Source organism: Dermacentor silvarum, chromosome 5, assembly GCF_013339745.2.
Source record: "Dermacentor silvarum isolate Dsil-2018 chromosome 5, BIME_Dsil_1.4, whole genome shotgun sequence".
In the NCBI taxonomy this organism is placed as follows: domain Eukaryota; kingdom Metazoa; phylum Arthropoda; class Arachnida; order Ixodida; family Ixodidae; genus Dermacentor; species Dermacentor silvarum.
In genome coordinates, this window is record NC_051158.1 from 33,776,539 (window position 1) to 33,848,627 (window position 72,089).

General features: G+C 49.2%; 1 protein-coding gene across 2 annotated transcripts; it reads right to left on the reverse strand.

Moving 5' to 3' along the window:
* Positions 1–27,150: 27,150 nt before the first annotated feature.
* Positions 27,151–54,674, reverse strand: LOC125945592 (uncharacterized). Of its 2 annotated transcripts, XM_049667684.1 has the most exons (3): positions 54,029–54,674; positions 53,366–53,537; positions 27,151–28,446 (listed from the first exon to the last, which is right to left on the reverse strand). In XM_049667684.1, exons 1-3 carry the CDS (start codon positions 54,511–54,513, stop codon positions 28,315–28,317), a joined length of 789 nt encoding a protein of 262 aa, XP_049523641.1. In that variant the 5' UTR covers positions 54,514–54,674; the 3' UTR covers positions 27,151–28,314. The 2 variants fall into 2 exon arrangements, with proteins under 2 accessions (XP_049523641.1, XP_049523640.1); XM_049667683.1 differs by lacking the exon at positions 53,366–53,537 and having other exon boundaries at positions 27,151–28,618.
* Positions 54,675–72,089: the final 17,415 nt, after the last annotated feature.

A 72,089-nucleotide genomic window follows, 5' to 3' on the forward strand; every position in this document is an offset into this window, starting at 1 on the left:
AAATTTATGTGGAATTGTGGAAAGTTATCTGAATGATGCGCAAGCATTTCGTAGTAACGACGTGGTGTCCAGTGCTCACACTCAACACTGCCGGTAATCCTAGGACTTCTCCGCGGCTGCGGTCGGTCTTGGCGCCATTACGGTAAATGCGACAGCGCTGCGGCGACACGAACTGCTGCGAAAGGCGGCGCATCGTGAACTGATGAGGCAAGCAAACTACTGCCGGTTAGCGCCGCCAGGTGCGCTGATGACGTTCCGATCCGAAGCCACTGCTGATCCGTAGTTCTGGCTTGCTAACGGTCTGCCTGATCGCACACGTCGCGTGTTCACGGAGACGCACTCGTGCCACTGCTCGCGCGTTCGTCGTCTTCTCCCACAGCTGGCGAACTTGAAAGCGATCGTCTCACGCGAAGGACGGACCGACGGACGCTCGGACAATTTTCTCGTCGAGTAACCATAGAAATGCTTACGCATTTATAAAACCCAAGTGGTCAGATGTAGTCCGTAGTTATCCGCTACCTCGTGAGAAGTAATCATACCGTGGTTCTGACACGCAAAACCCCCACATTTTTTTTTTTTTGCGTAGGGGATACCGCGTACTTTTCAGTCTACACAGCGCCATCACGCGTCAGCCTTCTATGTGTATGAACTACTGAATTGACCATGGAGTCCTAGAGTTAGCATGGCGACCTAATCCAGTGTAGCCTTACAGTTAGCAGGTAAAAATAGTATTTGGATTCGGTCGGCTGTCGCAGTGGCTCTAACACAAAGAACGCATGCGCCCAATGAATGCAGCGGCGCCACGCTTTGTTGCCCAATTGCGAGGTAGCTCCTCAAATTGCGGGCCGCCGAAACTAAGTCGTGGGGCAGCAATCGCGCAATTTAGGTAAGAAAAGACCCCTTTGGAGCAACATGGAGCAACGAATTCCAGCCGGGGCAGATTGGCTAAAATGGGGCATCATTCCCGCCACTGATGGCGATAGCCTTGCGACTTTGCCGCAGTTCCTTTGACAGCGCCTTCATCTACCCGCCTTTAACTTGTTTAGCTAGTCAGATTTCGTTTCAGTTGCCATTGAAGCATAATAAAATTGACAGGCACTTGACAGCTCCGCAAGCGGAATATAAATGTCTTGTTTACCTAGCACAGATGCGTAAACATACATTTGAGCAAATTATGTTCGACAGCCTGGCGAGCGGACAAGAATTTGTCGTCGGTGTTCAGCTTCTTGAACAAGCGAAACTATAATCGGGACCAAACCACAGGAGATGCTAATCATGAAGTGCGAATGTGCAGACGAAAAGAGATGGTTGGAGTGCAGTTTAGCAGCCGCTCCAGATAAGGGGCGACATGTTACGTATATCCTTTACAATATAATAACCAATGAATTGTCTGTATTATTACGGACCTATGACAAGGCAACTTAAGGTCACGCAACGAGAGAAGAAAAGTGAAACGATAGGCGGAGAATTAAAAGACAGGAAGATGGTGCTTTTGATTAGTGAGAAAAGGCCGGTTGGAGCTGATGTTGTAGGTCAGATGACACGAGGAAATAGCAGAGCGGATCAGGTAACGTAATGCGTAGAACCGATAACCGGTGCCGTGCGGTGTGTTCTGAGTAACAGAACTAGTGTCAAGGATCGAGACGAGATGAATCCCGTCGAGGGCCGAACATTAGACGCACTAACGATGGAGATTAAAAAATGTGCGGGTATTTACGTTGGATTCGGCTAAAGCAAAAAAAAAAAAAAAAGGTAATCTGAGAACGTTGGGAGAGGCCTTCGTCCTGCGGGTACGAATGCCTCTCTCTCACATAGCCAGATGGATGATGGAAGATGGCCGCTGTACTCACGTGTCACACCGTGCGTGGCTCAGGAATTGAGCAGCTCGTGCCACGCAACCCGAGTTCCGGCGTGCTGTGTCGCACACCGCGAACCACACGGCTGCCCAGGGCCCGGAAGAAGGCTCAGAGTCCAAGGTGGCGCTGCACAGCGCACGGTTCTTGGAGATGCCGGTTTGCAGACCGCGAAGGAAGCTGAGGCGTGCGGATGAAAACCATTTCAACAAGCGGATCTTTCGGATCGTCGAGCTTCGGATTACAGCGTCGCCGAGGCATTCCAAATCTTCGCAGGAGTCCACATAAACCCCTATGCCAAGCTCGATGATGCTCTTGTTGTGCAGAAAGGACTGCGAGATAGCTGGCCACCAATCGGCTGATTCGGGCGGAAAGTCTATCGGTCTGAGCTGGATGTCAAGCTGTTGGAGCGTATGCGTGGTCGATATGTATTCAACAAGAAGTGAACAAACTTCCCTCTCCCACTCCACAATTGTAAGACTCAAAATTTTCAAGTGGGAAAATGTGGAGAGCTGCTGGAAAACTGGCAGCATCCTAGGTTTGGTCTGGACCCCCACAGGTGCCCGCAGTTCGGAACAATCCTTGCAGTCAGGAAAAGGGAACGTGTCGGCGCTACAGGGCGCTTTGAAGGAAACCTTCTCTTCGCAGCCGCTTCTTTTAAGTTCTCTCATGATGCCAGGGAAGCGACCGCACTCGTCTTCTCTCACAAGGATAGTCACCATCTCGAGGCTTTTGTGTTGCGACAAAACACGGAAAAATGGTTCCCAGTACTCAGTATTCCAAATGTTGAAACTCAAAGTCATGTATTGCAGGGTATTATTCTGCGATATTGCCTTTTGCCACGATACGGTGTTAAGAGAAACTGTGGAAAGCGCTAGTTTTCTCACGAGAGGTGACTCCGACAGTGATAAGAGCCGGCACACTTTAAAGCGTCGCAAAACTTTGTTTCCTGCTAGCATCCTAGCTGCCAGCTCAACACTTTCTGCATCTAAAGTCAGGTCGTCCGCTTCCAAACTGCAGACTGTCCCATTCTTAAGCATGCCTTCGAAAACCCATTTCAAAGTATCATCACCAAAATAGTCGCTTCCGACCACGCTCAAACGTTGTAGGGCGGCACTGCTGGTAAGAAATTCCACAAACGAAGCTGGGTCTGCTAGAATGGTAGAGGAATCTAGGGTCAACTCTCGCAATGAGTTGTTGGCTTTTAGCGCTGTGAGGAAGAGCTGCGCTTGCGTGGCTCCTATGTGCTTCATGGTGAAATTGAGCACTGTTAACGTTGCTGTAGTTTGAAGAAGTGTCGAAACTGCAGTCGGGAACGCTGAACCATACGAGAAAGCCGAGCATTCAAGTTCCTCGAGGCATATAAGAGACGAGAGAACCTTGCCAAAGATTTCGTTTTGCACCAGCGAAGAACGTTCTAGGGCCAAAGATTTGACAGACGAATTTCCTTCGAGTACGTCGCAAAGTACAGCTCGGCACAATTTGGAGATTTCTGCACTGTCTATATCCTGCGGGACGTGTACGGACGCCACGCAACGATGTGCCTTGAGAAGCCAGTACAGGACCGCGGCAGCCTGTCGCAGTCGGCCTTCCGTGGGAACCGGAAGACAAGCGTTGCGGACACACACCAGGCCAAGTTGCCTCCCAGTTCTCGGCAACTCGCGCAGCTCCAGCCCAAGAAAGCAGAGAAACTCGTTCCACAAGGAAAGACTGGTGACAATCTGGCACGTTGTGTCCTCGGCCGCCGTGCAGGGCATGCGGTAGTCCATCTGGATTTCCAGAGAAGCAGCCTCTGGCGCCTGCCAGGTCAACCAGCAGATTGCTGACTTCCTCGGCGCCATCAGGCGCCAGAGCAGCTGCTGCAACATTACCGCCGTTAGTGTCCATTGAGCCTGCGCGCACACACAAAAACAGAAACAATGTTATAGGTTTTGAGATGACACGGCAGTGAGCTTTATAAAGGAAAGCTAAGGGGAGAAGAAAGAGCTGTATTTACTACATTCTTAGAGGTTACAGTGTGGTTACAAGCATGGGCGGACGGGTAATGAGTTTGAGAGGGCTAAGCGCAATCGTTTAGAAGACGTCCTCGGGCCTTGGCTGGTAAATAAAAGAAAGGCCGTTAAAAACAGATTCTTGTCAGCCTTTACGCAACTGCCTACACTCTATCCTGCGCGCAGATAGGACGGAAAGGCCATTATAGATAAAGGGAGAATGAACATATTGCTAAATATGTGGTTATTATTACGCGTACACAAAGAACAGCGTGAGCGCTTAGGGGACAGGGCACGGAAACTCAGGTTTAGTGGTACCTGAATGATTGCGACCGCTCAACTTTGATATATATTTCTTTATTTTGCGTCGGCTGACCTTATAATATTATCTCCACCGTGTTTTAATCGCGGCAGGGTTTCGACAATAGCATAGCTGGTCAATGAAGATAGCGCAAGTAAGTGTTCATAACACGAAACGCAACAGGATCGGCGCTGAATCGCAACTTATTATCAAAGGGAATGCGGCCTGAAAGTCGAATGTCGACTGTATATTTCTTATGATTACGCTGCCACATTGACTACACATCATCGCGATTTCTTCAGGGAGAACCGCACGGAGTTACAACGAAAGCATCAACTACGAAATTTCCTGTATAACGAAAGGAGCGTGGCCTGGCCAAGCTGCCCGTTTCGTAAATGTACTTCGAGCGGCACTATAGAATGAAGCATGTGCCTGCGTACCGAAATATTCTTTGCTCATAATTCGGTCTTTTTGTGGATTGTCGTACATCGAGAACTCTAAAAAGGAAACACAGTAAGGCGCCTTGATAATGAAATGAGCGATATCCGTAACATACAGCTTTATAGAGATCACTTCGTTATTGGGCCAAAGCGCGCCCGTTGACCCTTTGGTAAAGCTTCCATTGGTGAAAGCGTCGCCTGCGTTACCAAACATGGAAGCACCTTCTGGCACCTGCCTTGCCTCTCTCGTAGTGGGCGCCGTCAACGGCGCGAAACTGAGCAAAGAGCTAAGAAAAGCTAACGTTACAAAAAAAAATTCACCGACGATTACGATACTCCCTAATGCGAAATTAGTGCGCAGCTCGTCAGGTGTTTTGAATTCCACCGGTTGCGTCGGCTCATTGTTCAGCAGGAAAGCGTGAGCACGGAAACGCCTGGCTCGCGCGGATCACATTTTCTAGCGGCGGCGTCGCAGACGAAGTAGCGCATGCGCAGTGGGTCCGAAGTATCCGCTAGCGCTTTGTTTTCACATATGACATGAGTGGACGTGCAAAATTCGAGTGCACAGAAGGTACATGTACCATGAGAGCCTCCGATGGTTGCTTTTGCCTTTTGTTGAGCAGGGCATTGCGCTGCCTACCAGCTATGATTATATCAATCAGCACTTGCGAAAAGAGTGCATGTGTTATGTTCGACGACCTTCATTTGTATCTTTTATTTCTTTAGTGTTAAGGTCGGCGAGCATCGCTTGTATCTCTTGTTTGTTTAAAGGTACACGAGCATAGGGAGACTGCAGAAATGTATTCATATGTGTGTGGGCCCAGGAAGTGCGCACGCTATCTGATAATAGGAGAAGTCGTTTGGAAAGATGGTGGGCGTCGCCGAGCCGATGGCAGTGGGGGAACAGCCACTTCACCTTCCGGCGCAAGTCCTGGCGCAGGCAAAAAGCCGATTTGGCGCAGCATCAAGCACTTTTGGCGCAGGGTCAAACGCACGCATGCTTACCATATAGCTCGCAAATTTTAACTGATATGATATGTTGTGGAGACGGGTTTGCGACAGGGGTCACACGAAAGGCCACGACGCACCTTCACACCGCTACGCGCACAAAGGGCGCTGCGGACGAGTTTGTCGACTCATGGCGTGGAGAAGGCACCACAGACAGATCGTCAACAAGCGCGGGTTTATTAACCGAGCATGCGACACAGGGCGACAGTCACGTCTTGTGGGCAAAGGCTCGCCGCAAGACGAGCGCCTGAACTGAAACATCACGCAATACTTTGCTGTCATGTCATGCACATTAGGGAGCTTTCGAACAAAGAAACAGCGTAAGCGCATGCGCGAGACGCAAAGAGGGTGTTGCGTTTGCATCAGCGACGCTATTTCGCCGACATGGCGCAGCGACTCTAACTCGACACAATAGCTTACGTCAACAAACGTGGCGGCACCCATCTAGGTGGCGGCTCTCCCCGTGTAACACATTAGACCTCTGTCCTCGTAAATGTGCGGCTATGAAAAGTAACAAACGGTGTCGTAGGTTCTCGCTTTCTCTCATTTGATTCAATAAAGCACGGCACAATGTGAAAAAGTTGCGCAAACAAATTTTACTTTTGCACCTTTTGCACTAAAAGCGTTCTTCCATATCTCCCTCATTAATATGCGGCCGCCGCCGCCGCAAGCAAACGCGCGATCTCGAGGTCAGCAGTGCAACGTCATAGTCATCGTAATGGCTACACCGACGGCTCGCGAACATCAGGGCGCGCTGATAGCTAAATCGCAAGTGAGAAATGACGTTGATGACGTTGCGAAAATCGGTTACAATATCTGGTCACGGGAAATAAGTCAAGAATACATATAAAATGTGACTCTAGAACGCACTTCGGCCAGCGACTCGAACGGTTATTTTTGTTTTCTTTCTCAACGGCCCCCATGTGCTCACGCCGAGCGCTTATACATAATGGCAAAATTAACAACCTGGCCCATATCCATGCGAGCAGTAAAACTGGTGGTATTATTATAAATCACAATCCACTAACTGAGACATGCGGAAGCCGACATGTGCTCGCCAATACCAACTATGCACCACGTGCGATTCCGATCATAGCGGCTCTTTTACAAAACCCTGCTATCACCATAAACATCGAAAAAGCTAACCTTTAGGGCCCATTCACACTTGCGACTAGGCGAGGTCGCGCGACCGATTGCGACTGGCGACCAAAAAGCGACTCAAGACGAACGACGTTCACACTGAGAAATGCGACCGACGAGTCGCTAAACCGAAAATGTCTCATGATATGCCGTTCACGTCTGCTTGAAATGTCATCGCCGCGTAAAATAAGCGTCAGCGTATACGGACGTCCTGTTCCTTCGCATCTGATTGGTTCAGCTGTTCTGCGACTGCGGTCGCGTGACTGAAAAATCGAGCAGTGAGCGACTGGAACGAAACGGTTGCATTTCGAGAAAAGCGACCATTTGCGACGACTTGCGACTGGTCGCCTTTGCGACTAACTTGGTCGCGCGACCTCGCCTAGTCGCAAGTGTGAATGGGCCCTTAATCTTAGAATGTGACATCCTCCTTCATCAAACTCCGCGGCACCACGCGGGTTCGATAAACACCGAAATAAAACGCCAGCAAGACCGTATACGGCGGCACTACATTGTACGTCCGTCAGAGACTAATGCGGGAAAGACGAACCGGATGACTCAGACCCATGCTCTGACTAGAGTCACTCTTAGCTCTGACGGGCCTCTGCTTCCTTTTACGATGATGATGATAGCGTGCAGTTTGTTTTGATTTCAGGTTTGCTAGCTACGAAGCAACGACGGAAGGAGGGTTTCGCAGGTATGCTTGATTTGGCGCAGGCTCGGCACAATTTTCCGCTAAAATGACGTTTCCAGGCCCCAATCTTGGCTCAGATTGGCGCAATTGGCACTACTGCGATGGCCGTTGACCATACGTGAAGGATGTTTAGAACCGCCAAACGCGACAAACGGATGCCGACAAACGCTTCACTTGCCGGTCATCACCGTTGTCGCCCCCACGGTGTCGGTGGAGCTGGACAAAGGACAATAAGGAGCGCGCTGGCAGCGCTCTTTGAGATGCTAATTGACAGATAGGTGTCGCGTGTCCCAGGCGGTCTTCGTCACATAGAGTATGCCAGCGCCTGTTTTCAAGCAATTACACGGCGCGTTCTCCAGTGCGCAGCTTGCTCGAGTGCATGGGCCGCGTAACTAGCTGATTCGAAATGGAAGCGAAATTCGTTTCCCGGCTTTTGTTGGTGTATTTTATTGCTGTTTTGTTTATTTTGGTTTGTTTGCGTTTGCATTGAAGTGAAGCCACAGTGTAAGGAGTGGCCGGAGGAAAACAGGAAAGAGCGAAGGAACCAACAGGAGAGACCGAAAGAAAACTGTTGGGCTGATTTGAGCTAACCGTTGGTTCGTGACAGTTGTGTGCTTGTAAAACCGCTTGTGATTGTTATAGTTGTCCGGCCCTACGCTGCCGAGGGGCGGAGGAGTGGAATTCTTGTGTGAACCGAATTGCTTAAAAGGGGGAATTAGGTCCTCTTTTGAGGAGAGCGATAAGAGAGCTGGAGTCGATGACTCCACAAGCTGTTTTCGAAATGTATATATGCAAATAAACCTGTACATACGGAGTTGTTGCGAGCTCTGTATGCAACGTGTAGCCTGACAACGAACGCAGAATTTAGGGCTAGGAGCTCGGATCAACAGAAGTGCCATCGGGAGCGACGTACCAGCAACAGCCTGAACTCAGTACTCACAAACGTAACTGCATACATTGCTTAAAATAGGTAAGGGCGGCATGTGTAAACGCTAGAATCGTTACATATATATGCTTGTTTGTAAGCATTCTCAATTGTTAACGTCAACTGCTTTCAAAAGCAGCATTCAAGATGTTTGCGGAGTGTCTTTGTCATTTTACGAAGGTGTAACTCTTTTTGTGTCTCTGTTAAGCAGACTGCCGAAAAAAAATGACCAACCCTTCCACTGTCGAGAAAATGGGGGTAAGCGAAGCTTGTCGTGTGTGCATCTGACCTTCGTCAGGGTAACGTTCGGAAGCCGTCGGCTCGGCTTCGAAAGCCCTCACCTCGGGACTCTCTGCTCGTCGCTGACGGCGGGATTCGGCTTCGGAAGACCTCGCCTCGGGATCGGCGGCTCTTCGCTGACGGCGAGCCTCGGCTAGGGAAGCCCTCACGTTAGAATCGACACGTCGACGACGAGCCCTTTCCCGAGCGAGTTCACGCCGGCGTTCATCAAACGCAGCTAGCTCCTTTGCAGAGCGCACCACGCGTGGCCTTCCCATCTGTTCGCCGAAACTGATCTGAGGCGAGGGAAGCCCGGAGGAGCGCCCGACAACCTGCTTTCCTTTCATGTCCATATAAGATGTGGGGTCTCACATGTGCTCTTGGGACAAAGGAACGACAATCCAGTAGTGCAAACAATCACAAGGGCATTTATTGCACCTTTCATACACTAATGCACACTAGCCGAATTACAACCAATTGAACATTCACACGGGCGCGCGACAAATCAAGGAAGTCCGACTCACCGCGACCCGATAGCGAGCGAATACGTTCGCCCCATGCTATGACACCATCGCCTAGTCGTTCACGTGTACGGTCACGCGAACGGTGGCGCGCTCGAACGATCCGGGTTCGTCCATACCGGTGTCCCGCTCTTAGCCTCGCGCGACGGTCGCGCGAAGCGGGCCGGCGCACGCGCGAAGCGTTCGTGCGTGTTGGTCGCCGATCCCCAGCCAAAGAGAGCGCCTCCGACCTTTTTCTCCCAAGTGACCCCGCCGTTCGGTGGCGTTAGCATCGCGACACTCGCTCGCGCCATCTCTCGCAATGCGCCGCAACCACCGTCGGCACTTAGCTACGCGGTGAAGCCGGATTACAGGAGACATGCGGGGAAAACAACATCAGGGAACGCGTGAGAGTCGCGGATCCCCACATCCCCCCAACCTTAAATCACTACACATACGCCGGCGAAACATGTCACAAGGCCTATCAACGCGCGCGTCGCGAACAAAAGTTAGTACATGCGACAGTGGCGCCGCCGAGTAAATGTCCACGCGTTATCCACAACGTGCGAGCCGACATTGACTCTGGGGTTCACCGCTGGCGTCCGTTGGTCACAGCACCACGTCTGCAGATTCGATGGCACGACTCCAGGACTCCGGAAACGGCGACGCAGAAGTCGGCACGAGCAAGCGTCGCTCGCGCCCGGCTGACGAGAGCCGCAGTAGCCGTTGGTGACTGCCGGCTCTTTTCCCAGCCGCCGAGGGTTGCGAGCCGGACATTGGCGGCCGCCAAAGTCGCTGCGCCGAATTGGCCACAGGCATCTCCAAAGCCTGGGGTAGCTCGATTGTAGTCCGGGGCAGCAGCGCTGACGATGTGCAGGTGACAGCAAACCAGGGGTGACTCCGCTCACGCTGCGTACATTCAACGCACTCGACAAACACTAAAGTAGTGCAAGGGAGAGGAATTCGGCATACGCATCGCCCACGTGGTACGATGTTCAATTCGGCTAGCAAAATTTCGGACGGCATTTCAGATGCTAAGTTCACGTGAACAAAGCTTGCTTTCTTGAGTCGAACGAGTAATTTCAATTCGTGCGAGGCGAACTAATGAGGGAAGCCATGTGCGACATCTCAACACCACGGTCCACCAGGTTGTGTCTCTCAACGTGCGACAGGCGGCTTTGTTACGCCTTAGGCCTAATGCGTCGCTACTTTGACAACAACCGGCATCCAAAAAAAAAAAAGAAAAAAACAACGCCCAAAATGGGCACAAGAACAGGCAGCCGCGAGGAGACGTTAGCTCTGTGAGGTGGTCCTACTCCGCTCGGTGCACACAGCATCCGAGTTGACGGCGCCCACCGTCCCAGACGGTGTCGGAGCGCCCAGTGCCAGGCCGCAATACCAGTCAGCCCGTAGCGGCACCCGTGGCCCGCGGCCACCCGGCTCCCTGAGCCGCGACTTCCGAAGTCAAAGAGATAGAAGAAGCTATTTACATAAGAAATTCGGACTACCCACGAGGCTTCCGTACTCACTCGCTTCAGGCTTGCCAATGCTCCGCGGGCGCTAGGCCTCGCTCTCCCAGGATGCAGACCACGTGGCTCTCGTACCGACGAGTGTACTTCAAAACACTCGCGAAAAGGCTTAGCATGTTGAAATGTTCAAACACGCTACAGCAACCGTCGCCTCTCTCAAGAAAGCACACCGCCGACACTAGCGATCAAAATCTACGCTAGGACTACGCTTCGGTTGAAACATCTCGAACCGAGCAAAGCTGTTAAAATTATCGTCCGATGCCCCAAGAGGTCCACGTTGGGCAGCCAGATGTGGGGTCTCACATGTGCTCTTGGGACAAAGGAACGACAATCCAGTAGTGCAAACAATCACAAGGGCATTTATTGCACCTTTCATACACTAATGCACACTAGCCGAATTACAACCAATTGAACATTCACACGGGCGCGCGACAAATCAAGGAAGTCCGACTCACCGCGACCCGATAGCGAGCGAATACGTTCGCCCCATGCTATGACACCATCGCCTAGTCGTTCACGTGTACGGTCACGCGAACGGTGGCGCGCTCGAACGATCCGGGTTCGTCCATACCGGTGTCCCGCTCTTAGCCTCGCGCGACGGTCGCGCGAAGCGGGCCGGCGCACGCGCGAAGCGTTCGTGCGTGTTGGTCGCCGATCCCCAGCCAAAAAGAGAGCGCCTCCGACCTTTTTCTCCCAAGTTACCCCGCCGTTCGGTGGCGTTAGCATCGCGACACTCGCTCGCGCCATCTCTCGCAATGCGCCGCAACCACCGTCGGCACTTAGCTACGCGGTGAAGCCGGATTACAGGAGACATGCGGGGAAAACAACATCAGGGAACGCGTGAGAGTCGCGGATCCCCACAAAGAACACACACACAAACGAACCTGATTGGCCTCGCGCATGTCACGTGATCACACGTGTAGCATATCCAATGTGGGTGTGCGCCGCACGTGATTTCTTTCTTTTTTCCTTCCTTTGTTTTTCTTTTTTTTCTTTCTTTCTTTCTTTCTTTCTTTCATGTCCCTGGTATGTGCCATTGAGCTTGGACCCTTTCTGCACTATCGCCAGGATCGGCCCACTCTTCAGCGGGACACCATTACCACCAGCACCGCCGACACTTGTGACCCTATATAGCTTCGTTAAAAAAAAAACTACACATTTATGACTGCACGAGATCCAACACATTGTTGATTTCTTGCGCAAAATGTGGAAACCGGTAAAGTGGTGGGAATGGGCAAAAGCGTTTTGTAGCAGTTTTTGTAGCAGGATAAATGACGTTTCGGAGCACATTTTGTGGCCGCCAACAATGACACTGCTAAATGGTTGTCGGCCGCGCACTATTGCTGCGCGTCAAAAATGATTCTACAGCATCGGCGCACATTATGCCGCATATTCTCGAGAAGAATAATTCGCGTACGCGACCACTCCCGAGAAAATTACGACCATCACGCGATCACACTGAGTCAACCTGCCCGCTTGAAAAAGAAATATCACGCGTCACCAGCTGTAAATCAAGCCACAAAAAAGTCGTAGTTTTGCCCGCAAGGTGAATCATCAATTGCGATAGCAAATTAGTAGAGAGCTATACGGAGTAAGGATAGTAGTTTTATCGGCTGTATGAACTTGGGCACATTCGTTTACTAACTGAATTAACACGCATGGTGTCAGCGCGCACAAGCACACACTCGACGATCCCACTCGACGACCGCAGACTACCGCTGTCAAAACGCTGGCGTGAGCAAGCGCAGCGGCAGCAGCGAGCGAAGGTTCGTGGCGTCTATACATAGTTTGCACGTGACGTCATATCCGCCGCCTGCCCCGACCGTCCGTCATTGCTAAGCACCTTGCTACTAGCTAGCCGCTGGCCCGCTGCGTTTGCGTTCGGCGTTCGCTTCTACGTGTCAGCGCCGCAGTGTTTGTTTTCGTGAATGCTTTGCGATGGCAAAAGTCAGGAGCCCTGAATTTTGCCCTTCCTACATGGACGAGCTTGTAGGGCCGACGCGGGCTCGCTACAAAGATAAGGTCGGAATGTGCGACGGCGTGGACCAATACTAGCTGCACGTTGGCGTGGATACTAGTTCAGACCCCGAGGTGCTCCCGGCCACGACGTACGTGGATATTATTAATTATCTTGTCCCGTCCACGAGCTACGTCACGCTGAACGAAATAAAGGCTTACAAATCGCTGAGGGCGCACAATTACTTCACGAGCGGTTGGGTGAGGAAGGTTGCAGCGAAGCGCCTGTCGTCGGGTCTTACCATCGTCCTCGGCGAGGTGAGTCAATGAAAACATGTTCCTTGGCGTGCGGCAGAGAAAACTATCTCAGTATTTTTTGTGCTGCTCTATTCAGGGACAGCTTTCTTGTCACACAGGTTCACCTATATGCACTTTTTCCCCAAGCTTCAAAACGTTTGTTCGCTTCTTTCTGCGAGTTTTGGTTTACAGTTCGGTACATGTCCGTGCATGTGAATTTTGTTGCGTTAAATAGAAGTAGCCCATTATATTGAAAGCATGCAGACATTAAAATACTGGTTAGCATATCGCTAAGCGAAGCACACATACCAAGAAATGACGATGCGAAGCAGTTTCCAGGCCGTTAAAAAACAAATTGGGGTTTTCTGTGCTGAAATCACGATCTAATTATGAAACACGCGGCAGTGGAGGGTTCCGGGATAATTTTGACCGCCCGGACGTCTTTAACGTGCGCTACAACACAAGTACACGGGCGTCTTTCAGAGCGGTAAAAGCGACCATGCGTGTGCGAGCAGGCGGTCACCAACCAGTACGGGGCTTCCGCTCCCGCCCTTTTCCGATCATGCGTGATGTGCAGTGTTTTGGCGTGTTATATACTCGCCCGAAACAAAGTGACGACACGCACGTTGTTCAGGTCCTTCCGATTTATCCGGGAAAGCCACAGGCACCGACGTTTTGCCGACATCATTCTTGTGCGTTCGCACTGCCATGTTATTACTTTTGGTGCAGACCTACGCCCGGTTCTGCGTAGCTCGGCTTCGCGGCAGTGGTACTTATTGTGCGGCAACCGAAAATCGCGCAGATTGGCATGATCACGACGCGAGAAGGAACTTCGGAACAACAACGCGCCAGCGCGCGCAGCCTGCTCCAGCACGCTTCCGAAGGCGCGCAGGTGCCTAAAGATGGCGGACAGGCTCGCGGACCGGTGCGGAAATGACGCGCGTGCAAACTATGCATCGCTTCAACGGAAACTGAGCGGCGAAAGCGCAGCGCATACAAAGCTATGAGTCGCCTGAAGATCGCTTTCATGATACGGTGCGGGCGACCGCGCAGCAGGGCAAAGTACAAGTACATAAATTCGGGCAGAGGAGAAGCCTCCCGCGCTGCATTCCCGCTTTCCTTCTTTCGCGTGCGAGACTGAGTCGCCAGTTCCCCTTGCGCCGTTGGTGCCGCAGCACAACGTCGCCCCCCCCCCCCCCCCCGTCCCTCCCATCCTCCCACGGCCTTTCGCGCGACGGTCGCGTTTGCTCTCCGCCGTGCGTTCCCTCTCCGTGAAAGCGCGCGTCCCTCGCGCGCTTTCACTCGCACATACAGCATACGGCGCGCGGCGACGATTTTGTCGCTTTTGGACTTTATACGGAACCTCACGGCGATGACGACGGCAGAAATCCGCTTGAAGTGTCCATATAATTGCTATCGGAATAAAAGTACAAGGAACTCACAGCAACAGTAACGTGGTATGTAAGATGGCGGTTCGAGTAATCTTATTTTAGGCCTAAAGTTGTCTAGCTTGTAAATTGGCCTAGCTAAAAATCCGCTGCGTTACGAGCGCACGCAGATAACCGCGACACTGCAAACAGCGAATAACAAGCAGGGTGGTAAGTTTCGAGTTCGCTGAGTTACTGTTACGAGCTTTGTCAAACACAACGTTTTCACTTAATAGGGATACCATAAGTGGTTCTTTACGTGTAATAAGCTGATCATAAGACACGTGGCGCTTTGTTAGTGCACTGCTTCATTCTTTCCCTCTGGTTCCTCAAATGCATTCTGCATCACTCCTTCTCACTCTTCTCACTCCTTAATATGACTACACAGTTATATTATTTTAATCGTAAACATTTCTTCCTTTCCCCGTGCGGGCAACTTAGTTCGGGCCCACCACTCTTTTAACTGTCTTTGAGTATCTGTCACAGGCCATGAAAAGTATTTCGCACAAATGACGTCTACGACCGCTATCGCGCACGCGAATAAAATACAATGATTCCGTTTCACAGCAGAGCTCCTAATAGATTAACGAATAAATCGTGTACAACCGCGATTAGGTCTCGCTAAATGAATTGAGTGCATTATAGGCGCACCGTTTCCCGAACTGCAACAGCGCTAAAAGACGACAGCATTTTGAATGTCGTTCTTTATCAGGCGAAAAACAACGTTTTTTACTCACCAACAAGGCCAGCCGTTTCCAAAGCCTGAGGCGCCCACACCTCCGTGAAACTTCCGTTCTCCGTGGTCAGCGCACTCGACGAACGGCGCGAAGAACGAAGAGAAGTTTTGCACGTCAAGGTCATGCAGCACCCACGCTATGCCCGCCGCCTGCGGAACGCTCTCTCTCTCATCCGGGACACTGCGCCAGAACGGCGTCAGTCGGGCGCCAAAGTCCCGGGGACGCAGACACGGAGACGCCAGTGAAGCTGTGAGGCGAAGCAGAACACCGCGAAGCCAGTGCTACCGAAACTACAAACGTCTGCGGAGCTTTTGAAAGCGCGAGCGCAGTGTTTTGCAGATATTGGTGCTTGCCGGGCGCCTTTCTTCAGCGTGTCTTGTGTGCGAGTGTGCGCGAGCGCGCGCGCGAGTGTGCGCGTATTTGTGCATGTTGGTTTGTTTGAATGTGTGTGCGCGCGCGCACTGTGTGCACCCGGGCGTATGCGTGTATGCGTGCGTGCGTCTGTGCGAATACCTGCATGTTTGTGTGCGTTGGCACGTTTGGGGTGCACACGTGTCTCCGTGTATGTTAGTGTGTATGCGTGAATGCGCACTTAAAGATAAGGAGGGTAATATCATCAGCAGTTTCGATGACAGTAAAAAAAGCAGAATTCTATACTGACCTGCACAGCACCCAGAGTGCCCAAGCTACTTTCATTCCAAGTAGTGGTGAACAGGATACAGAGGCTCCTTGTATATCTAGCGAGGAAGTTAGAAGGGTCTTGCAAAACATGACCAGGGAAAAAGGTGCTGGAGAAGGTGGAATAACAGTCGATTTAATAAAATACGGAGGAGATATCATGCTTGAAAAGCTTGCGGCCCTATATACGCAACGCCTCACGACTTCGAGCGTACCAGAGAACTGGAAGAATGCCAACATTATAGTAATCCATAAGAAGGGACGTCGCCCGAAGATGTACTTGGCTCCTCCATCGCTGAAAACCTTACGCCGGTCCAGCGTTCACAGCTTCTGTGCCTGTTGGAAGAATTTCGCCCATCTTTCGATGTCGCGCAGACTTCCCTGGGCCGCACGTCCACTGTCGCGCATGGCATCGACACTGGCTCCCAACCACCACTGCGGCAACGTCCATATCGCGTATCTCCTGCAGAGCGTCGTGTAATTAACGAGCAAGTCGACGACATGCTTCGACGGGATGTTATTCGACCATCAAACAGTCTCTGGGCGTCTCCGGTCGTTCTTGCTGCAAAGAAGGACGGTTCCGTACGGTTCTGTGTGGACTACCGACGGCTCAACAAGATCACCCGCAAGGACGTCTATCCGCTGACACGAATAGACGACGCGATTGACAGCCTCCAAGGAGCTGAATTTTTTTCATCGCTCGATTTGCGCTCAGGGTACTGGCAAGTCCCTATCGCTGAGGACGCTCGACCGAAGACAGCCTTCGTCACGCCTGATGGCTTGTACGAATTCATGCCGTTCGGACTGTGTAATGCGCCCGCGACCTTCGAGCGCATGATGGATACCGTGTTGCGCAACCTGAAATGGCACACGTGCTTGTGCTACCTCGACGACGTCGTCGTTTTCGCTCCGGACTTCTCCACACATCTTCAACGCCTCCGGCATGTTTTGACGCGTTTGAGCAACGCGGGCCTACAGTTGAAGGTAAAGAAGTGCCGATTTCCAGCACGGCAGCTGACAATACTGGGCTACGTCGTGTCCAAGGATGGAATTCTCCCAGCCCCAGCCAAGCTTCGGGCCGTAGCCGAGTTCCCCAGACCTACGTCCTTCAAAGAACTGCGCAGTTGCGTAGGACTCTGTTCCTACTTTCGTCGTTTCATTCGAAACTTCGCCACTATTATATCGCCACTGACGAAGCTTCTTGGCAGTAAGGGGCCCCTCGACTCGTGGTCGTCAGCGTGCAAGGACGCGTTCGCAAAGCTCCGTCGTTTGTTGACGTCTCCGCCCATACTACGCCACTACGGCCCTACGGCCCCTACAGAGATGCACACGGACGCCAGCGGTGTTGGCCTTGGCGCTGTCCTTGCGCAGCGCAAGCCAGGGTTCCCTGAAGATGTCGTGGCGTATGCAAGTCGTACGCTTACTAAAGCCGAGGCCAACTACACCGTCTCCGAAAAAGAATGCCTGGCGATCATCTGGGCCGTTACGAAGTTTCTCCCTTATTTGTATGGTCGCCCGTTCGATGTCGTTACTGACCACCATGCACTATGCTGGCTATCGTCATTGAAGGATCCCTCAAGCCGTCTCGCCCGTTGGACACTTCGTCTGCAGGACTACGACATCCGCGTTCTCTACCGCAACGGACGCCAACATGCCGACGCCCACGCCCTCTCGCGCTCCCCCTTACCCGACGACAACGCCCGCTGCTCAGGAACTCAGCTGGCCGTTTCTTCCACCGACCTTCACACCATCGCTACAGAACAGCGCAAGGACCAATGGATTGTCTCGCTGATAGACTTGCTCACTGATCCGTCGGCAACACCACCCACTCGCGCATTTCGTCGTCAAGCCCACCATTTCGCCATTCGCGACGAGCTACTTCACCGACGCAATTACAGCGCCGACGGCCGCCAGTGGTTACTGGTAGTACCCCGCAGTCTCCGTTCTAAAATATGTGAATCGTTCCAATTTGATCCGCAGTGTGCACACTTTGGGATATACAAAACTTACCACCGAATTCGACAACGGTACTTTTGGCGGGGAATGTACCGGTACGTGCAGAGATTTGTTCGCTCCTGCCTCGATTGTCAGCGCCGGAAATCTTCGCCGAACCTCTCGCCCGCAGGTCTACAACATTTACCTTGTCCTAACCAGCCAGTTTGGGCGCGTTGGCATCGATTAATACGGACTTCTTCCTCTGACGTCGGCTGGTAACCGCTGGACCATCGTCGCTGTTGACCATCTCACGCGATAACCCGAAACTGCCGCCCTTCCAGCGGCTACAACACGAGATGTGGCCTCCTTCCTGCTCCACCGATTCGTACTGCGTCACGGTCCACCCCAGGAGCTACTCAGTGATCGAGGCCGTGTCTTCTTATCGGAAGTCGTCGAAGCCATTCTAAAGAGTGTCACGTCGTTCACCGCAAAACTACTGCTTACCACCCACAGACTAACGGTCTCACAGAGCGATTTAACCGCACGCTCGGCGACATGCTCTCAATGTACATCGCCGCCGACCACACAAATTGGGATGCCATTCTGCCCTTTGTCACCTACGCCTACAATACCGCCCCTCAGAGAACTACTGGCTTCTCACCGTTCTTATTGTGCGGCCGCCACACGTCGCACACGATCGACACGATCCTTCCATACAAGCCAGACACTTCTCAGTATACGCCCATATCTGCCACAATCAGACATGCTGAATTGTGCCGCGACCTTGCCCCGACCTTTACTACAAATGAACAAGAGCGGCAGAAGAGCATTCGCGGTGACACCACCACTTCTGCGCCCACGTTTGTCCCTGGGGCGCTCGTCTGGCTGAGTCTCAGTCCCTACCACCGCAACTGGACTCTGTTCGAAACTACTGCCCAAATACGAAGGCCCATACCGTGTCGTCGAACGCACGTCCCCAGTAAATTACCTCATGGAACCCGTTGAACCATCTTCGGACATGCGCCGTCGAGGGCGTACCATCGTCAATGTGGAGCGCCACAAGATACGTATACCATGACCCACTCATGGTGACAACCTGTTAAGTCGCCGGGCAGCCAGCTCCCTTTTCACACCCGCGGTAATAGTAGCGAAGCGTTGGAACTGTGAAGTGGGTCGTCCTCTCCAGCGCCTTGAAGTGGGTCTCCTTCTCCAGTACCTTCTAGTGGGTCGTTTTCTTCGGCTCTCGTGCGCCGCTCGTGCTGAGAGTCCGTGCTACGCTCTTTGGACTGTCGCCCTGGCGCTGCTTCAAGAACCGTCCAATAAACATCCCTATGATATATATATATATATATATATATATATATATATATATATATATATATATATATATATGTGTGTGTGTGTGTGTGTGTGTGTGTGTGTGTGTGTGTGTGTGTGTGTGTGTGTGTGTGTGTGTGTGTGTGTGTGTGTGTGTACATAACACGCCTGGGACATCTGGTGTCGGGGCGCATCGTTATGCGGCTGTTCTCATATTTCGCGCATTTTTGTAACGTGGAAAAAAGTACGCGAGATATAGCACAGAAAAAAGACAACTGAATTGGATGTTTTAAACCACTTTCACGCCCTGAATTCCGTAATTAAATTTGTTACTTCATCTCATTCAATTATCGATAGTGCAATTATGAAATAAATCCTCCTGGGACGCTATAACGTAAAATGACTCCAAACAGTTTTGATTCCAAACTCCTGATGTCAAATTTACGTAACCACCGACGCAAGCATCGGGCGGTGACCCGCAGCGTTGTCTGAACAACCCAATCAAACACTCTCCTCGTTTACAGGAGGTCACCTTTGTTCGCTTTCAAAACCAATTACATTGCCTACACTCAGTGGTGTTTCTTGTCTAATTGGCTGAGAAGAGACCAGGAGCACGCTCTGGTGGAGAGGGTTTTCATGGGGCCGAGCCAGCACAGTGAAAATAGATAACCGCATGAAGAGGGCGGTGCCGGCTTCTCCGATTCGTCCGCTTGGCCTTAAAGGCCGTTTCACATGCTGCGACTGGAGCGAAAAAAAAAAAATCGTTGCGATCGCACGCGTCCCAATGAGATTTTTTGAGGCCTCATTCACATGACTGCGCTTTCAACAATGCGACTGCTGCGACGCCCAGGGTTGCTTGCTGCCAGTGTTTGTCGCACACGCCGCATAATTTCTTTAATGTAATGAAAAAGACGTGCGCGTTATAACATAATTGACCTCTCTTTATTAGGACCAAATAATACGTGCGTTTTGTCATTTAAAACGCTTCAAAGTTTAATTTGTTTTGGCGTGCGCAACAGCGGTTTATGAACTTCAATACAAGGAGACATGGCAGACGTAAACAGCTGTTCGCGAGCTGGTCGTTCAGCGCTGTGTGCTGCCTCGTGTGTCTTTTATGCCCGTGTCGTTCTTCCTGCGATACAAGAAATTACAAGACGACCTATAAACAAGTCCATATAACTGTTGTCATCGCATATGCAGTATTCGGAACTCGGCTGCAGCGAAGTCGTCATGTCAACGCAGAGACCCTCGCGCTACCCGTGCTTAACCGTCAGCTGCTGAAGAAAGGATCTGTGTATATTGCTCGTAATTTCGCATAAGCGATTCCTGCTCCTAGCAATATTCTTGCACCAAACTTAGCAGCAAGTACCAACCCAAAAGCTCATGTCTGCCCTTGAAGGAAGCCGCAAATGATCTGTGTGTAATTACTGAACGTGCAACGGAATTTGTGTTGTGAACTTTAATCTTAGCGCCAGCCTGGTTCCTACGTCGCGGCGCGTGTGCTTTAATTCATACAAGTGCTCTCTGAACATTTCGAAAGGCGTAAAAGCCGACACCACATTTTTTTAGGAGCTGCAGTCACTTGTGTTCGTAGTATCACATCATTCTGACAGACATGGGCGTCGTCTATTTTCTCGTCCTGTTTCTCGCGCTGTTATTGTGCTGTGAATCTGTATCAAGAAGCTTAAGTTAATATGCTGCAGTACGTGGCGCAGCCGCGTAGCCCCACGGCTAACATTCAAATACCTTGTTAGGAGTACGTTTGTCTGTTTAATAACAAAACCGAACGATAAAACTTTGTATTCATAGTGGCAAGTGTAAAGTAAGAAGCTATCGAAACTATCCGCGAATAGCATGTGTGTGCTTCTATCTGCTTCAGGACATTATCTTAAAAGTGAGGCTGAAAACTCCAGATAACCAAAAACATATGCAACTGGAGCAGGCACTATGGTTCCTTTCCTGGAAATGAAAGCCAGCATCCCAGCGTGTTAATCTAGTCATGTACTTAAGCTATATTAGACCATTGTTAGAGCATGCTAATTGGAGCCATTTCAAACTAGATTATTTCACTAAAATAAGAAAGTGTAAGGAAAGCGTCAAGGTACAATTAATCTGGTATTCCCGAACCGATTCTATTAGCAAAACTTTATGCCTTCCTGAAATGCCCGCGTTAACCCAATGTTGAAAATAGGAGAAGCTGATTCCCTTTTGTGCTGTTGAAATGCTGCTAGAATCTCAATAACAGACCAGTTATGTTCTGAGGGAAAGTGAGGGGCACTGACAATATCTCTAAGCGTTTGTATGAGCTTTCACTTTGAACGAGAGTGATATAAAAATATTTACCTTTGCAAGCCTTATTTAAATAGTTTTTTTTTCTCATTTTTCTGATATTCATTATTCTCCTGCACAAAAACTAATAAACCTTCAATGTGTTGCAGACTTTGTATCCTTACTGCATCTGTATTAACCCTCACATTAAAAGGTAATTGCACATTTCGCTTACTTCAGTGCATCGAATTACTTTTGTTTATGCTGGTTGCTACATATCGCAGTACTCTAAGAAACTACTTCACCATAAACATCCTTGCCTTTTCTTGCTTCTCTGTCTCTACTTCCTGTAAAACACATGCAATAATGCGAAAAGCAGGCAAACACCTTGTTTTATAAGCAGTAGATAACTCATTAAACAAAAGCAGATCAAAATTGTGCAGTGAAGTCAGCCGCTTACATTCCTTCGTGTGAATGATAGCATCTTTTCAAGTGTGGGTGGGTCTTGCATGTCCATAGCTCATAAAGTGTGCAGACTCATCACGACGCATAGGTATTGCCCATCAAGATGGAGCAATGTTGCTAATGAGTTTGCGCTTACATGTATTACTGCATAAACTCGTACAACCATATCCCATCATAACTCAGTCAAGCTTGCTCAGTCATGTTCACCAAAGCTCTACTTATCCGAGCTTGCTCTGACTCATATTCACCAAAATTATACTCGGCCGAGCTTGATATGACTAATATTCACAAACATTCTCGTCAGGCAAGCTTGCACCGAGTCATACTCACCAAAAATCTACTTAGCCGAGCTTGCTGTGACTCAGATTCCAAAAAAATCTTAGCCGAGCTTGCTGTCACTCATATTCACAGATTGTACTCAAGCGAGGTTGCATTGAGTCGTATTGACCAAAAATCTGCTTAGCCGAGCTTTCCCTGACTGATATTCATCAAAATTCTACTCAGGCGAGTTTGCACTAAGTCATATTCACCAAAAATCCACTTAGCCGAGCATGCTCTGACTCATATTCACAAAGATTCTACTCAGGCGAGGTTGAATTGAGTCATATTCACCAAAAATCTACTTAGCCAAGCCTGCTCTGACTAATATTCATCAAAATTCTACTCAGGCGAGCTTGCACTGAGTCATATTCACCAAAAATCTAGTCAGGCTAGCTTGCACTGAGTCATATTCACCAAAAATCTATTTGCCGAGCTTGCTCTGACTCGTATTCACCAAAATTCTACTCAGGCGAGCTTGCACTGACTGACATTCACCAAAATTCTACTCAGGCGAGCTTGCACAACCTCATATTAACCAAAAATCTACTTAGCCGAGCTTGCTCCGAATCATATGCACAGAGATTCTACTCAGGCGAGGTTGAATTGAGTCATATTCCCAAAAATATTCTTAACCAAGCTTGCTCTGACTAATATTCATCAAATTCTACTCAGGTGAGCTTGCACTGAGTCATATTCACCAAAAATCTACTTAGCCGAGCTTCCTCTGACTCATATTCATCATAATTCTACTCAGGCGAGCTTGCACTGAGTCGTATTTACATAAAATATAATTAGCCGAGCCTGCTCTGACTCATATTCATCAAAATTCCACTCGGGCGAACTTGCACAAACTCATATTCACCAAAAATCTACTTAGCCGAGCTTGCTCCGCATCATATGCACAAAGATTCTACTCAGGCGAGGTTGAATTGAGTCATATTCACCAGAACATTCTTAACGAAGCTTGCTCTGACTAATATTCATCAAAATTCTACTCAGGTGAGCTTGCACTGAGTCATATTCACCAAAAATATACTTAGCCGAGCTTCCTCTGACTCATATTCATCATAATTCTACGCAGGCGAGCTTGCACCGTCATATTCACCAAAAATCTACTTAGCCGATCTTTCTCTTACTCGTATTCACTAAAATTCTACTCAGGCGAGCTTGCACTAACTTATATTCATCAAAATTCTACTCAGGCGAGCTTGCACTGAGTCATATTCACCAAAAATCTACTTTGCCGAGCTTGCTCTGACTCGTATTCACCAAAATTATATTCAGGTGAGCTTGCCCTGACTACCACGTGACCATATTCACTAAAAGTTTACTCAACCGAGCTTGCTCTTACTCGTATTCACCAAAATTCTACTCAGCCAGGGTCACACGAACTCAGACTCATGGTTAGTTCGAAGTCTTAGTGAGCCGACGTTTGAGTGAGTTCACCGAGCTATGTATACATTACATTATGTGACCTGTGCGGTGATTAAGCAAACCTTGCATATGAATACGTGTTGCATCGGATGAAATAAGGACAACTGTAAACATTGCAGTTAGTTTTCTATAGTTTAACCGACCGTTGGGCGAAAGATTCGCCTCATGTCAATTCAAGCAAGTGCATTGGATCTGCCTCATATTTTCTGCCAATCCTTCTGGCTGTCTCGGCCATTACTGGGTGGCCACATTTTGTACATTTCAACACAAAGTTGAATAAATGACTGTGGTGCAATATATTACAAAAAAGATGCTTGCATCACTGCAAGTACAGCAGTCAGAACACGATACAAACACATGCACATCAGATGCACACAAATTCTAAATACATAAACATACGGAATCAGCTTGTCACCACCTATTGATAAAAAAAGAAAGAAAAAGCACAGGCCAATGCTGCAATGGCACCACGTATAAGCATTCCCCTTGCCAGGTACATGGGCTGTAGGAGAAACACACGTGGAGCCTAGTGGTTACCTCGAGGTAGCAGCTATGGACACCTTTGCATTCGCAGCTGGCCACTCAACCACTTAAGTGCGTTCAGTGTGTACTTGTACTTAGGCACACGTTTTATTGTTTATATCTCAAAAATTTGTAGTGGTCTCCTCAAAATTTTGAGAATGTTTGGATTCTGAGACTAGCAAAGGTAAATATTTTTATTCCATTCTGGTTCAAGGTGAAAGCTCATACAAATGCTTAGGGATATTGTCAGTGCCCCTCACTTTCCCTCAGAACATGTGTTGTCTGTTAATGAGATTATGGCAGCTTTTCAACCGCAAGAAGGAAAATCAGCTTCCCCTGTTTTCAGCATTGGGTTAACGCAGGAAATTCAGGGAGGCATAAAGTTTTGCTAATAGAATCGGTTCGGGAATAGTAGACTAGATTGTACCTTGACGCTTTCCTTGCACTTTCTTATTTTGGTCAAATAATCTAGTTTGAAATGGCTCCAATCAGCATGCTCTAACATTGGTCTAATATAGGTTAAGTACATGAATAGCTTAACAAACTGGGATGCTGGCTGTCATTTTCAGGAAAGAAACCATAGTGCCTGCTCCAGTTGCATATGTTTTTTGGTTATCTGAGGTTTTCTGCCTCACTTTTAAGAAAATGTGCTCAAGGAGGTAGCAGTACTCGCATGCTATTAGCGGATAGTTTCGATAGCTTCTTACTTTACACTTGCACTATGAATACAAAATTTTAGCGTTCGATTTTGTTATTAAACAAACAAACGTACTCCTAACAAGGTATTTTAATATTAGCCGAGAAACAGGCAGAAAGTAGACGACTCCCATATCTGTGAGAATGATATGATTCTACGTACAGAAGTGACTGCAGCTTCTAAAATATGTCGTGTCGGCTTTTACGCCTTTCGAAATATTCAGAGAGCACTTGTATCAGTAATTACAGCACACGCGCTGCGACGGACGAACCAGGCTGGCGCTAAGATTAACATTCACGACACAAATTCCATTGCACGTTCAGTAATTACACACAGATCATATGTGGCTTCCTTCAGGGGCAGATATGAGCTTTTGGGTTGGTGCTTGGTGCTCATTTTGGTGCAAGAATATTGCTAGGAGCAGGAATCGCTTATGCGAAATTACGAGCAATATACACACATCCTTTCTTCAGCAGCTGACGTTAAGCACAGGTAGCGCGAGGGTCTCTGGTTGACATGACGACTTCGCTGCAGCCGAATTCCGAATACTGCATATGCGATGACAACAGGTATATGGGCTTGTTTATAGGTCGTCTTGTAATTTCTTGTATCGCAGGAAGAACGACACGTGCATAAAACACACACGAGACAGCACACAGCGCTGAACGACCAGCTGCGAACAGCTTTTTACGCCCGCCATGTTTCCTCGTAATGAACCTCACAAAGCGCTGTTGCGCACTCCTAAACAAATAAAACTTCGAAGCGTTTTTAAATTACAAAATGCACGTATTATTTGGTCCTAATAAAAAGAGGTCAATTATATTATAACGTGCATGTCGTTTTAAACCTGGGAGCAAGCAACTCTGGGCGTCGCACCAGTCGCATTGTTGAAATCGCAGTGATGTGAATGAGCCCTCAAAACTCGCATTGCGACGCGTGCGGCCGCACCGATTTTTTTTTTTCGCTCCAGTCGCAACATGTGAAACGCCCTTTACTTAGCTTGCGGTGGCTGGTCGAAAATCGCGGCGGCGTGCAACGCAAGGATAAGAATGCCGCTAAAATGGATCCTCAGCAAGGAAGAGTTGGCAGAGCGATGTCGTATACGTGCCGAAAGGGCTCAATAACGTTTTACTGCCACGCAAAAAGGTTTATCATGCGCAAATAAATACATGCTCACCGGCAGGTGCGAGTAGCGAGGGCCTGAGCGATCGGCGGGCAGCCATCTTCTATTCCTTCCAGAACGGGGCAGTCTCTGGCTATTGAAAAATGTTCAGTTTTGTTCGGCATATTAATGCATTTTTTTTCGCATACACGTCACTTTGACGCGGTCAGTTTTCGCGGTTTTGTGAGGTCGCGTGACAGACAGGCGAAGTAGGCGTAGCCCGAAAACATTGCACCAATATCAGAGGGTTAATGGTGAAAAGGCGTCCAATCAGGAACAATCATTTTTCTTTTGTGAGGCTTAATTATGCATAATCATTGTGTACACGTTATATCAGATGGGGAGCTATCGTGGTTTTCGTAACGTCGCGTGACAGACAGGCGAAGTTGGAAGTGGCCTGAAAATGTTTTGACCAATCGTGGTGGGCTGATTGCAGAATTGGAATCAGAACAGTTTGGAATCATTTAACGTTATAGCGCCCCTGGTGTGGTGCGTTACGACTGACAGGATGCCATTGCCTGCATCCTCTTGTATTCTGTATTTTACGTTTTAAGAGCTTGGCTAACGTTAACTAGGACATCCTGTTTAGGCTGCCCCAGCTATATAATCGGTCAGCTGTCCAACAACGAAAAAAAAATGATTAAGAAAAACACGATGAGAAATACAATTATAATACCTATAGTGTGACAACCGAAAACCGTAGCTCTTATGATTGTATCGTGCACCGTGTTTCATAAATATTTTTTTTTTCGCTGAGCAGCTTGGCTACTATTAGCTTGGCTACTATTGGCTAGTTGGTAAATTTGGAAGGTTGAGGGAGAGCAGCTCGGGTGAGTTTTTTTTTTCTATTTCGAAGTTTATTTCCACGAATTTTCATAAATATATACAACGATACACACCGTTCAGACGAAAGATCCAAATTTATACATCAATTTCTTATACAAACAGAGCTCAATATAAACAGCGTAGAAATTAAAAAAAAAGTTATTGACTGCGTCGTGCACGTCAAATGCACTATATCTCGTAAACCCCGAGAACGTAAACGTTCTCGTGGCAGTAAACGTGGCAGTAAACGTGGCAAACGTGGCAAACGCTTCAAAGTTTGATTTGTTTAGGAGTGCGCAACAGCGCTTTGTGAGGTTCATTACGAGGAAACATGGCGGACGTAAAAAGCTGTTCACAGCTGGTCGTGGCAACGTGGCAAACGTGGCAAAAAACGTGGCAGTAAACGTTCTCGTAAACGTTCTCTATCCATTTCCCGGTGAACGTAAACGTTCACCGGGAAATGGATAGGGAATCTTTTGCAATGTCGGAGAGTGATTACGCATTTCAAAGCGGCACAAAAGTTTGTGACGAGAATTATTGCTCAACAAACTACTTATGAAGTATGTTAACCATGAGAGGTTTGACGCTTTCAAGATCCTTATCCACATGACACATGAACTTTTAGTTGCAACAAAAAGATACTAGATAAAGCAGACTAAACGTAAACCATCTGCTGCGTGCACCTATTACCTTATTGATACTGATGCTCTTATAGCCAGTGTATAATGGCAACCAGCTGAAAACTCAAACGGACATGAATAAGAAACCGCCTCTGGCGAGTCTCGATTAATCGGACACAAATGGCAGGAGCTTGCTTGAAATACAGCGAAGCAGATGAACACCTAAGCCCTGCCAGTTCACGAGAATAAAAGTACACATAGTTTCACTTCTGCAACCCACATGAGAAAAGACAGGACGTAATGCTTCACCGAATGCTTTCTTCGGTCTGCCTTTGCTATAGGCCTAGGTAGAAGTGCAAATATTCGAGCTCTAAATGTTATAGTACGCATGGTGAAGTAGGGGGCCGCGAACGACACATACGAAGCCGAAGAAATGGACAAGTGCGCTTTTTCGCAACTAACCACGAGCACTCGTGTTGTCCTTTTTTTCGGCTTCGTACGTGCTTTCTTTGCGTTCCCGTGCTTGACCATGGGACCTCAGCAACTAGCCCAACTGTCTACCTTGCTACAGTCATAGTACACGCCGTAATACCTAAAGTGCAAACAGAGCAAGGAGCTTTGTTCTCCACAAGAACGAGGTACGCTAAAAATATATAAGAGAAAAGGCAAAAATGTAGAGACAAAAATAGTATAATTTTACAGGGCTAGAAACATCAACAAGAACACAAGTTCAGACAGTATTAGGAATCCATACTTTTAAACTCAAAGCACGCGCAATTTACGCGTGAGCCACGTTCAAGATTAATATATCAAAGAGAACAGAAGTGCTATCGATTATCGAAGAAAAATAGCACGAATCACAAAAGAGTTTGCACGCATTAAGAAGTGCTCCTATAATAGTAGTCGAACGAAACAACTGAACTCTTTCACTGGATATTGTGCGCTAGCGTTGCAGGCTTTTCAAGCTGTGGCTCAGGTGGCAACGAAAACTCGACGTCAGGTGCGGCGGTGAGGGGCAGTCCCATATGCTACGTCATCCAGCTCCAGGTAGCGTCTCACGTGGGCCCAGCAGTCTTGGTTAAGGCCGTCCAGTTGCGTGCGCCCGTCCTGACGTGGCAGACACGTGACCTGCTCCTTGACGACCCCGGCCAGTCGCATGAAGTCGTGAAGACCCTCGATGCACCGCCACTTTTGTCGGACCACGCGAGCTGCCTCGACCTTGTCGATGGACAACACTTCGGCGAGCTCTGCCACGAGGGCTGGGTGACGGGAGACTCGGTCCAAACCTGCGGCGCATAACCTGGCAAGAAATATTCGTTTTTAGCAAGCTTTAGGGCACTAATGGCACTGCGCGTAAGCATCTAGTCACGGTACATTTTCAAATTTCGCGCGCCTTTTTTTGGAGCGCCGAAGGAATAAAGCTGGAAGTTTTTTTTTTTTTTTTTTTTGAAAGAATTCCACTGAATATTGCCTCCCCTCTCAATGGTAAAAAATCTGTTGAAGTTCTAGCGCTCGATACATTGGAAGTGGGCTCACTCTTTTACTGTAATTAATGTCTTAGGCTCGTGATAGAATACTTTTTAGTTAAACAAGAGCACACGCAACAATGGTTGCTTGCATTCGTGTAGCGGGTACCCATATATTTAGAGCCTTGCACTAGTTAGCTGAAACATCTAGTATAAGATAGGCTCGGCTTACGCAAGACAGGGGGGGGGTGGGGGGGGGCAAGCAATGATGTCTAGGTGAACCCATGGTCCTACATTTGTTTACACCTGGGTGGTTGTGGAGGAGGAAGGCTGCTCCGTTGAACTCACCGGTCGCACCGCGCATGGTTCAGGAATTGCGCTGCTCGTGCCACGAATCCCGAGTTCCGCCGCGCTGTGTCGCACACGGCGAACCAGTCGTCGGCCCACTCCTCATAATTCCTTTCGTGAAAGTCCCCGATGGTGGCGCTGCACAGCGTGCGGTTCTTGAAGATGCCGGCGCGTAGACGACCAATAAAGCAGCGAAGTGGAGATGCTGGCCAATACAATAAGCAGATCTTTCGAATCGCCTGCACCCTGAATTACAGCATCGGCCAGGAATATGACATCTTCGCATAATGTGACATCGACACCAATGACGAGCTCAGTGATGCTTCTGTTGAGAAGTAGCGACTGTGAAAGAGCTCGCCACCATTTGACTGATTCGGGCGTATCAAATGTGTAACTGAACTGTATAAGGAGCTTTCGGAGCGTAGATGTGGTTGCTATGTATTCAGCAACATGATAAGAAATCGCGCTATCCCAGCATTCCATTCTCAGCGACAATGTATTCAAGTGGGAAAACGTGGGAAGCTGTTGAAATACCGGAAGGAAGTTAGGGTCACTGCTGATCTTCACATGCGCCTCAAGTTTGGAGCAGCGCTTGCAATCCGAAAGTGCCAATGTGTCTATCGAGCAGGGAGCTATGATGGAAACTTTCTCTTCACCGCCGCTTCGTTCAAGATCCCTGACGACACCAGCCAAGTGACGGTATTCGTTTTCTTGTACATCAATGGTCACCATCTTCAGGTTTCTTTCTTTCGACAAAGTACGGAAGAATGATCCCCACTGCTCTGCTGTGCACATGCCGAAACCCAACGTCACATATTCCAGCGTGCTGTTCTGCGAAATCGCTTCAAGCCACGTGACGACATCCGCACAGATTCCTAGACGAACTAGGTCTCTGGTTGACAGTCTACTAGGGTGTGAGGAGAAAGGTAAAAACTTGAAGTTTCTTAAAAATTTGTTTTCTGCCAGCATCCTCGCTCCCAGCTCAGCGCTTTCCGAATCCAAAATGAAGTTTCGAGCTTCTAAGCTGCGGACTGTAGAGTTCATAAGCATACCTCTGAAAACCAATTTAAAACTATTGTCACCAAAATATCGGCTTCCGACCACGCTTAAATGTTGTAGGGTGGCGGTACTGGCCAAAAATTCAACGAATGAAGTTGGGTGTTCTTGAATTAAATGGGATCCCAGCGTCAAATCTCGCAACGTCGAGTTGGCTCTCAGCGCTCTAAAGAAGAACCACACTAGACTTCTTTCTACGTGTGGTATCAAGTATAAATGGAGCTTTGTCAACGTTCTTGTAGTTTGTAGAAGCGTCGAAATGAATGGTAAATCTGGAGAAATACTCGAGTGAACCGCAAATTCAAGTTCGTCGAGGCATTTCAGAGACAACAAAGCTTTGTAAAAGCTTACGCTGTCGATCGGCGACTTATGCCACAAGGTCAAATATTTTATAGAAGACTTGCCGCCGAGTGCCTTAAGAAGTATATCTCTATACAATTTCGCGCCTTTCACACTGGTACAAGGGTCTGGAATATCCAACGACACCACGCAGCGATGTGTCTTCAGAAGCCAGAACAGGAGAGTGGCGGCCTGGTGTTGTTTGCGTTTATCTTTCCGCGAATGAAAGCGATTCACAGGGGAACACACCAAGCCCAGTTGCCTCCCGGTCTCCGACAACTCGCGCAGCTCCAAATGGAGCCACCAGAGAAACTCATTCCATAGAGATAAATGAGGGACAATCTGACACGTTGTGTCCTCAGCCGCCGTGCAGGGCATACGGTAGTCGATGATGTTTCTAGAGAAGCGGCCTGTGGCGCCTTCGAGGTCTATCAGCAGGTGGCCGACTTCCTCAGCCCCGTGAGGCGCCAGGGCGGCTTCTGTGCCCATTCAACCTGCGAGAAAAAGTGATGTTACACTTCTGACACGAAAAGGCAGTGGATCCTCTAAAGGCACCCATTATCTGAAGCCCCATAACCAACTTGGAACGAGTGGGGTTCCTTCAATATATCATCATCATCGTCATCATCATCATCCATATTTTATGTCCACTGCAGGACGAAGGCCTCTCCCTGCGATCTCCAATTACCCATATCTTGCGCTATCCCATCTGGTTCTCTGCCGACCTCGACTGCGCTTCCCTTCTCTTGGTATCCATTCTGTAACCCTAATGGTCCACCGGTTATCCATCCTACGCATTACATGGCCTGCCCAGCTCCATTTCTTGCGCTTAATGTCAACTAGAATATCGGCTATCCCCGTTTGTTCTCTGATCCACACAGTTAATATATAGGAATATATTAAATAATAATTAAAAACGAAATGTTTTCAACCGAAGCTTTATAGGCTCACAAGTTTCGGCGGTGGTGGTGGTGGTCGTGTCACGCTGGAAAGTGGGCCGATACTGTTGATAGTGCAGAAAGTCCAAGCTCAATGGCACATACCCCTGTGGGCTCGGGGACCTGTAACGCGCCCTTGAACTACCCTTGTAACGTGGAACCCAAAGATACAAAATCACCAGTCCTTCTCCTGTTGAGAAAGTGGGCTAAGCGAAGTTTGTTGTGCGATTCTAGCGTGTAGGCTTCTGAAGCCCAGGCGCGAAACGTCAGCGAAAAGCCGCTGACCCCAAGTTGCGGGAGCGCGATGTTGAGGCCAAACGTCAACGCAGAGCTGCTGATCCTGAGTTTAGGGCAAATGAAGCGGAAAGCCTGCGACAGTGTCGTCCTGCCACAAGCTTCGCTTTAACGCCTTTTTCTGGACAGGGGAAGGGCTCTGAATGTTTTTCTTCTCGTTTGCGTGGTCTAATCATGCCTAACCAGTGTGTACAGGTCATCTTGAGATCGGGAGTTACAGCTGTTTTTATGACGTCTCGTGAGACAGCCGAAGTGGGCGTGGCCCCCAAAATTCTTGACCCATCGCGCAAGGCTAACGAATAAAATGAAATACGAACAGTTTACATCACAGTATAGCGCCCCAGTATATTCTATTGTTGTTAATCAAGAGAGCACAAATAAAAGCAATACTTAACATTTTCCATCATAATATGCAGCTTGCTATTGAAATTAAAGGAGCTTTTCAAGAGCAAGAAAAGGAATCAGTCTCATCTGTTTTGAGCATTGGAATAATGCAGGCATTCAAGCAGGCATCAAGTTTTACTAATACAATCCATTTGGGAATACCAGATTAGAGTATACCTTGACGCTTTCCAATTGCACTTTCTTATTTAGGTCCAATCTAGTTTGAAATGGCTCCTATTGAATGCCTTAACAATGGCCTGATACAGGTTAAGTGCATGACTTAAGCTTGCGTAACAGATTGGGATGCTTTCTTTAACTTCCAGTGAAGAAACCATAACATCTGCTACAGTCACACAGTTTTGTGGCAATCTAGGGTTTACAGCCCCGCTTTAAAAGGGCCCTCGAACACTTTGCATGCCACCACCTTTCTGCTGCAGGTTGCGTAGACTGACGGTTGGAGATGCTGCAAGCGTAATTAAAAGCAGCGATATCGAAATATTTAATATCTTATTATCGCGGACAAATGAATCACTACATCGCAACCAAGCGCATAATCACCCAGTGGCGCTCGCCAAAACCATCATCGACGTTACAACTCGCTGCTCCGTGATTGGTTGAACGAACTTGCAGATATTTAGGGGTGCGGGAATACCGAAACTTTAGAATAACGAATGGAATAGTAACCTATTCGACTTAGGCTTCGAATCGAATAGTGACTATTCGTAAATGCGAATATTTTTCGAATACTTTTCGAATATTTTTAAACGTCCACTGCGCAAAATTGCAGCAAAAGTACGGTCAATTTTCACCTCGGCGGGCGTAATAGACATAAAACAGGAGAACTTGCGTAGTGGAGCGGGCTATGTCACTTAGGTAGCTATACTTTACAGGCTGTACAGCGACCATTCACAATCTCTGAAGAGCCCTGACATTCCTAATGGCATCGCGGGACGCTTGCGTCATTCATTTGCCTGTAAGAAGAGGCTCGGTTAAGTTAGGGCGAGAAACTAATTAGTAAATCCAGCAAAGTGAAGTGAACAGTGCATACATTCTTTCGAATCACGGATACAACACGCAGAACAGCATACGTTTCAATAAAGAACAAGTTCAAAACAAGCATCCGAAGAACATAATTGATAAGGCGCTCCTGCACCTACGTGCAATGCAAAGCAACGTAGCGCTCTCCGCATACGTTTCCCGGTAAGGATGCGCAAGCTGCCGAGGCGACGGCAGCTTTAGACGTGGGGAGTGACGTCCCTGGCCTTTCGTATATAAAATAACCAGCCTATTAATCAGTCCAATATTGTTGCAGCACCGATACAGGCAGCGGCGTGCTGTCAAAATTACCATTACTTCCATTTCTATAAAATAGCATTACTACCATTATTCCAAAGTCACAAAGCACCGCATACCCCCCTCATAAGTCGTAGTCGTGGTTTTCAACGGCTTCACTGGACATCCACGTTGGCGGGGCCGGGATGGCGAGACAATAGATAGTTTTAGAATAGCGTTTGTCGCCTTACGAACGTTAAACGCAGGCACTTTTGCAGGACTTATCGTGTGCACCCCTTCAAGACGCTTAGTTTAGAGAAACGAAAACGTAAGGAAGACGTTAAAAGACAGAGCGCCGCGTGGTGCATCGTGCCAAACATATTCGAGCCAAGACAATCCATTAGCAACCATTCTGTTGTCGCTATGCTGTTGCGTCCCGAATCGGCCGGGCGCATTATTTGATTGTTTCCCATCGAGGCAGGCCCTTTCATGAGCGTCGCCGAGACGGCGACAGTGCCAGACACCGACGAGACGGGCAAACAAGCGCCCCAACTCGGCAGTGCGCATTCTTTGGGTGCTTCCCCCGATGCCACCCCCTTCATCAGCAGCCGCCTACTTGGCGACGCGGCGCGACACCGGCTGGGACGCGATGACAAAGAAGCTCACGAAGCTTGCCCCCCTTCGTTAGACGCGGGGATTAGTGCAAAGGCCATTCTCCCGACCCGGGCAAGATGACCGTCGGAGGGCAAGAAACAGGTCACCGACTTTCGTGGAAGGAGTGTCAACCCCCTGTTTCCGGATTGCCTCGTCCTTGCTTCGAAGGTGCAACATTGGAGGCGGAGTTCAGCGAACAAGACGGCCCCTCTGATTGGCCGCATCAAGGTCATCTGATTCCCTAGCCGGGTCAACTAGGGAAGACCGAGGTTTTATAAGGAGACACCTTGAGTGCAGTGGTGTGTCCTGACGAGTTCTGACATGTGCTCAGACATGTAGTGAGCTTAGACTTTCAAAGTGCTCCCCCATGGAGTGGGCTTCGATATTTGGAGCCACTGTAAATATGTAAAATAAACCCTTTTTTCTCTCGCTCTTACTCCCGGACGTACTCATCCCTTTGGCTGAAGGATCACCGGCCTAAACGCTACCCGAGTCTCAACAACCCGTTCCTAACAACTGACAGCAGCGGCGGATTAATCTCCGACCCGTAACAATGCGGACGCCTCTCATCAGGCCTACGGACGCCGGAATCACCGTACGATCTCATAAAGTGCGCGCACTATGCCCACATAACTAGTGTTTCAGGTGAGTTCAGTGCAATGGAAAGCTCATTTCAATACTTACTGGCGATCAATGAGAGAGAGAGCGTAGCCATGGGTGCTAAAGCAATATCTCCATGTTCGATAAAGCAATATCTCAGCGTGCGTATTACGAACGTTAAACTCGCCAAAAGAACGCACGTTATCATAGCGCACACATAAACCACAAAAACGCAATAACGATCGAAGCATGCGCGGTGAGGACAACGCTGTTTCTTTATGTACGTAATGCGTTCACGTCTCGTTGCAAGCGCTATTTTCAAATTGTCAATTTTTTTCTGTTGCAAACTAGTTGTGGCTGCAGTCTCTTGCGTTGTCAATCGGCTCCCACGGCGCTCTGTCTCTAATGCGTGCGGCCGTTGCGATGTACACCAACAGTTTCGCTTTGCTGGTGCGTTGAACAGCCCGTACCCTGCGTTCTCACCTCACTGCTTTGCAGGAACGAGATTTAAAAGTACAAAACTTAATTTTGCTCTGCAGTCATTTTTCTTCATGTCAAGTCACGACGCAACAGCTGCGTCGCACTGCACCGCAACGCTTGCTTCCGATTTTTGCACGGGTTATACGTGCCTAAAGAACAATTTGATTTGAACATGGGTCTGGCGAGTGAGCTGAAAAGCTTTACGATACGGTCTTGCAGAGTGTATCGGAGACAAGCTGTTAGCTCTTCTGTCAAATGCTACGCGCGCAACAGACACACGCAAAACGAGCGAGGAACAAGTGAAACAGGTGCTTTTGCATTCGGTATAGGCAGCAAACTGAGATAGGAAAGTACGGTGCCGTACTACTCGAATGCGCGCCTCACTGCAGCAGGTGACAGCACGCTTCCCTGAAAACTCCAGCGAGGGAGGCCTAAACGTTTCCCCCTTTCGTGATTCACGTGTCCAGGACCGCAGGCTATGGCACACTTCAGACTAATTTGCTTGCTGACGTCATCAATATGCTAGGTAGACATGACGCCACAATTCGGTTATAGCGTCGTGGTTTACGATAACTCTGACAGCTTAGCTCGATATCTTTACTACGAATGCTAATGCTATAAGTAACACTAAAGTCTAACAAAACGATTGAGAAGAATAGCCATTCTAATGAAGACAAAGTAACAAATTGAGACATAGGGGCTGTCTTATTACAGCAGCGCACAAAATCAAATGATTCACTCACCGTCGTGACGACCGGCTCCCAAACGCAACGCCGCCGCGCCTCGGTGAGCCTCTGTTTCGATCCCTCGCACTGTCAAACGCACCCAGCGCGGACGAGATCGCACTGCCTTCGCCGCGGCGAACACTACGGACGCTGCACGTGCAAGTGGCGAGGGAACGCGCTCAGAGACATCCGGGACTCTGTGGCAGACTGACCAGGGCGGCCAGGACCGACCGACAAACGATAGCCGGGCGCCGAATTCCCGGAGACGCCGACATGGAAGCGCCGACAGCGTAGAGCCCTGAAGCAGACGCGGGCTTTCGTGCAGAGGGGCGTCTATGTTGTGGGATCTCTCTCTCTCTCTTTCTGCCTTTCTTTTAGCCAGAGTAGTGCTCCTGTCTGGTTTCCCGCGGAATTTGCGGTGTCTTCTTGCACATGTATTCGGGATTCGGGTGAAAGCGAAGGCGCGCCCTAGTATTGTTTTTGGCGGAGAGACACGGAACAAGATCGCGCTTCGTTGGAGCTGTAGACGAGCGATCGCATGCTTGAAAATAATTTAATGATCTGATGGTTCGTTGGGTTTGTTTATTAGACATATTTTGGTCGGTTATGTAGATATTTTTGCGCACTAAAACGATGCTGTAGCATGTAAAGATATTGTAGTGGATGGGTTTTGGCAACTGGTCGATTGATTGTTCATTAGTTATTCGTTTATTTCGTTCACTCAGTTTTGCGTCCCATAGCGACACTCAATGAATGTTGTAGGTTAGTTGCGTGGTTCAGGGGTTCATTGAAGTTTACGTCCCTAAACGGCGTTGAGCTAGTGAAGGCGCCGTAGTTCATTGATCTCATTGACTGATGCAGTGGTGCATTGAACGATGGATGCAGCGTTAGCTATCTTGATGAGCATTGATCCTCATGCCACAGCTTGCCACAACGCCACAGCTTGCGAAGGCGCTGTAGTTTATGGGTTTAAGTGGGTGATAATTGGTTCGTCGTTCGATTTATTCAGTTTACATCGCGAAATGAAGGTACAAGGCGCCGTAGAGGGTGTATTTGTCCTATTGATTGAATGGTCAGTTGTGTGACTCGTTATTTCGTAAGTCCTAAAGAGACGCATGATGTAGTAAGGGCGCATTAGCATATGAATGAATTTGTCTCACTGAGTGGTCGATTTATAGGCTCGCTCAGTTTCACATCTCGAAGCAACAGTACAGCTTGTGAAGGCGATATGGTGGCAGACGGGATTGATTGATTGATTGACGAGTGATTGGCTGGAGATTTGTTAGTCGTTTGACTGGCTCGTTCAGTTCGCTTCCCAATGTGACGCAGGATCAATTAAAGAGATGTAGGGGATGAATTCGATTAAGCGATGATTAATTGTTTGTTCATTGGTTAGTCTTTGGTTGATTCATTCAATTTACGTTCCAATGTGACACAGGAGCTAATGAAAGTTCTGCAGCGGATGTATCGGTTTATATGATGGTTTGAATAATTGACTGACTGACCGGTCGATAGGGTGTTCACTGGTTAGCTGTTCTGTAAGGGGGTTTATTTACAAGCCGGGGCTACGTAACAACATCCTTGGCCCAAGAGCATCGGTCGCTGTCTCGCGCTCTCCGGGCTGCCAGACCTCGTCGTGCTCTCTCAATAGTTCGTGACCCTCTTCCCCACTACTTTGGCCCCGGCGGCGAAGAGGAGCCATCCTGGCGACTCAAGGCGCTGCAAGCACAAGAGGGTCGTAGTACGGCTTCAAGCGGCTCACGTGAACTGTTTCACGACCGCGGCAGCGTCTGTCGGTGGGAGGTGTCACAGGCTCGACGACGTAGTTCACCGGCGACTGGCACTGCACGATCCGGTAGGGACCATGATATTTCGCTGCAAACTTGCGGGAGAGACCGGGGGTCTGGCATGGAATTGAAAGCCACGCGAACGAGCCAACAGGGAAGGTAGGGGCAGGTTTAGCCGGGTCACAGCGTTCTTTTTGAAGACCTTGTGTCACGGATGTAAATGAGCGTGCTGATTGGCGGCACTCTTCGGCACATTGAGTGAGTTCTGAGGCTGGGCGGTATTCGGACGCATCCGGGCGGTGCGGAAGTATGGTATCCAGTGTGGAAGAGGGCTCACGTCCGTATAGGAGAAAGAAAGGGGGAAATCCAGTGGTGGCTTGTGTGGTTGTAGGCATTTGTCACAAAAGGAAGCACCAAGTCCCAATTAGAATGGTCGAAGGCTATGTACATGGAGAGCATATCACCAAGTTTTCGGTTAAAGCGCTCCGTCAAGCCATTAGTCTGTGGATGATTGGATGATAGCTTGTAGTGGTGCGATGAATAGTATTGTACGCACTCAGAAGCACTCGGACGACTTGCGAAAGAAACACACGCCCTCGGCCGCTCAGCAGCTCGCGTGGCGCGCCGTGGCGAAGAACGAAGCTGCGCAAGATGAACAAGGTAACATCGCGAGCTGAAGCTGTTGGAAGAGCAGCGGTTTCGGCATAACAAGTGAGATGGTCAACGGCCACAATAATTCACTGATTGCCCACCGGGGTGGAAGGAAGGGGCCCGTACAGGTCTATGCCGATTCTATCAAACGGGCGAGCTGGACACGGCAAAGGTTGTAATGGCCCAGACGTGTGACAAGTTCTCTTCCGGCGTTGTCACTCAATGCAGGAGCGAATGTGCTTGCGGATGTATGTGTACATTCCCCGCCAGTAGAATCGCTGGCGAAGTCTATCATAGGTTTTCAAAACGCCAGCGTGCGCGTTTTGTGTGTCGGCGTGGAAGTGCGTGCGCATATCGGAGCGTAAATGGCAAGGTATAACAAGAAGCCATTTTCGACCATCTGGCTGATAGTTGCGGCGTACATTGCGTCCCGGAGCGCATAATGAGCTACCTAGCGACGAAGGGCACGAGAGAGCCGTGGGGCAGGTGTCGTTGAAGGCGCAGCTAGAACGTCGATCAGCGAAGCGATCCAGGGATCTTTGCGCTGTTCGGAAGGCATGTCAGTTATATTGATGCTGGCGATGGAAGTTGCGGAAAGGGAAACAGGCGCAACGTCAGAAGCACGGTGGTCAGAAGACACGGGCGAGCGGGAAAGTGCGTCGGCGTCGGCGTGCTTGCGTCCGGAGCGGTAAAGAACGCGAATATCAAATTCTTGTAAACGTAGTGCCCAGCGTCCAAGTCGACCCGACCGATCCTTCAATGAAACCAACCAGCAGAGCGAATGGTGATCGGTGACGACATCAAACGAATGGCCATACAAGTAAGGGCGAAATTTCTGCAACGCCCAAACAATGGCCAAACATTCCTTTTCGGTAACCGAGTACTTGCACTCTGCCTCCGTGAGGGCACGACTAGCATATGCAACTACTCACTCAGAGAAGCCCGGCTTTCGTTTGGCAAGTACAGCGCCAAGTCCGATCCCACTAGCATCTGTGTGTACCTCAGTTGGAGCGGCAGGGTCGAAGTGACGTAAAATGGGCGGTGAAGTCAAGAGATGACGTAATGTTGCGAAATCCTCATCACATGCCGTCGACCAACCAGATAGAGAGCTATCGCCGGTGAGCAGCTGCGTTAGTGGTGCTATAATAGAAGCGAAGTTCTTCACAAAGCGGCGAAAGTATGAACAGAGACGAAGGAAGCTGCGAAGCGCTTTCACGGTGGTAGGCTGCGGGAATTCAGCAACAGCACGAAGTTTCTACGGATCAGGAAGGACGCCGTCCTTCGAGACTACGTGGCCCAGAATGGTGAGTTTGCGAGCTCCAAATCGGCACTTCTTGATGTTAATCTGAAGTCCTGCGCGCGTCAAACAGCTCAATACTTCGCAAAGACGATGGAGGTGGCTATCGAAATCAGGGGAGAAAACAACGACGTCATCCAGATAGCACAGGCATGTCTTCCACTTAAACCCACGCAAGACACTGTCCATCATCCTTTCGAATGTGGCTGGGGCATTACAAAGACCGAAGGGCATGACATTGAATTCGTACAGCCCATCGGGAGTTACGAAGGCAGTTTTCGGGCGATCGGATGGCGCCATAGGGACTTGCCAATAGCCGGATCTTAAGTCTAGTGATGAAAAGAATTCGGCTCCTTGCAAGCAGTCCAGGGCATCATCGATTCGTGGCAGAGGATACACATCTTTGCGCGTAACTTTGTTTAATCAGCGGTAATCGACGCAGAAGCGTACCGAGCCGTCCTTTTTCTTGACGATAACAACAGGCGACGACCAGGGACTGCAGGACGGCTGAATGCATGGTGCCGCGCTGAAGCATGTCATCGACTTGTTCGAAGATCACACGACGCTCAGCAGGGGATACGCGGTAAGGGCGCTGTCGGAGAGGCGCTTGTGAGCCGGTGTCAGTCGGATGGAGAACTGTGTGCGTGCGGCCTAATGATTTCTGCTGGCAATCAAACGAGCCGCGAAACTGGTGTAGAAGTGCAAGAAGTTTCTCGCGGTGCGCCTCTGTAAGTTCGTCGTCGATGGCGGAGCCAAACATGCTTAAAGGGGGGCGATCAGGCGTACCAGCAGAAGGCGTCAGGGCGCTAAGTTGAAAGTTGTCCGCGTCGTCAAGGCAGAAGATGGAGGATACTTCCAATTTCTGAATTGAGCCTATACACTCTCCACGGAGTAAGGTTGAGGGAACTGGCAACGGATTCAGAACAAACAACGATGCAGCGCCGTTGGGCATGTCGAGAGCTGCAAATGGCAATATGAGATTCCTGCGGCGTTGAACGGTCTCGGAGGGGGTAAATAGAACTGTGGATTCACCAACGGCGGCACAGTACACGGGTACAAGGGCTGCACTACTGGGTGGGATGTTCGTATCATCGGCGACAAACAACTTCTCCAACGTAGGGGCGGACGACGCGGAACACAACGCAGAGAACGCCACCTCGGCACGAGCACAGTCAATAACGGCATGATGGCGAGAGATAAAATCCCAACCGAGGATGACATCATGCGAACAGGCCGGTAACACAAGAAACTCGGTGGGATACACAACATCTTGAATGACGACGCGGGCTGTGCAGGCGGCTGATGGCTGAATATGGTCTGCGCTGGCGGTAGGGAGGGACAAGCCCTTTGATGTCGTGGTAACCTTTCTAAGCAAGCGGCAAAGGTTCATGCCTATCACTGAAACTGCAGCACCAGTGTCCACAAGCGCAAGGGTATGAAAGCCATCCACAAAAACGTCGATGAGGTTGGCTGGAGAAATGCGACGACTTGAATTGATCGACGACGACGCAGTTCGTGCCTCGTGAACTGTGGCATCTAGTTTTCCGCGTCAGAAAGGCAGGGCCGACGGCGCATAGGTGACAGAGAGCGACGTCGAGGGGATGGAGATCGGTGGGCAGCGGACGGCAGGCGCTCGGGCGAAGAAGATTGTTGTAGCCCCGCTGTGCCATCAAAGCGTCTAGGTTGTACGCAGACGGTCGCATGGCGTCTATTTGAACAGGAGGGCAACGGCGACAGCAGCGTGCCACATGTCCTGCATAACCGCAAGAATAGCATATAGGGCGATTGTCCGCAGTGCGCCATGAATTTGAAAACGTGGGGACTGGCAGGCTGAACGGAACAGGTGGTGGTCGAACGGCTGCCGGCGCGGAAGAATAGGTTGGCTGACGATGCGACCCGGAAGCGACGACTTGCGCTTACGTCAAGGGCGCAGACTCCAGAGGTGGCGGACGAGAGAAAGGCAAAGCATCAGTGACCTCTTCCTGGATAACTTGGCGTATATGACTGGCGCCGGATGTTGTGCCTGGGCTAGCTCGGGCGTGTTCGATAAAATAGAGAGTTGTCTGGCGACCTCCTCACGCACGAACTGCTTGATCTGAATCATCAGTGCATTCTGGTCACCCAGAGTCAAGGCCGCGATCGAGTCGTTCTTTTCCAGAGGGCGTCGAGTTTGGGCGCGTTGCTTGCGCAATTCGTCGAAACTCTGGCACAAGTTGACAACATCTGCGACGGTTTGTGGGTCTTTGGCCAATAACATTTGAAATGCGTCATCGGCTATTCCTTTCAAGATTTGCTTGATCTTATCCGACTCGTGCATCGACGGGTTGATATGCTTACACAAATCTACGACGTCTTCAATGTAACTGGTGCAGTTCTCACCGGGTGGTTGAGCGCGTTCACTAAGTCGCTGTTCTGCGCGGAGCTTGCGTACCGCGGGGCGGCCGAAGATAGTCGGAATAAAGAGTGTGATGGAGTCCGGGGATTGTTTGAAGTTGTGACGGAAGGCCTAGGAGGGCGAGGTTGAACAGCATCGGAGAGATCACGGAACCCTGCGGGGTGCCCACGCTTCCCATGGTTATCTCGGACGATGTGAGCGCTCCTACGGTGATGGTGGCTGTCCTGTCCGTTAGAAAGGCTCTGATATAACTGTACGTGCGAGGGCCCAAGTTTAGGGTGTTGATCTGATTTAGGATGGTGCTGTGTGTGACGTTATCAAAGGCCTTCTTAAGATCTAGGCCGAGAATGGCCTTAGTGGAGCGGCCTGTGCAGTCTATGATGTGGTGTTTCAGCTGCAGCATGGTATCCTGGGTCGAGAGATGCCTGCGGAAGCCGATCATGGTGTATGGAAATAGGTCATTGTCCTCTAGGTAATTTGTTAGTCTATCCAGGAACATGTGCTCCATCAATTTGCCCATGCACGACGTTAAGGAGATGGGCGGAAGATTGTTAGTATTTAGTGGTTTGCCTGGTTTAGGAATGAGGATCACCTGGGCCTTTTTCTACTGCGGGGGCAAGCTGCCGGAGGTCCAGCATTGGTTAATGTATTCTGTGAGTTGCGTGATTGACTCGTCGTCAAGATTACGTAGTGTCTTGTAGGTAACGGTGTCGGGACCTGGGGAAGATTTGGAGTTAAGTTTGTGCAGGGCGGCGCGGATATCCGCCTCGGTGAATTCCTCGTCTAGGGTGGTGTTGGCCTGGCCAGCGTAGTCTGGGTGCTGCTGAGGAGGAACCTGAGAGATGTATTTGAGCTCTACCTCCCTAAGGAATTCCTCCTCTGTGCCCTTGTACTCGTGTATGAGTTTGTTGATGGTTTGTCGGTGGGCAGATTTGTTGTCTTCTGGATCGAGTAGGAATCTGAGAAAACGCCACGTTTTACCTAAACTTAATTGCCCGTCCATTGCATTGCAGGTTTCGTCCTAATGTTGTCGGCATACCTGTGTTGCATACATCTCTATCTCCTTATTGAAGAGCGCTATGCGTTTCCTGAGGTTTCTGTTGTGTTTCTGTGTCTCCCATCTCTTTTTGAGCGATTGTTTTGCCTCCCACATGTGGAGGAGCCGGCTATCGATCTCTTCGAGTTGTGCCTCAGGAGGTACAATGTGTGTGGCGTTGTTAACATCCTGTTTAAGGGTGTCAGTCCAATGTTCTATGTTGTCGATGGGTTGGACCTGGTTCTCGCGTGATTTGCGGAACTCAGTCCAATCCACTAGCTTGAGCTGTTTTCCCGTGGGTTTACGTGGGCCGCCCTGAACGTGTATCGCGATGATGTAGTGGTCGCTTCCTAGGTCCTCTAATGTGTTCTGCTGCGGATGTGTTTCTAGAGAACGTTAAATCGGGTGTTGAGTCTTTACTGGAGCTAGTGCCCGCGCGTGTGGGTGTACTAGGATTGGTGATGAGAGTTAAGCCCTCCTGCTGCGAGTCGAACCACAGGTCTCTGCCTTTGGGAAACACGTAAGAGTATCCCCAGGCAGTATGTGGTGCGTTGAAGTCCCTTCCGATTATGATGGGATTTCTGTCGGCGATGTTGAGGGCGCGTTTAAAGAGCGTGAGAAATCTGTGCTTCTTGTGTTTGGGGTTGCTGTATATGTTTAGTATGAAGAGACTTTCGTGTGTCTTGCGTTGCGGAATGAGTTCAATAAATATATTGTCTATATTGGTAATTTTGGTGTCGTGTTGCTTGACTGCACATAACCACATTAAATTTAAATTTCCATTCCACAGGTATTAGCCTAGCGGGGGAGCAGGAGCGGCGCGGCGGGCACAGGTGGTGTGACGTCATTACTCTCCGATAAAACCCGCACGCTCGCTTCGGCGGCCCTCTTTCGCGCAGTGGAAAAAAAAAGTGACGCAGCGCTTGCTTAGCAATGGCGAAGACTACCGTCAAGACTCCCGACGAAGAAGCCGCTAGACTGGAGCGCCGTCGAGAAGCTGATCGTGAACGGAAGCGTTGACAGAGATCCGACCCTGCAGCGAGAGCTAGGGAAGCTGAAACCAAGCGTCGAAGAGAAGATCCCTAGTTTAGATTGAGGGAAGCCGAGAGTTCGCGTAGCCGAAAGAATCTGACCATTCTCAATCTGCAATAGCATGTAAAAAAAAAAAGAACGATGCGTGGCTCAGCTATAGCAAACACCAGAGACCAGCGGAGATGGGGGGCAGCCCAGCCAAAAGTTAGAATTAACCTGGGGTTAGAATTAACCTGGGGTTAAAATTAACCCTTGGGTTAATTCAAGTTGTAAGACAAATACCCCAGAAAGTGGATGGGAAAACGGCGCCACGGTAGCTCAATGGTGAGAGCATCGCACGCGTTATGCGAAAACGTGGGTTCGTTCCCCACCTGCGGCCAGTTCTTTCATCCATATTCATTAATTTATCCCTATGTTGTCCTTGGTGTCACTGTTGACTTCTTATTATATATATATATATATATATATATATATATATATATAGAGAGAGAGAGAGAGAGAGAGATAAAACACCTGGGACCATGGTGTCGCGGCGCAGTGCGGCTATTTTCATATTTCCATTTTCTTTGTAACGCGGAAAAGAATTACGCGACCCATAGTACACTGAAACTTTTAAAACAACTGAATCGGGTGTTTTAAAACACGCTTCAATTTCTATCAAAATTCGCGCCCTCAATTCCGTAATTAAAAAGTTCGTTAATCTCACAGACTGGGATACGTTCCGTAAGCTACGGAAGGGAGACACGAACACGTACGACTCCTTAGCAGAACTCCTTTCTGCGATAAAGGGCGACGTAACTAGGGCCACGAAAACCATACAAACGGAACTGGAGGTCCCAAGGGTTAACCCTCACCTCGCAAACTTACTCGAGGCTAAGGCCTCGATACTTGCGCGATGGAGAAAGCAACGTATCAACAGACGTCTGCGCAAACGCATCGCAATCCTCAACCGAGACATAGACCAATACTGTACGGAGCTCACAAGACTCTAATGGCACCAACTCTGTTCAGCGGTCGACAGCCGCATGCGGACCGGAGGTAAGTGGAACCTCCTGAAACACATGTTAGACGACAGCCAAACGAAGGATAATCAAAGCCACGCGCTAGACGGACTTCTACACTCACATAAAGAGAAAGGGGAATGGTAGAGTCCTTCCTGGAAGAAATTGCCAAACGATACCTTTCGCTTGGCGACGCTCACCCCAACGATTACCCGAGCATAAAGTGCGAAACCACTCCCGAACTAGACGCGGCCTTCACGGAAGCAAAGTCCGAGAGGCGCTGCACAACCTAAACAGCAGGTCGGCCTGAAGACCCGACGGCGTAACGAACCGTATGTTAAGTAAATAAAGACGACCAAGCCATTACATTACTCACGAAAGACATCAACCACGTGTGGGGAAACAGGAGAGGTACCAAAGCAATGGCGCACTGCCACGGTGGTCCTTATTCCAAAACGCGGCAAACCACTTAACCTCGACACTTTACGCCCGATCTCCCTTCATGCGTGGGTAAAGTAGCCGAGAACGTAATTCAAAACCGAGTGTCACGCTACATTGAGGAACACGAACTCCTCCCACACAACATGGTAGGGTTTCGACCCCAGCTATCCACCCAAGATGTCATGTTACTCCTAAAGAGACAGATCTTCGACGCTAAAAAGAGACGTTCGAAGCATCCTCGCCCTCTATCTCACGAAAGCATTCGACACCATCTCGCAGCGCTTCGTACTGGAGTCTGTGGCAGGCCTCGGCCAGAGATTTCATGAGTACGTACGCTCCTTCCTAAAGGACAGAGAAGCCCGACTGCGAGTCTCGCAACTTAAGTCGGACCCCTACACGCTGGGCGCTGTCGGAATACCGCAAGGCTGTGATCTCTCCATCACTATTTAACATGGTGATGAAGGGATTCGCAGCCAAACAACGAGAGATTCCGAACGTAAGCTGCGCTCTATACGCAGATGACATCACCATCTGGAGCCCGGGAGGCTCCCTGGCAGACATGGAGCAGGCATTACAGTCTGCCCTAGATGCCACGAAGAGTACCTACTAGACACAGGAATGAAACTATCCTCCAAGAAATCTGAACTCTTACAAATTCGCAAGTCTTGTCAAGGAGTCCGCTACCTAACTCCTCTAGACGAACTTCCAATCCCGCTGCACACAAGAGATGAACAACAGATTCCGCGAGTAAACCACATACGCATTCTTGGGCTCGTAATCGAAGCCACCGGATGCCACGGACTCACAATCGCACTTAACCGCCAAAACCGAAAACATGATCAGACTAACCCTGAGAGTCTCGGGGCGCAGGTAGGGTTTCTGCGAAGATAACCTACTGCGCGTATACCACGCGTTCCTTATGAGCCACATTAATTACGTTGCCTCTGTCCACAACTAGAAGAAAATAGAAAAGACAAAACTAAACACACTCATGCGCAAAAGCATCAAACAGGTCTTGGGCCTTCCACAAAGCAATACAGCAAAGATTGATCAGCTAGGCATGCAGAATAACATCGACGAAGTGATCGAGGCTCAGACTATGGCGCAAATACTCCACCTATTCTCGTCCAAAGCCGATAGACTAATCCTAAACCAAGCTAATGTCCCCCCATCTCGAGCACGCGTTTACCGTACCGAGCGAAATTAGAGACAGCTACAAAGCCTCACCGTTTCCCAGAAACGTCCACTCACAACATGTGGGTAGGCGCCGGGCCCGCGCGATTCTCGACAGCACCGATGCGGATCGTTTAGCCACCGCATTTCTGGACGCGACCCAGTACGGAAACACGTCGACTTTCGCGATAGCAGTCGTGGACGGTAACGGAACGTTACAATCATCCACATCGCTTAAAACGACCACCAGCGCTAAAGCAGAACAGATAGCCGTAGCCATCGCCATGACAGATCCCACATTTATCCATGTCCAGACTCCCGTGCCGCAATTCGGGCCTACGAAAGCGGCAACTTATTTAAAGTAGCGCGTACACTACTAGCAAGCTCAAAAGAGAGCAAACGATGCCTCTCCTGCATGGTTCCCCGCTGATATGGGGGAAGACATTCACCCGCAAAAACCAAACCTCAATGAAACGGCCCACGACCGTGCGCGAGAACTTGCCCGCCGCGACGGTCCCACGGGCTCCGAGGGGCTGGACATTGAGTTTAATGACCCGCTACTTACTTACCACGAAAACGCCTCACACTTTCGAAAAAAAAAAACAATCAAATACCCGCTCCCACACGCCAAACTCGAACGCGCGCAGGCGGCCGCGTTTCGAGTACTACTAATGGATTCGTATCCGTCACGAGGCCTACTAAGTCACAACTCAGACATCCTGGCAAATTGCCCAGACTGCCCAGAACTTCATTGCTCACTCTCGCACATGCTATGGCAAAGTACCGCGTTACCAAAGAGCCCTCTCGCCAGTGAGCCCGAATGGGAAGAAGCCCTCAAAAGTACGGACCTCAAACTCCAACTCAAGGCCGTCCAGAGGACCCAAGAACTGGCGGAGTGTCACCACGTCCCCGTCCCGATTTGGGCGTCGCCTACGGTTCCCGCCAGAGGAGCTCCGCGCGTGGAATCTCCAACGGCTTAAAACTCCTCAGGACATCAGTAAAGTTCTTCACTGACTAATTAATCTAATTTAATTATCGATAGTGCAATTATGAAATAAATCCTGCTGGCTGGGTACATCACTACTAACAGGATGCCATTGCTTGCGTCCTCGTGTATTCTACATTTTATTTTTAGGAGCTAGGCTAAGAGAGAAACTCTCTCTCTAGGCGTCTCTCTAGGCTAACGCTAGTTGGGACACCCTGTATAGGGTGCCCCAGCTAAAGTTGGTCGGCTGTCCAACAACGAAAAAAAAAATATTAAGAAAAAAAAATCACATAATCTCACCCTACAGGCAACCATGGTGGGATGCGAAAGCATCGCGGGGGGTGCGCATCGAGTTTCCGTTTCGTTTCACTTGGCAACACATCACGACGAATGCTCATGAAGCTCGTCAGCGTTCGGCTGAACGCTGACGTTCGTTCTGGACGCTCCCGACCTGGCTCAGGTTGTTGTCGAACCAAAGCCGGTCGCACACGTAGCAGCTGTGCGCGAAGCTCCTATCGAGGAGGTCGCGCTTGAACCGCGCGTCAGCACCGTCGAAGCCCGGGCGTTGTAATGGCCTCGAACGTGTTGCTGCCCGGGCCGCAGACGCGCGTTGCCTCGTCGCTGCCGTTGCGCTTCGACTTTCTGACACCGGAGTTCGGGGTCGGCTTGATAACGCTGACGTTCCACTTGGGCGCGCCGAGCCCGTGTTGCTTCCGTAGAAGTTTCCCGCCAACGTTTACGCTCGGCTTCCCTGGCCCGAAGTTCGGGGTCCGCTTGCCGACGCTGACGTTCGGCTTCCCGAGCCTTCCTCTGCTCCGCGGCGGTGACGCTGCCGCTGCACCTAGCGCCGACGTTGTTCACGGCGTTGCGCACATCGTTGCACAGAGAAAAGACGGAAGCACAGCGAACCAGTGTTGCCAACCATTTTTCGGGAAATACCCTACGTCAAAGTCAAAATTACCCTACTTTACCCTACACAATCTTTTTATTACCCTACATTTTACCCTACGCCTGAAATAGCACAGTGCAACAATAATAAGTTCCAGACTATACATCACAATTCGACGTGATAGATGTGCGGGGGCGCTAAAGTCGATAGCGACTATCGTCGAAATAATTAGCAAAAAAAAAGCGCATATCAAAAGCGAGCGAACGCGCCTTAACGCACATCGTCTCCCAGAGTGGAATGGAGCGAGAGAAAGAGATTAAAGTCTTTATTGAGCAAAATATTCTGGTGTGGCTTGCTAGTCCGGTGTAGGCTATTGTGTTGCATATAGGAAAATGCCATAACAAAAACAAAACGTAGAAAATCAAAGTAAGCAAAGCAATACCACAGGATCGGCGCTCCGCGCCATGATGTCGCAGACCGCTCCCTTTCTCACGGTTCGTAAACTGTATATAGGAAAATAATTGAAAGGTGGGCGAGGTGGTTCGGTTTGAGGATGTAAAAGACAGCGCAAGCAAACCAGGGATAAGGTGAAGGACAACACAATAAAATGCAGTTGCAAGTTCAGCGCCCGTCTTGATCTTTCCGAAGAAAAAACAACAATGGTAGCACAGAGATATGTGAAGTCTGATTTTTCGGCTCTGCTCTATGCTGGTGAGATGGGAATTAAAACAGCTCCTATTTATTCAAAGAAAGAATTAGGTTTCAGATCTGTGTCGAGAATAGCACCGTCGGAGATGTCGTGTCGATCGGCTAGTTTTTAAAATCACTCGTCAATGTTCGTTTTTCGCTGATAGTTGACGAGCAAGAAGTTCTTTCTGGGGTTTTTGCGTGCCAAAACCAGTTCTGATTATGAGGCACGCCGTAATGGATGGCTCCAGATTAATTTTAAGCACCTGGGGTTATTTAACGTGCACTACAACGCAAGCACACGGGCGTTTTTGCAAGTGGAAATTACCCTACGCCTGGTAAGAAAATAGCATTACCGCCCTACTACCCTACGCTGCCCGAAAAATTGCGATAATACCCTACAAGTAGGGTAATTACCCTACTTGTAGGGTAATTGTAATTGTAGGGTAATCCCTCGTGTGCTACCTACTGTGTGCCAGGTTTTGCAGCTGAATGCGTGAGCTTTCCCCGCGGGATCGTTGCAAGCGTGAAAGCGTCGTTCCTTCCTTCTGCCTCAAACGCGATCACTGTAGCCGTGGTGTACTGTTGTGTGCCATTTTGCAAATCTCAACAGGGGAAGACGCCGGGTGTTTTTTTCATTTCACCAATTTCCTAGCGATGCGGAACTGTGTTCTAAGTGGCGAAAAAACATTTCCCGTGAAAATCTCGTCATCAACGACAAGTCCTCATCAACGGTAACTGTAGTGTGTAGCAAACACTTCAATGAGAGTGATTATGTTCCCGGATGCCGAATACGGAAGTTGCTTGTGGGAGCTGTACCGACCATCTTCGAAACTCTATCCGTCCTACATAATGCCAGCTGCAAAGAGACCGCTTAAGGACCCTGCGTGTCGTGACCCCCCAGCTCCTGGGAATTCATCAAAGCGAAAAGCAGAGTCGCTGTTGCCTGCTCATTAATATTTTGGTGCCAGGGAGGAGGTAACCGAGGAGAGACAAAGTGCTTCAACACAAACCACCAGTAACAACGCTTACCTAGCTAGTCACTATCTGGTCATGATGAAAAGGCTTCGGGCTCAAGTTGCCTACCAGCGCTCGAAGGGCGGGGGGCTACTGAGAAAGTTCTCTATAGAGAAAGAAAAGATGAAAGAGGACAACGACGACAAACACTAGATTGCCGTCAAAAAGATCGTTGGCGATTCCCAGAAACGTGAGGAAAAGGCTGTTTTTCTCCGCCACCAGTTGCAAGCCTATGGCAGTAAACGACCTTGTTATTTAGAAGAAGTTGTCAGAGAGTGTGAGATTTGGCGCTTCCTTTCGTCAAAAGGTTATGATCACGCTCGAAAATCTCACCTCTTGACACTGCCGGCGAAGTGTACGCTTCACCAAAATCGCATGTTTTTGGCACTTTTGGACAACATTGTGGCTTTCTTTGAAACGGCTGCGAAGCACTTTCCGCGAATAAAAGTGCATGAAGTGCTGCAACTTCTCGTTGCACTCTACCGTGAACAATCGCGCATCTTGAACTGCTCAGATGTTGGCAATTGTCACGCCAGGCGCACAGCTGGTGTGATTGCTGACAAATTTGTCCGACTACTTTTAGTAAATCAAACAAAGATTAACGAAAAAAAAATGAAAAGCCAGTTGCATATGTGCATAAGCCACCCAGAAAATATTTTAGACTTTATATTGTACATGATGTGAAGGTTGTTGGCACCCAAATGTACAAGAGTGCACTGTATTGATCAGGAAATAGTTTGTACCTGTAAAATTTTTACCTTTGCTGTTGCCTCGCAGTATTTGCACCTCTCCTATATATTGAAGTGCATGTACTGAGATAATCATTTTCCTAAGTAACGACATCTATATTCAATATTTGTGGATGTTGGCTTAACCTTCCCCTTTAATCTTTCGAGCGTCGTCTGCTACAGGCGTGCGGCTTCAAACAGAGGCTGTAAGCCGTTTATTCACATCGTATGAGGCTATGGTGTTGACTACTGGCACTTAAAATAAAGATTAGGCTTTAAAATTCGAGAGAACTTGCGTCTTACAGCCGGAATTGCACAGATGTTGCTGGTGCCGAAGCGCATCTGTGAACGCGCTTTGCGGAGGCGGCAACGGTTAAGCAACGGTGAGCTAACAGCGCCACCACAGAGTTGCGGCGACAGGCGGCAGCATCCATCATTGCAAAGGCTGTAAGGGAGCGCGGAGGGTGGAGTCGAGTCCGGCCGTGGAGAGAGTTATATGCAATGATTTGCTGCGCCGCAGCTGTGGCGGAGGGGAGGAGAGCGCACACATGCGTACGAGAGGAGAACGAGGGAGAGTTGCGCATGCGCATTATGGGTGCGGACGCCGCAGAACGGACACCGCCCAGAGCAGAAGATGCTCTCGCATCTAAAACACGGTGCAAAATACGGTGCACCGAGACCTACACTGTTCGATCGTCATACATGTGACAACCGAAAACCGTAGAACTTATGATTGTATCATGCACCGTGTTTCTTAAATCTTTTTTTTTTTTTTTTTTTTTGCTGAGCAGCTTGGCTAACTTTAGCTGGGACGCCCGGTAGATCTCAATCTGTGTAAGTTCAGTAGGTAAATTTGGAAGGTTGAGGGAGGGTAGCTGGGATGTTTTTTTTTATTTGAAATTTTATTTCCAAGAATTTTCATACACGGAGGTAACAACGATGTATACCTCCGTTCAGACCGCAGATCCAATTTATACATCAATTTCTTATACAAACAGAGCTATAGAAAACAGCGTAGGAATTCAAAAAAATCCTATTGGCTGCGTCTTGCACATCAAATGAGCAATATTTCGTAAAAAGTATGTTCACCGGTAAATGGATAGGGCATCTTTAGCAATGTCGGAGTTACTACGCATTTCAAGGCGGCACAAGTTTGTGACGGCGATTATTGCTCAAGAAACTGCTTGTGAAGTATGTTAAACTCTCACACCATCAGGGTTTGAAGCTCTTATCGACATGGCACGTGAGCTTCTAGTTGGAACAAAAACATGCTCGATAAAGCAATGCTAAACGTAAACCATCTGGTGCCTGCGCCTATCTCCTTATCGATACTCAAGTTCTTGTAGTCATGGTACGACAACCAGCAGAAAACGCAAACGGACATGAGCAAAAAAAAAAAACCGCTTTTGGCGGGTCTCGATTAATCGAGCACATAAGGCATGACTCCTTTACACACGGCAGGAGCTTGCTCGAAATACAGCGAAGCAGATGAGCACACATTTTTTCACTTCTGCAACCCACATGAGAAAAGACAGGAGGTAATGCTTTACCGAATGCTTTCTTTGGTCTACCTTTGCTAAAGGCCTAGGTAGGTAGAAGTGCAAATATTCGCGCGCTAATTGTTATAGTACGCATGGTGAAGTAGGGGTCCGCGAACGACACATACGAAGCCAAAGAAATGAACCTATGCGCTTTTTCCCAACTAAACACAAGCACTCGTGTTGTCCTCTTTTTCGGCTTTGTAAATGTTTTCTTTGCGTTCCCGTACTTCATCATGGGACCTTAGCAACTAGCCCAAATATCTACCTTGCTACAGTCATAGTACGCGCCGTAGGACTTCCAAGTGCTAACAGAGCAAGGAGCTTCGTTCTTCACGCGAACAACGTATGCAAAAAATATATAAGGGAAAAGACAAAAATGTAGAGACATTAAAAATAGTATAATTTTACACGGCTAGAAACATCAACAATAACACAAGTTCAGATTAGGAAACCATACTTTCAAACTCAAAGCACGCGCAATTTACGCAAGAGCCACGCTCAAGATTAATATGTCAAAGACAACAAAAGTGCTATCGATTATCAAAGAAAAATAGCACGAATCACATAAGAACTGGCACGCATTAAGAAGTGATACCACAATAGTAGTCGAACGAAAGTGGTGAACTCTTTCACTGGATATTGTGCGCCTGCGTTGCAGGCCTTTCAAGCTGTGGCTCAGGTGGTAACGTAAACTCGACGACGGATTCGACGGTGAGGGGCAGTCCCACATGCTACGTCATCCAGTTCCAGGTAGCGCCTGACGTGGGCCCAGCAGTCTTGGTTCAGGCCGTCCAGTTGCATGCGCCCGTCCTGACGTGGCAGACACGTGACCTGCTCCTTGACGACTCCTGCGAGTCGCATGAAGTCGTGCAGACCCTCGATGCACCGCAACTTTTGTCGGACCACGCGAGCTGCCTCGACCTTGTCGATGGACAGCACTTCGGCGAGCTCTGCCACGAGGGCTGGGTGACGGCAGACTCGGTCCAAACCTGCGGCGCATAACCTGGCAGGAAATATTCGTTTTTAGGAAGCTTTAAGGCACTAATGGCACTGCGAGTAAGCACCTAGTCACGTTACATTTTCAGATTTCTCGCGCCTTTTTTGGAGCGCCGGTAAAATAAGCTGAAATAGTTTTTTGGAAAGAATTGCACTGATTATTGCCTCCCCCTTTCCATGCTGTTGAAGTTCTAGCGTTCGATACATTGGAAGTTGGCTCACTCTCTTACTGGAATTTATGGCTTAGGCTCGTAATAGAACAATTTTTAAACAAGAGCACACGTAACACTGGTGGCTTGCATTCGTGTAGCGGGCACCCATATTTTTAGAGCCTTACAATAGTTAGCTGAAACATTTGGTATAGGCTAGACACGGCTTACGCAAGACAGGGGGGGGGGGGGGGGGGAGGCAAGCAATGATGTATAGGTGAACCCATGGTCCTACATTTGTTTTCACCAGGCTGATTATGGAGGAGGCAGGCTGCTACGTTGTACTCACCGGTCGCACCGTGCGTGGTTCAGGAATTGAGCTGCTCGTGCCACGCATCCAGAGTTCCGCCGCGCTGTGTCGCACACGGCGAACCAGTCGTCGGCCCACTCATCATAATTCCTTTCGTGAAAGTCCCCGGTGGTGGCGCTGCACAGCGTGCGGTTCTTGAATATGCCGGCGCGTAGACGACGAATCAAGCAGCGATATGGAGATGCAGGCAAATACAATAAGCGATTCTTTCGGATCGCTGCGCCCTGGATTACAGCATCGGCCAGGAATATGACATCTTCGCCTATGACATCAACACCAATGCCGAGTTCAGTGATGCTTCTGTTGAAAAGTAGCGATTGTGAAACAGCTAGCCACCATTTGACTGATTCGGGCGGAACAAATGGCCTACAGAACTGCATATGGAGCATTGGGAGCTTAGATGTGGTTGCTATGTATTCAGCAACAAGAGAACAAATCGCGCTATCCCAGCATTCGATTCTCATGAACAATGTATTCAAGTAGGAAAAAGTGGGAAGCTGTTGACACCCGGAGGAAGTTGGGGTCACTGTTGATCTTCACATGCACCTCAAGTTTGGAGCAGTGCTTGCAATCCGAAAGTGCCAATGTGTCTATCGAGCAGGGAGCTTCGATGGAAACTTTCTCTTCACTGCCGCTTCGTTCAAGATCCCTGACGACACCAGCCCAGTGACTATATTCGTTTTTTTTGTACATGAATGGCCACCTACTTGAGGTTTCTTTTTTTCGACAAAATAAGGAACTCCTCCTTTCTGGGATTTTACGTGCTAAAACCAGTTAATATGAGGCACGCCGTAGTGGAGGGCTCCGGATTAATTTTGGCCACCTGGGGTTCTTTAAAGTGCACTACAACGCAAGCACACGGGCGTTTTTGCATTTCGCCTCCATCGAAATGCGGCCGCCGGGGCCGGGAATCGATCCCGCGACTGCGTGCTCAGCAGCGCAACGCCTTAGCTGACTAAGCCACCCCGGCGGAAGGAAGAATGATCTCCACTGCTCTGCACATGCCGAAACTCAACGTCACATATTCCAGCGAGTTGTTCTGCGCAATCGCTTCAAGCCATATGACGATATCCGCACACATTCCTGGACGAATTACGTCTGTTGTTGATACTGTACAATGGCGTGACTCGCAAGGTAAAAACTTGAAGTTTCTCAAAACTTTGTTTTCTGCCAGCATCCTCGCTCCCAGCTCCGTGCTTTCCGAATCCAAACTGAAGTGTTGAGCTTCTAAGCTGCAGACTGTAGAGTTCATAAGCATACCTCTGAAAACCCATTTAAAACGATTGTCAACAAAATCTTGGGCTTGCGACCACGCTCAAATGTTGTAGGGTGGTGGTACTGGCCAGAAATTCAACAAATAAAGTTGGGTCTTCTTGAATTAAATTGGATGCCAGCGTCAAATCTCGCAATGTTGAGTTTGCTCTGAGCGCTGTAAAGAACTCCGCTTGACTTCCTTTTAAGTGCGGTTTAAAGGATACCTGGAGCTTAGTCAACGTTCTTGTGGTTAGATGAAGTGTCGAAATAGCTGGTAAAATGGAGAAATCACTCGAGCGAACCCAAAACTCAAGTTCTTCGATGGATTTCAGAGGCATGAGAACTTTGTAAATGCTTGCGCTGACGATAGGTGACAAATGCCCCAAGGCCAAACATTTTATAGAAGAATTGCCCTCGAGTGCTTCCCAAAGTATATGTCCATACAATTGCGAGCTTTTCACACAGCCCCAATGTCGCGGAATATGCACAGACACCACGCAGTGATGCCTCTTGAGAAGCCAGTACAGGGGAGTGGCGGCTTGATGCATTTTGTTTTCTTCCCGCGAATGAAAGCAATTCATAGGTGAATGAACCAGGTCAAGTTGCCTCCCAGTCTCCGACAACTCGGGCAGCTCCAAATTAGGCCACCGGGGAAACTCATTCCATACGGATAGATGGAGGACAATCTGACACGTCGTGTCCTCGGCCGCCGTGCAGGGCATACGGTAGTCGATGACATTTCCAGAGACGCAGCCTGTGGCGCCTTCGAGGTCAACGAGCAGGTTGCCGACTTCCTCAGCCCCGCGAAACACCAGAGCGGCTCCTGTGTCATTTCCGGGAGTGGCCATATAACCTGCGAGAAAAAGTGATGTTACACTTCTGACACAAAAAGGTGGTGGATCCTCTAACGAGACCCTGAACGACCTTTCTCTGAAGCCCCAAAACCACCTTGGAACGAGTGGGATTTCTTTAATATATACGAATATAATACCAAATAATAAAAAAAATATCTAGCATCAAGGAGGCAATACCAGCGCCATGGGGGAAGGAAAAAAGAAAACTAGGAGGGAGCGTCAAGTGATTCCGCTAGCCTCGGCAAGCCAACCTCCTCTGACGGCGACTCTCCCACTCTCCGGGGCCTTGTGCGCGGTGCCTTTTGGGTAAGATTCCGCCCACATGGTTGTCGGACCTGTCGGGATTTGGTTGGTACGTGGTAATTTTTAGTGGCGCCTGACGTCACAGGCATGGAAGCACGTAGGGAAGTATAACGGGTGATTTTCTTTTACCGCGCGCGTCGTTCTTCACTTCAAGTGCGTTGACTTGAAACATGGAGAAAGACTGGGTCAGGCGACAGAATCTTCAAAGCGTCACTTGCGCTTACCACCGCGGTTAATGAAGTTGCAAACGCTCTCACCTCGAAACCCGTTGAGAATGCCCGAGCGTGGTCTATTGTTTCGTCAAATTAGCTGTTGTGCACCTTAAACTGCGGTACTTGTTAGCTTGCTAATTTTGCCCCGCTGTCATGCACCTACTGACCCTTTTCACAGCGACCCCGTGGGCGCTGCCATGTTTCATCACGTGAAGCGCCCATTTCTGGCCTCAGCTGCCTCCGTGTTTACCATGGATCAGAGTTTCCAGATGCCGCCGAGCAAACAAGCTAATAATCATCCCAAGAGCAGCCCAATAGAAGCGGCGCAATTTTTGCAACGACGCCCAAAAGAAGCGGAAGTTAAACAAATTTTCTCATTCAGATTCTTGAAAATAGTTTAATTATAGTATGAAAAAAATCGCACAAACACGAAGGAAAGGTAAACAAGATAACTTTAATTATTTTGTACAAAGAAAATATGCGCAAGAATGAACGAAAGCACTCATTTACTTTCACTTTAAATAGTCACGAGGGTAGTCTGCACCCTGTTCATTGCACGTTTCCCAGTACATTAATAACGTTACTTGTTAACTTGCCCCAACGTATGTCTGATTTCACGGCGCAGCTACATTTACCACACACAGTCATTGTCGAATGTGTCCAACTCAACAGAAAAATCCCCACCGTCCACTTCTGCTGAATCATAAATGCTTGTCGAGTTAAAAGAGCTGCAGCATCTTAACGGTCGGTTGAAAGGCCCCAAAATTCACTAAAAAACAATATTAGCAGAAAAGTCGCAAATAAGCCACCTCCCCTCCTCCCCCCCCCCCCCCCCCCCAGAAAAAAAAAAGTACACGCCAAGCGGCTGTAAAAATCTACAAGTGACTGAGTGAAAAAAAGCCCTAATCCGCGTATTATAAGCGGAACTGGCAACGCTAGCATGGATGCAAACCTGTTTTGGCGATATCGTACACGGTGACTTGGTGACGACACGCCAAGCTTTGGCTACAGCTTCACAAAGGACATCTGAGCGTTTTCAGGGATCAAACCGGATGGGCGGACGCAAGCCGTTGAATGTATAAGCTCTCTACCTTTGAGGTGCAGTGGAAACGGACATCGCTACGCCGACTGGCGAGTGGTCAGACCCTCACTTGTTCGGCCGCAAAACGGCTCTAATGTCGACCCTTTACGTAAGTGTGTTTCTCTATGGCGTGGGCGCGATCCAAAGCAGCCGCCCCGACACACCACCCGGAAGACGCCCGCTACTATGGCGCCATCTCGTAGCCATCTTCGCCGCACTACGCTTTTTTTCACGCTTTCGCCATACCCTCCTCCGCTTTCTGCCTCATGGTGCCGCTGCACCCTCCTCTCCGCTAAAGCCCCTTGATGTTAGAAAGTAGCGACACTCTCCCCCCCGCGCGCGCTTTCCTCCTCAATTCTCCTCGGAATTCTCCCCCTCACCGGGCCGGCGCGGCGCTGAACCCTCCAGTGGCTCGCTGCAGCCGCATTAGAATCAATGCGCGCGCTTGTTTATTCGGCCCTTTCAAGCGTTGTATGGGAATTTATCCCTTGTGAAACTGTCATGACGAAAGTACGTTTCCGATAGAACGTCGTGACTTTTTTTTTTGGTTTTTTGAGGACGCTTCGATAAATAGAAGCGGAAGCGCTCCCAAAAAATGAGTACCAAGCAGTGGCTGAGCTGTTTACCTCTACGTCGCCACTTGGATAGTCCGTAACGCGGAGGTGTATTGGGTGCATACAATATAAGCAGCGTAGAGTATAAACTAGAATTTGGTTCACAATATTCGCTCTTAAAATGCTCAGAGAAGGTAACCAAGAAGAAATGTGATAGTTTACTTAAAGTGAATTCGCCAAAATGAGTGGGCCAAAAGCCTTTGTACCAATGCCACGGTGCAAAATACGTGCTGTGTTTGCGAAACAGCCAACATAGAACTTTACACACGCGCCTGTATTCCGTCACTATGAAACGACGAGAAATTACATTCCATCACCTCTGGGAGTAACCTAAGTCTCTCTCTCAAAAAAAAAAAAAAAAAGGCTGATTGCTTACACGGAAACTGCTAAGACTGGCACTTGATAATTAACTTACAGACTTCAAGATGGCAAGTTAATCAGAATTGAGGGAGATTATCAGAAGCGCGTGGCTTGTACTTAATGAGCATGCGCGAATAATACATAATACCACTTATCTACATATATAATGCGGTTCATGCCTTCGCAACATAAAGTACGTAAAGAAAAAGAAATGCTCGCAGTATTGAAACTTTGCAAAGATACAATAAGCACGCAATAAGAGTAATATAGTTCCTTGGCTTCACAAGTATCAGGCGCAAGGATCACACGCACACACACACACACACACGCGCGCGCGCACACACATACACGCACACACGCACGCACATACGCAAACACGCACACACACACGCACAGAACTACAAAATATGAGTTACAGGCATTAACTCACAAATTACATACATTTGAAAACTAACGCACGCGCGAAAACACAAAAAGCTTTGTCACGGGTCGAAGAGTGAACAAAAATTTGAGCCGACTCACTTTAAGAAAAAAACTATATGCACAGTTATCGGTGCTCTGTATTGAACTGAACGAAGAGTCCGGCTATGCGAAGAGCATTAAAATCTTCATGCAACTTCATCCGCAAATATGAGGAAAGCTGCAACATTCGCCTCGCAAAGAACGGCGTGCTTAGAAGGGGCGAAATCCCTTCTCCAGATGTTATGGAGCCAGTGCTTCCGACGCACGACATTCCGTTCACCTCGGGGGATATAAAATAAGGCTTGCCCTTTCTCTGACCTGCTGCTGCATTGAAACGCGCAGCAGCAAGGCATTTTCACTGAAAACGAAGCTCAGATTCCTACGAAAGGATGGGAAAACTTGGGAAACACACGTTCGGAGCGGCAGGGCGACCACTACTTGGACTGCTCATGGCGAGCGGGAGAAACCAAAGGCGCGCGAAAGCAAGTTCCGCGCAGTTTTCGTGACGTCAGGGTCACCTGACCGGGTAGTCTCGCGCGCCGCAGCCATTCAGCGTGGCGGATGCGCTGCCTCCGCGAAAGAGGGGGAGAAAAGGAGGAGGTTGACCGCGCCGACGAGGGTGTGGCGGCGTAGATCAAAGCGTGTCGCTACTTTCTAACATCAAGGGGCTTTACCAACGGCAGGAGAGGTGGCCGCGCGGCGACCGCGTCGAGGCGAGTTGCCGGAGAATCGAGGCCAGTGGTGTGACGTCACACAGAAGGCGCGGCGAGCGCGCCAGCTGCAGGAGCGGTGGCCGCGCGGCGACCGCAACGAGCCGAGTGGCTGGAGAATCGAGGGCCGTGGTGTGACATCACAGTGTGGCCCCTGCTCAAAGTGCGGCGACGGCGAAGAGGCGAAAACCGGGCGTAATGTAGCTATCGCTATAAATGTTGCTCCTATCGGGTGCTTAACTCTAAAGGCAGATACCTTTCGTAGATGATCGCGTGGCCTGCGCACTACTGCCAACTGACAGGACAGCTGAGGGTGCTCCGCTCTTAAAGACCCCGGGAGACAGCTGGCCCACGCTGATTGGTTGATCGATGCTTGTCACTTCCATCAGTCGGCATGCGCTGAACGGAGCTGCTCCTTGCGGCGATCTATGTCGCTGGGACGACCGGGCTGTGTCTACCATCTTGTCGACTGCCACCGACCTTAGAGTAAACCCCTGGATGCACTTCAGCGTTCATGCTGGCCACAGCCACTTCTCGCTGGGCATTCCTCACGGAAGGTTTTCTCGTCCGGTGGCACTGCTACATATGACGTCTAGACTTCACGTGCTTTGACCGCTATGCGGTGCCGAGGGCCATCTGCCTGACATCTAGTATATTAGCGGTTTCCGATGCACTTCGTGCTGACGACCCGTGCTTCGTTGTAACATTTTGTCCAGTTTTATTTTGATAGCAATTACAGTGACACTCCCGGTGAATTGCCGCCATCGACCTAACCGTGATATTCAGTATGAAGTCCAAGTGCGATAATATCGCGGTCGCGCGTAGTATGCTGTAGGTGCGAACGAAAGCCTTCGAGGGTGAGTCGAAAAGTATGGTGACTTGATGCGGCGGTGTCTTCTCGCGCTTGCGAGGCAGGAAGCGGGGAGTGTGCACGCAGTCATACCACGTGCGAAAGGGGGTAAGCAGAGATGTGCGCGCGCCAGAAGAAGGAGGCATGTGTATGCGCATATCCTGTTCTACTCCGGCTGCGGTGGCTGAGCGCGGCCGCGCGCTTCCTGTCTTGGAGGCAATCGGGGCTGCGTTCGAATGATAGCCGACCGAATATAGTTGGTACCTTTGATAAACATGTCAAATAATCATGACATAGAGTAATTAAGTCCAATTCATCAGCCAGCTACATGGTCGTGGCATTAGCGCTTGCTCGACGGCGTTCCCGATGCCTAGTTTTCGTGTTCCTTTGTGCATCGTGATAGTGAGTCAAAAAGCGCGAGCGTGTAAAAAACACCTTGCGCGGAAGTAGGGGCGCTATAACGTAAGATGGTTCCAGACTGTTTTGCTTCCAATTTCTGCAATCAGCCTCTACGATTGGTCAAAACTTCGCCTGTCTGTCACGCGACGTCACGAAAACCGTGATAACTCCCCATTTGATATAACGTGTTTACACTGATTATGCATCATTAAACCGCAACAAAAAATCATCATTCCTGATTCGACGCCTTTTAACCATTAGCCCTCTGCCATTGGTCCAATGTTTTCTGGCTACGCCCACTTCGCCTGTCTGTCACGCGACCTCACAAAACCACGAAAAGTTACTACGTCAAAGTGACATGTACGCGAAAAAAAGCCATTAATATTGAGAACAAAAGTAAAAATTTTTCTGAATAGCCACAGACCGCCCCGTTCCGAAAGGAATAGAAGATGGCTACCCGCCGATCGCTCAGGTCCTCGCTAATCGCACCTGCCGGTGAGGATGTATTTATTTGCATATGATAAACCTTTTTGCGTGGCAGTAAAACGTTATCGAGCCCTTTCGGCATGCATACGACATCGCTCTGCCAACTCTTCCTTGCTGAGGAACCATTTTAGCGGCATTCTTATCCTTCCCTTGCACGCCGCCGCGATTTTCAACCAGCCACCGCAACCTAAGTAAGGCGAAGCGGACCAATCGGAGAAGCCAGCACCATCCTCTTCATGCGGTTATCTATTTTCACTGTGCTGGCTAGGCCCCATCAAAACCCTCCTACTAGAGCGTGCTCCTCGCCTCTTAGCCAATTAGATAAGAAAAACCGCTGAGTGTAGACAATGTTATGGGTTTTGAAAGCGAACAAAGGTGACCTCCTATAAACGAGGAGAGCGTTTGATTGGGTTGTTCAGACAACGCTGCGGGTCACCGCCCGATGCTTGCGTCGGTGATTACGTAAATTTGACGTCAGGAGCTTGGAATCAAAACAGTTTGGAATCATTTTACGTTATAGCGCTCCAGCTCTGATTTTTCATGGAGAGCACAATGTCCATTTGAATGCAGCGAAACGAAAGCACCCGATGCTCTTGAAAGAAAATAATTTTTCGTAATTTTTGCGTCATTCGCTTAAACGAAACTTCTGGTTATAGGAACTCTATTTTCTGTCATTTCGAGTTCCGTTTAGGCAGGGTCTACTGTACATCACATATCATTTAGTTGGCGTTTAGAAGCGAGTGTTAGGTTGCGTTTTCACGGCTCGTTGTCGTCTGTTTTCCCGAAGAGGTCGCGGAGCTTTCGTTTGCATTTCTCTCAGCTTGTCAGCTCCTTGTGGATCTCATACCAGACCCGCGCCCTTGTGTTCGCTTGAAGATTTCAAGCAGAAAATTACTTTGGCGAACTTATCGTTCTGGCCGCACCTCTCGTGTTTACTGACGTGCTCATACGTCTGCATATAGTCTCCGACGTAAAGGCCGTCGAACCCCCCCCCCCCCCAAAAAAAAAAAAAAAAAAAAAAAGAAAAAACGACGGTGCTTTCATCCTTCAAAGAGGTTTGCCGAGATTATTGCTATTAGCCATATATTTAATGAATGGTGCGTAATTGTTCATCTGTTTATTGTGATAAGCCATATGAAAAGCGGCACATACCCAGCGACACAGACCTTGTGACGCAAGCTGGCATCAAGATGGTCATTAAAGAGCAGCACATAACGAGCGTTGCATGCTCAGTGACCCAAGATCGTCCGACGGTTGGTTTTGAAACCGGTTTTCTCAGCACAAGGTTCTCATGCTCTGCCCACTTAACCATCGACGGCCCAGTGACCCAAGTTGCCGAGAAAGAGGTTGGGCACGACCATACATGCAGAAAAACATTGAGACATACCGAAAACTGGTGGAAGTTCTTAACGAATGATATCGCTTTAAAACATTTCAGGGTCGCGAGGTCGAGACAAGATGATTGCCAGCTTTTTTTTTTTTCATTTATTACTGTAGCACGCAACACCAAACCTGGTCGATAAAGTGGGCTTTTGTCACTGAGTCAGAGAATTCAACACTTTGCGTTGCCTCCTTAATGGGTTCCCGCCCAGTTGTTTCGTATTACTTTCGTTTATACTTCATTTCCTGTTTTGATGCTTCAGTATGACCCACGCTCAAAACCTCTTTATTTTACATTCCAGAACTGTAATTTTACAGTTCCAGTCATCATCCGTGGAGCATTTTCTTATCAGGTCCGAAAGACACGGGCAGACCGTCCGAAAAAAGATACTGTGGGGGTTAACAATCTGCACAGGCGTGATGTAGGACTGCTGCGGCACGGCTCTACAGATCTTGCCTACAATGTTAGTGGTGTACATAAGCATGAAGTGGTATGCCCAAAGCAGATAAAAAAATCACCAAAGAAACTAATAAATAGTCTTGAATACGGAAGAATTTGATTCCGATAATTAAGAGATTTATCAACAGCCCTGAAAATGTAAATGGAACAACAATAATGACACCAACCTTCTTACCATGTATTTGTGCTTTCTTAATTTTATTTCATCCGTGTGAACCTGAATAAAATGGTTAAGAACCATACTCCCACGCCGAGGTTGCCTGCCAAGGAATTCTAGCGATTCCTATTTCACCCAGTCGCTTGACCGCTAGAGGGGATACCACGGTGACCTATGACTGTCAATTCAAAGATGACCACGCTGCGCCACCGCATTTCCCTCGCCGTGGATACAGCGATAGGGTTTCCTCGAATTTTCAGTAGCAGCGCGCCGTCTGATAGTCCACGTAGGCCAAGCACTGTATGACATCCCACATGTAATAAAACAATTGCACTTTCTTTCACAATTAGGAAGCAGTTATGCGACAGCTTGGCCAGCATTATCGCAGTAAGTTTTTTTTTCTCCATCGGTTGTAGTAATCATACGGAGATGTGCGTGAGGAATCTGCTTTACAGAACAAAATGTTCATCAATGTCCACTTTCTTGTTGTTTTTGTTTGTGGACGGTGGCGATCTGCGGTTGTGAGGAGAGAAATTAACAGATGCGACTGTGGCTAAGGGGTGAACCTCCCTGCTTCACTCAGGTATCGAAGGGGTGGAAGACAGAAAGAAAGATTCCAGTGGAGGTGAAAGAAATTGAGGGGTATAAAGAAAGCAGTGGAGAATTAATAAGAGGTCATAGTGGAAAAAAGTAGCAGGTGGAATAGGAATAAGAAACTGTAGGGTGGGAAGAGGTGCACGGGTCTTGAGGCGGCATTTATAAACTTCCCAAATAATACAAGTGTTTTATGCTCATCTTGGCTTACAATAATTTTGTCTTTTTCGCCTTGAAGTTCGTTGAGGTGAGTCGCCAATGGCGTGAAACTTGAAGCGGTAGCCGTGTTCTTGTACTTGTACATGTAGGTGGAGCTTCATTCTTTCTCCTTATTTCTGTTAAATCATCGTCATCATCCTTAATTCTGTCTTCAGCTTTAATATAGGCACAGGATGAGGTTCCATTATTATTTTATTGATTGCAGCGCATTTTTTTAAAGGCTGAGGAAAGTCGAGGTTGTGTTTGTTGTTCTACTTTATAGTGTTATTAAGGCTAAAGCCTTAAATGGCTTATGGGTCGAAAATTTGACCGTCTGGAAGGTCGAATGACACAAAAATTGACGCCACCAAGACTGATAGTGCCATCATTGATGGTCTAACCCAATACGTTTGGTAACAGTCGAACCCACGACCTTCTGTGTTGAGGCAAGGTTAATAAGGGTACAGTTAATTAAAATACAATTAACTAAGGCACTCGAACCCACAACCTTTGGTGGGGGAAAAGAACAGGAAGTAACAACACATTCGAATGATTCATGGAGCCACAAGTGTGGGCACCAGCATGGTGCCACAAAGGTCGTGGGTGCGAGTACCTTAATTAACTCTACCCTAATTACGATAGAGATATTTAAGGCACTCGATAACACGAACTTTGGTGGGAGTGGAATCCACGACTTCTAGTGGCAGAAAACACTAGGAAGTAACTACGCGTTCGAATGAGAATGTCAAGTAATTTAATACATGTCTCGTGAGCGCGCAGGCTTTCGCCTTCTCCCTCGTTGGCGTATGGTAAAGCGACTGTATGCAAAAGTGGTGGCGTGGAGCAGAGAAAGTCGTGGCGTGGAGCAGAGGTAGGACACCCAGCCTCTAATCTGAAGGCCGTAAGTTCGAAGCCTCGACCAGTCCACTAAATTTTCAGGCATGGAGTGGCGTTTCACACCAGCAAAAAAAAATATTGCCGAAAGATTGTGGGGCTATACTAATCCAGGTGCAACCAAATTAGGAAGGCTCACTAAGCTTCAACAAAATCACTCCCTCACCAAAACACGAATTGGCCTCCCTGGTGCAGGATTCGGCCACTACCTCCCTCATGACTCCTACAATTAACCCATGGCTCTCAGTCCCCAGCGGCTGCGGAGCACCTGAGCAAGGCGGCGGTCAGACCTGTGACGCGGCAGAGTGTGCTAAGAATCTCTGGGTCTAGACAGGCCGCTACTGGAATCTGAACCTGGCAACGTTCGACACGCGCACCCTCTCGAGTGAAGCTAGCTTAGCAGGGCTATTTGAAGAATTATCAGGCATTGCCTGGGATGACTTCCTTTAGCGCAACTCAGTTTGAGTATGAAGGGAAAAAAGGGACAGGTGACAGGGTGAGCGCTCACCCTGTCACCTGTCCCTTTTTTCCCTTCATACTCAAACTGAGTTGCGCTAAAGGAAGTCACGAATACGATGCACCAACTTGCCCAATCCGCAGTACTTATTGCCTGGGATATTATTATACTTAGTGAGATGAGAAGAACTTGTGAGGCTCATACAGTGCTGACCAACTGGCACGTCCTCTGCTACAGAGGTCTTCCAGATAGGAGAGAATTCGTGGTAGAGCTTCTAATCCATAGGGACATAGCGGGCAACATTGATGAATTCTACAGCAATAATGAGAGGGTAGCGGTCGTCGTATTAAAGCTGAATAGGAGGTATAGAATGAAGGTAGTACAAGCCTACGCCCCGACCTCGAGTCATGATGATGACGAAATAGAACATTTTTATGAATGTGTTGAATTACCAATGATAAGGGTGCAATCTCAGTATACTGAAGTCATGGGTGACTTCAATGCGAAAGTGGGGGGAAAGCTGGCTGGTGAGCAAACAATTGTCAACTACGGCATCGATTCTATTCTATCTATTCCAGCAACGATGACAATCTTTCTGTAACTCGTTGGACCCCCGCAAAGCACTCTCTCGCGTATGGCAAACTCTCCAGGGCCTTCGCTCTTCTCCTCAGCAACGCACCCCTTTAACGCACTGACTTTCCAGCAGGGCTGTCGAGAAGTGGATGTTGGAGAAGACCTTTGTGAGGTCATTGCAGGTGACAGAATATTACTAAAGGATGTTGAGTTGTACGAACTTCCCTTGATGTAACTTTTGGCAATGGATGAACCTAGCTTTTTCCATGAAATAAATAGAGGCTGCTCTAGCCATTTGCAAGCTTTCCTCTTCACCCGGACCCGACAACATAACGTATGCTGCTCTTCGCCACCTTGACCATGAAGCCCGAGAGACCCTGCTGCGCAATCTCAACGTCTCATGGTACAGTGTGGTTCTCTCTGAGTAAAAGCGTAGCCGTCTTGTACCAGTCTTAAAGCAAGGAATGTATCCCCTTAAACTGAAATCATATAGGCCTATTGCTCTCGCCAGCTGTGTCGCCAGATGATCCTTATGTGTCTGGAATGGTTTCTTCAACTTTACAATGTTTATTCAGACGCGATTACAAGTTTTGGACGTGGTGATTCGTCGGTCGACAACTTCATTGATCTTGTCTCTTCGATTCAACAACAGAAATCATCCAAACGCCTCTCTGTAGCGTTATTTTTAGACGTGAGGGGTGCTTATGTTAATGTCTCTCATGATGCTGTTCTTGACGTGCTCGTGGCTGCTGAAATCCTAGACCGATATTTTTCGGTGGATTGAAAGCTACCTGACCCAAAGCAGCTTCTTTGTGGTCACCAAGGATGCTGAAACTACCAACTACTACGCCTACTCTGGAGTTCCGCAAGGTGGCGTTTTAAGCCCACTTTTGTTCAACCTGGCTCTGACTGGGCTGGCAAAATCCTAGCCACAGTCATTCAGTTTACGCAGATGGCATCTGGGCTTCTGGAGTAACTCGCCCGCAGGCTCACGTAAGGTTACAACAGGCTGCATTAATGACGTCTACTTACCTTCGGAGACAAGGCCTCGGCATTTCACCAAAAAATGCGCATGCCGTCACGCGAAAATCGATGGCTGAATACCCTGTGCCTACCCTGTGCCTATTAATGGCCAGCCTATTCAAGCGAAGCTTGTATTGCCTCACAAGTCTCGGTGCCGTTGTAGGTTTACCTAAGGTCCCTGTATTTTTCAAAGGTAGCGCAAACTCCTCCTCTCCGCGCCGTTCCCTCCTCGCCCCTCCCTCTAGGCCGCCATTAGTAAGCGAAGCGCGCGGCCGCTACCACCCACTTCATTTAGTGTCGCATGCGACGCGTTGAAGCGCTTGCTTGAAACGCGACTGTTCTGGGAGCATTTCACAACGCTGTTCGTACGTAAGATATCTACGTGAGATATGTGCTACCTTCAATTATTAGTAGAATCTTCGTCGCTCAGACGAGGAAAACAAAAGGTTGAGCAAGTCAAATGCAATCCTAAGCAGTCCTTACTAGATTGTTTCTCTTAATCGAATGGTGTTCTGTTTACCTGACGCATTTACGAAAACAAAGTGCTACATCAAACTCTGCACACACACAACACGGCGGAGACATCTACGTGCTAAACACCCTCAAAGCGTTTTCTTTTTTTTCCAAAATGCATCCAACGCGCTTTTCTTTCCCCCTATGTTATGTGCCTTGGTTCCCTTGCGTGCGCGCGCTCTCTGCGTTTTGCTCTTTAATTGGCGACTCTTCCATTATGCTTATTTTATGAGAAGTCATGCTGGTAGTCACATTGAAAAATGCGCCCTTTTGTTTGCCGCAGAGCATAAACCGGGACTTTTTTTTTTTTTTTACTCATTCGTTGGCTGACGGCGAATTCGCTAACGCACCCACCTTCCCGCGTTCATCACTAACTGGGTGAGAACAGCGATCAAAACCTCCCGCAGTAATGACCTCCCTCGGTGGCAGTCAAATTTTTTTCTTCCGATATGGTGGAGCCATATCGCTCGCCGTTTGAGGTTTCGTTTGCCACGACGAACCGCGAAGAGCTTGCCCCCCTTGTCAATGCTATTCGAACATCCAACAGCACAGCAAGTCGGCATCGTGCTGCAGCCAAGCGCGTCTTCAAAATAAAATGTTGCAGTGGCTTAGCTCGGCTATGCCAGGATATACGTAGCGTTAGCAAAGGTTCAGCTGATTATTCTTAGCTTTCCTGGTTGTCTAGATTGTCAAGGACTAGCTTGATTGTCATGCTTGCTGCTGCTCCAATGACACACACGCGGTATACGTATTATGTGGCACATGTATATAGCCTTCTTTTGTTCATTCCTCCTACGCTCAACCGCTAATTGCCAGGCAACTACTTCGGGATCCGATGAGTCAAGCTTCTCCGTTCTTCTGCGCTGTTGAGCAGCATTTGCGCTCTCCTTCTCCATGGCTATACCGCACTGGAAAACGCCATTCAGAAGCGCAGCGGCTCCAGCGCAGTGTAAGACGGCGACTGCACAGCGAGCGCGCGCCGGCGCCAGTGCGTCTACCAGGGCTACGACGTCACTCCTCTGGAATGCGCAGACCAGCGGCGGTGAGTCGCGCGCGGCGGCGGCGGAGTGCGCGAGAGGTGCCGGCTCCGGTGGCTCCGGTGCGCAAGCCGTGTGACATCACTGATCCTTGCGCATGCGCAGCACGGCTCTTGATGTGCCGCGCGAAACGGGCTTGGCTAGGCCAGTGTAGCTAACGCTACAAAACACCGCATATCCACGAAGTGGGCGAATTAGGAGTGGGCGAAGCACCGGGGGATCATTCGGGTAACCGTGAATCCCCCGTATATTGCCCACTCCAACATGCAAATGAGTGACAACAGATGTGTACAGTATATACAATGTTGTTTTCTTGGTCCCATATGGTATTCAGGTGCAGACTTCGTTTTCCCTTCATTAAGACTGCCTTGTGATCAGTGCACCAGCATGGCGACGCCGGCAAGCGGACCCAGAGGCGGCGAGAGCGGAAGCGTTCTCTACCTAAGGTAGGTAGCGCCGATGCTCGGTTCAAGCGCGACGCCGGCAAGCGGACCCAGAGGCGGCGAGAGCGCGGGAAGCGGCGGCAAAACGCCGGAAGCGTTCTCTACCAGAGGTTGGTGGTGCTGATGCTCGGTTCAAGCGCGAGCTTCGCGAGCCCTCAGCTCCGGGTCCGTTTGCCGGCGTTGCCGTACTGCTGCAGCTTTGCGATCCCTCAGCTCCAGGTCCGCATGCCGGCGTTACCGTGCTGCTGCAGCTTCGCGAGCCCTTAGCTCTGGGTCCGCTTGCCGCGTTGCCGTTTTGCTGCAGCTTCCCGCGCCCTAGACTCCGGGTCCGCTTGTTGTCTGCGTCGCCGTGCTGCAGCAGCTTTGCGAGCCCTCGACTCCGCTGGCAGTTGAGCTGCCACTCTCGCCTTTTCATCTATAGCGGGCGCGCCGTTATCAGAAGCGACCGTTATCATCCATGGCTGAAGAGAGAAAGAGAGCGCGCGTCGGGAACGAACGCCCTTGTGTACCGCAGCGCCGCTAGCGGGCTCCATGCAAACCAGAGTTACGGACGACGACGAGGGAGGGACAAGACTCGGCCCTAAGGTGCTTCGCTCCTAAAACGTAAAACGTCTACGCGCACGCACAGCGCACATGTGTCCAAGTGTTTATACGCTCACTAATAGCGCCGTTTTCCCGCGATAACGAAAGCCGCGCGGGTTATTCGTCACGTGTCAAACCTCGTCCAATGGGAGAGTGGCAAACGGCGAAGAAGTCAGGAGAGGGGTAGAGGGCGGGGAGGAAATCCTCCTTTCCTTTTTGAAGAATGGTTTGTGCTACCTTTGGAACATACAGGCACCTTAGGTTTACCACAAAAAATCCGCCTCGCGTTGGTGAAACACGTGAGGCGCGCGTCCGTAACACTTGACGGGAGCACCAAACCAGGAGCGGGCGCGCGCCGGGACAAGGGAAAGGGAAGGAAAGGGCCTCGCGTGCGTTGCGTCGGATCTCCTTTTCGGTGCACGCTTGGCAAAAAGATGGGAACGCCCTGCGTTGCTCGGTCGGCGGCGGAACAGGCCGCTTTCGACGAGAAACTCCGTCGGCGTAGCCGGGAGCAGGCTCGCGCTCGCCGTGCGGATCCTGAATTCAAGGCAGCCCAAGCCCCGTCTCGGTTACAGCGGCAGGCAGCGGATGCTACGTTAAAAGCCCGTCTTACCGCAGCCCAGCGTCAACGAAGGGCAGCGAACCCCGAAGCCTGGGAACGCAACACCCAATTTTGAGGGTACGACAAGCTTCGCGTGCCTACTAGAGGAAGGGTCTTAATTTTTTTTTTTTTCTTGTACAAGAGAACCCATAGATTTTTAGGGATCACTGTCGACCGCGACCTCTCTTGGCGCCCCCATCTAGCCTACCGAAGGAAGAGACTCCTCTCGATCAGTCACATCTTCAAAGCCATCGCTGGGAAAGCACGGGGACCGTCGGTGTGTTCTATGCTGCAACTGTACAAAGCACTCTTCAGGGCTTTCTTGCGTTGCAGCACTCCGGTCCTGTCAAGCACCCGGAGGAAAAACCTCAGAGTGCTTGAGAGTATGCAACCTCAAGCATTTAGAACTTGTCTTGGACTACTGCGATGCGATTCAACAGTCGCAACAATTGCCATCGCCAGCGAACATCCCATCAGTAGCTATGTCGCCACGGACACCCTTATAAATCATCCTCGACACCAGTCTCAACGCCTACAGTGTCAACGACTACAGCCTCAACGCCTTGCTTTTCTCTCGGAAAGTAGACCAGATGCAACTTTTTCTGGCATTGTAACCTCCTACCTATTCTCTCTTCCATCAGACTTCGCGCCTGCAGCAAGATCACCTTGTTCATTGTGGTGTCTCCGGCAGCCACAAGTGCGGCTTTCCATTCCAGAAGTTGCAAAGAAGTCCGGCTTGCCTATTTGAGGCCTGAATCAAGCCGCTCTACATCTACTGCGTGATTCCTACTCCGATTGAATTCACATTTATACAGATGCCTCTTCGACTCTAACCAACTCTACTGGTGCGGTAGTTATTCCGTCGACATCATTCTTCAAGAAGTTCACGATCAGCCACGTCACAACATCGACAGGGTCTGAACATGCCGCCTCCCATAGCGCAGTGCTTTTTGTGCTCCAAAAGTGACAAAATCAGTGGACATTTTTTTGTGACGCAAAGGCAGCCCTGCACTCACTCTTAACAGCTCTGCGCCGCAGCCTACCCGAACAATTGGTTACAGAGATACGATTGCACTACCATGAAGCGGTGGACAGAGGCCGCGACATTGTATTTCAGTAGCTACATGGCCACTGCAACATAACGTGAGGCACATAGAAAATGTGAAAGAATCTCGATACGATTGTCGGGAATGGATGCAGCGCGGCACCTGAGCGGCCTTGCCCACATTGTAACTCTAAGAAAATGGAATACACCGACGTTTACCAACCGGCGTCTATATGTCATGGTTCCACATATACAATTACAACTTTTACCGGGTTTCAGAAAAAGTCTGATCTTTCACCACCTGCACAAAACAATTGAGCTTACTCCTGTTGTTCGAGAGATACAGTAGTCACGTGCATGTCTATATGTACGGATCGACTACATCGACCAGTTCTGGTAGTGCTGTGTGTTATACCGACGAGGTAGCAATGCGATTCAAGACGTCACATGACACGACGTCCACGGCGGCAGAGCTCACGGTTTTACGTAGTGCACTTC

Excerpts from the sequence above, each read along its gene's own strand:
- LOC125945592 (XM_049667683.1), bottom strand. The coding sequence starts at position 54,513 with ATGAGAATCGAATGCTGGGATAGCGCGATTTGTTCTCTTGTTGCTGAA. Across the intron at positions 28,619-54,028 it reads AACCACGCACGGTGCGACCG|GTTATGCGCCGCAGGTTTGG; the intron begins GTGAGTACAACG and ends ATTTCTTGCCAG.